Genomic DNA, 72,089 nt, shown 5'->3' on the forward strand with positions numbered 1-72,089 from the left:
TGAAAACCTGGAAATGGCCTACCCGTCCCTTCCAAAGAATACACATTGACTTTTGTGATAAGGAAACAGACAAATTTCTTGTATTAATTGATAGTCATTCAAAGTGGATTGATGTTAAGCACATGTACAGTACTAATGCTGGTAGCACCATTGATGAATTAAGATTAATATTTGCCGAACATGGAATACCAGAAGAGGTAGTTTCTGACAATGGTCCTCCATTCCAATCATCAGAGTTTAAAAACTTCATGAGACTCAACGGTGTAAAGCATGTACTGACCCCACCCTATCATCCTGTCTCTAATGGTATAGCTGAGAGATCAGTTAGAATTGTAAAGGAAGCACTTTCCAAGCAGGTAATTCAAGGAACTGTAGGAAAATCAATGAAACACAGACTAGCAAATGTCTTACTCAGATACAGAACCACGCCACATAGTGTGACAGGATGTACTCCTGCAGAGTTAATGGTGAAGAGACAGTTGAGAACAAGATTAAGTTTAGTTAAGCCAAGTCTGTTTGAAGTTGTAGAGAGGAAACAAGCTCAACAAAAAATGTATCATGATAAGAGTTCCAGTGAAAGAGTGTTCAAGGTAAATGATAGGGTGAGAGTTAGGAATATGGCTAAAGGTTATGGTACTGTACATGCAAAGTGGATAACTGGTGTCATTGACAAGGTATGTGGATCTAGGACATATTTAGTGAAATGTGGTAACTCTTTGAGATATGTTCATGTGGATCACATCATTCAGGCACATGACGAGATGAATGTAGCACCAGGACATGATGATAAACTTGACACAGTTTCAGATGATCATCATCATGATGATGTCAAAGATGTTGTTTCCCAGCATCCACTCACTGTGTCAACTGACTGTAGTGATGATATGTCTGTCACTGATAATGCACAGAGTGCAAGTGAAACCCCTGTAAAACTTGATGGAGGGAATAGTCGTAGAAGATCAAACAGAGTTAGGAGACCTGTAATTAAATTAAACCTAATTATCTGAATTGTGAACAGGCCTTTCAAAACTGTTTAGTTAGGAAGTTATATTTGTTGTGTTCTATTCTCTTCTTCCCTGCCATATGTAATTCTGTAAGTTTTGTTTATTTAGGATTTGTAGCAACCATGCTCTCTTTTGAAAGGAAGAAATAGTGTTATATATATGTATGTGTAAATGCTGCCTTTATTGATTATATATATATATATATATATATATATATATATTATATATATATATATATATATATATATATATATATATATATATATATATATATATATATATATATATATATATATATATATACACATTATACTGTATATTATGTTACATCTTACCTAAGTCAGAAAGTGTTTAGGCTTGTGTAAACACGAAATGTGTTAGGCACGTTGTAACCAACAACGAGAGAATAAACTCCCCGGCCAGACCGACATGTGAATTGTCATTCTCCCATTAAATAACGCAAGATACTACAGCTAAGACTGAGGAAGTAGCCGATAGAATGGGGTGGTTGCTAAGAGGAGTTATGCTGAGGCATTAGCAGGGCCATGGGAAGTGGCGGAGAGTAATGCAAGATCAGAACAGGTTTTACTGTACTGCGCACATCATTGTCATTCCTAAAAACCCCATTTAATTCATATTACGCTATATAACATTCAAATCCACCGCACTTGTAGAACCTCAGAAAACGGGAAACATTGATAAAGGATAACTCACCTACTCAATGTTACTAGACCATGTGTTGTATTGTACCCAGGTACAGTTATATCATATTAATTGTATGTATTCATAGCATTAAGGAGAACTCAGGGTATCCATAAGATGAATGTTAAAGTCCAGTTGAGCCGGACTAGTGTACTGTAGGACTAAGTGTGGATCAGGGTTTGAAGGTCATACTATTTACGTCTGAGCGTGTAGCGAACATAACTTCCACAGATATCATATGAAAATACATGAGAACAATGATCTGGAAAAAGGATAATGTATCAGAACTATGTGAGGTGTTGGAAGTGATCCAGAAACTATACTTGAAAGGAAATATCTTATATGCGTCGGTATGAAGTTAATACACCTCGTAGCCTCACGTGACATATACCCACGACAGGTACAGTGATCAGAGAACCTTATGTCTGTGTTCAAATAGTGCAATGTGTGAGAGGAGGATCCCTCATTACAGTTTTAAGTGAAGTTGATACATCCCCGCCATGAACATTCAGCCTTTGTTTCAAGGTGCGTCATGTACCCGCCTCGGGTGTGCCGCGTTGATATTATAATCCAATGAATTTACCCACGAACTAGCAAACCAAGACCTTACCTTAGTGTGTAATTTAGGATTAAAATATGTGTTTATACGGCATGAGTGACAATATTCCGGAAAGTGTTCAGGTGAGAACTGTAAGAAATAAAAGTAAAAATTAAAGATTGGAAACTGCAGGCCTACGCGGTGAGGAGCGGCGGGGCACTGCCCTCAGTACCCTCCGTTCTACCATCACCTCAGGTCAGTGTCCTATCGGGCTATATCCCGCCCAATAATTAAGGTTTATATAGAAGTTATTACAGTTTAAAGCTTTGCCTGATATATAAGTGTAATAGTAACGTGTTAGGGGGTGTGATAACCGCCCGTCAGGCATTATTTCTCAGTACCCTCCATTCTACCGTCACCTCAGGTTCCATGCGGTCGGAGTGCCTTGCTGCCCGGCAGCCATTATCCCTATGAGCGTCCCAATAGGTGGTGACTACTCCCAGCTATGCCAATCCACTGTGAACCTGTGGATTCCCAGCACACCACTCCAAATGAGTAGTAACAAATAAGGAGACCGTGAGAAACTCTGCGGTCGTCACTTGGAGCGACCTATAATACCAGGCGTAGAAATAGTACTGGTATGTCTCTAGGTGAAGCCCTCGTCTTTACCCACCGAGGGTGGTGTGCGAACGAGGTACCTGTTGTGTATACCTAAAAGTCACAAGGAGTCCCATACCTGCAGGGGTGGAGTGTAACATGTGTGTTGAGATGGTGCTACTATGTATGATAACCGACGGTGCTATATTCCATACAGGTGGAGCAGTCTGATGTGTTAAGGGATAGTGTAAGAAGGAATGTTCGAGGTAAGGTGGTCACAGATGGTTATGCAATAAGTATGTGGATGACACGCCATTAATGTAAGAGTTTGGTGCCCATCTGGGTAACCAACATTTTCGTTGTTCTTCCGAGGAAGACCAATTCATGTGTATGTTTTTTACCAGTATGCTTTATAAGGAATAAATTAATTAAGACATGTTATGGTTTCACCCTTCTTTCCCCTTATCGATCTGGTCAACAGGGCCGGTGCAAGATGATTTGGCGCCCTAGGCAAGCCTTTAGATGTGCGCCCCCTTGAAGGTTTTGATAAGCTAATGTAGGTACACTGGTACAGTAACCCATGACTACATTGTTTTCATATTGTGGCTTTATTACTTCACCCATGCAAATAACCAATTATTGTTATTACATTAAGTCAATAAATCCTTGACGTAAACTTCAGAGGTCAGGTAACCTTGCCTCATCCCGACAAAGACAGGGAAGGGGCGGCTCAGCCGCCCTGGCAGTAAGTGGCAGTAAGGGAGGGGAGGGGATGGTGGGGTTGGGAGAAGGGTTCCTCAGATGTCAGCCTTCAGGTCACTGCTCGACAGTTCTCCAGGCCGCCAAAGATAAGGACCCGGGTTAGTCCCTCCGGGGGGTTAACGAATAATATTAAAAAAGAAAACACAGTCGGCTACCGTCTACCTACCCTCGCCTCCCTCCGACCCTCCACGGCTCCACCACAGTGTCCACCACAGTTTTCCCTTCATTTTTAATTATCCAAGTTTGCCCTGAATTTGTGGCGCCCCCAGATGTTGGCGCCCTAGGCGATCGCCTAGTGGGTAGCGCCGGCCCTGCTGGTCAATGGAAAACCTAACCCAATGCCTAGTCCACTCTGCACGCTACCTAACGAGCTACATGCTGTCCAGAGGGGGTCTGGTGGCAGCGACCCTTAGAAATTAATATTAGAGTTACGTATTTACCCTTAGTATTAGTGACCCCCATTCTGGCAGTATACTACAGCAGCTAGGGACTCTGAAGAAGTGTGTCGAAGAAATGAAAATTAACGGACCTACTGTTAGGGGAGAGGAGGAACAACAGAAACGTTTCCAGTGCAGGAACAATGTAATAGTTTTTGGAGTCCCTGAGAGCCAGGCGGAGGGAACTGAGAGTAAGATAACACACGATAAGATTCAGTTTACGAATATTTGTACAGAGGTTCTGAAGATGCCATCAACCCCTCAGGATGTGAGGAGGCTGGGACAAAAGCAGGGGGATAAGCCTCGCCCCCTCAGGATCACACTAGTGAGTGAGGAGGAGAAATGGGAGGTTATTCGGCAGGCAAAAATCTTAGCAAGGAGCGAGGCATCACTGAGTGTATTCATTCACCCAGATCGCACGGTCATGCAGAAGGAACAGCACAAGAAGCTCCTGCAGGGCTTGAAGCAGAGAAGGGAAGAGTCAAGGAGGAAAGGGACGGGTGTACATGGGCTATATTCAGGGAGAGGGTAGTGGGAGCAAGTGTGCCGACACAGGGCCAGGGGGCAGCAGCGCACTCTCCACCCGCTCTATCCCCCACCCGGGAAGTGGTACCAGCTCCTCCAACAAACCAGGAGGAGGCGAACGCCATGTAAACAATGACATTTCTAACCATACCCTGCAAAATACAGTGTACTTAGCAAATGCTGCAGCTTCTGAGAAGGGGGGGGGGGGCGTTTTTACTACTAAGAGCAGAGATGTTACCGAGAACAAATTCTGGCTTGAATGTCATGTACACTAATACTGACTCATTCCTCGATAAGAGAGAGGAGTTTCAAACACTACTGAAGGTACACCAACCAGATATTGTAGGAGTTGTAGAACTGTTGTACAAGAACAGGAGAAACGACCAAGAGGAATGTGAGTTCAGTATTGCCGGATATGACTTGTAACAGCCCAATGAGCGACTGTGGGATAATGAGACCCTTGCACGTAGGACTCGATTGCTCTTTACTCGGTCAAAACCTGCAGAGTACAAATTACATATGTTACGTTTGAGATAATTAATTCACTGGTACGATTCTTCATTATTAACAACTACATATAACATATTTGAGTAGAGTAGGGTGATAAAACATATATAAACTTTCGTGTTTCGGGTCTAATGTAGGACTTGTTAGCTCACTGGACGGCTAGAGACTATCTTCTGAACTACGCAGAGAGCGAGTTAGTTCCCGAGGCGAGGACCATCTGTTTCACATATAACACCTCATCAAAGTTCGTTGTCAGCACTCCCTCTCTCTCTCTCTCTCTCTCTCTCTCCCCCTTCTAGTTTATCCTACTGTGGCGGTAACATGACTCATTTACAAACCTTTCTCCAGAAACTTGCAAGAGGGGTGGGGCAAGACCTTAGAGCCAGCCAGGCGAGGGTACAGGGATAGGATGTTTTCAAGAGTCCAAGTTGTGTAAAATTAAATTAAAGGGAGGGGACTTACTTATCGTCGGGTCACGGGTGTATCTACAGACCCCCAAACTGTGGCCCACTAAATCAAATGAACTTAAGAGCCTTAGTAGACAGCGTGGCGATGTTCAACCCTAGCCACCTCTCCCTGTACCTCGCCTGACTGGTTCCAAGGTCTTGCCTAGCATAGATAACCACACCCTTCATGCAAGTTTCTTGAGAAAGGTTCGTAAATGAGTCATATCCAGCAATACTGAACTCACATTCCTCTGGGTTGATTCTCCTGTTCTTGTATAACAGTTCGGTGACTCCTTCAATATCTGGTTGGTGTACCTTCAGTAGTGTTTCAAACTCCTCTCTCTTATCAAGGAACTTGTCAGTACTAGTGTACATGACATTCAAGCCAGAATTTGTTCTCGGTAACGTCTCTGCTCTTAGTAGAAACACCCCCCCCACCATTCTCAGAAGCTGCAGCATTTGCTAAGTACACTGTATTTTGCAGTGATTAACAGAGAATTAGCCGACCGTCAAGCAGCTAACAAGCTGTTCAGTAGTGGCGAAGAGGATAAAAGTAAAAGAGTAAGTTACCAACAGAGACGTGACCGACTGTCCAAGCGGCTAGCGAGCCGACCAGTGGCAAAGTCGAAGGGGAAAAGATAAAGATAATATATACACTTATTTTTATATAATGTAAATGAATAATTGATAAAATATATTTCGATATATCGCACTATATATTAACAGCAAAGCAGCATATTTTTTTAGTGATTTAATTTTTTTTTTGTAGGGGACGGGGTGCACTTAAAACAGTGTAGGCTTGTACTCCTTGTAGTACAATCTGTACAAACGTAAACAAATAGACCAGGTTCAAGCGTGTCTGATCTAAAGTCCTTATTTCTCACTTAAAATGCTTGGAAACTGTTCAGTCGAATTTCTAGAAAACGTTGGCTGCTGTCGACGTTGTATACTGATATATCTAGGAGATCGGTCAGACAATTTATACGACAGCTTATCATCGGTGAATGAAACAATCAAGGAGGTTTCTCTCCTAATTTCAACTGAGAATGAAGAGGCAAGTATTATGCATAATCACTAAACCTTACATCCTACGATAATACGAAGTCAATACTGGTACAGATTTTATCAGAAGATTAATCAATTTATAATTTTACTGTTTTTGTTTTGTTTTGCCGTTGATATTCATCCCTGGGCCCGGTGATTGAACCCAGGGCATCCTCAGCAAAACAAAAGTATGAAAGTTGCAATTCCTCCCTTTTTTTAGGGGAGTGGATATTCTAAACATAAGAAAGAATTTTCTTGGGTAAATTTTTCTTGTAGCTCCGTTCACTTGTAGCAAGTTAAAAATATATTTTTCAAGTGTATTTTTGTGTGCTGAGACCGAATATGACCTTCCTTTTTGGCGGAAATTAGCCGGGGTTTTTTTTTAGCGATTTTTTTTCGTTTGACGTTTTCCGAGAAAAAAAAGTGCCTAAGCGACTAACAAATACACAATAAAACACAAGAAAAACAATAACCTAACCTGACCTGACCTGACCTAACTTAAGTGACTCTCACCATATGATGGAATCACCTATTTCTTACCTTATTGGCCTGGTTCTTGTTCGTCGTTGCATTCTAGGATTCTTACCCAACGCCACATATGTTGGTCTTTACGATATTTACATTCAGTCTTGCTCTTAGTACACTTTACTGAGGTTGGAAGAACACCATGCGATCGAAAAAATGCTATAGTTTCTACGTTATTTTTTTTCCAAAAACTCGCAATCAGCTCCATATACTTTAAGTGACACCCATCGCAGACTTCCATGGTCGGAACTGAACTTGAATTTCAAAATATGAGAAACCCAAAATAAAACTCGATTTTGATTGGGCCAAATATATTCTGAATTAGCAAAGACGCTTTTGATTGGCCGCGTGACGTGTACGGGTACGCATGCGCGTCATGATTTATGAAGGAGACGCGAGAGACACAGTGTTAGGTGAGAGCAAGACGATAATGGCGCGATGTTAATGGAAGAAAATAGAAAAATTTTTGGAAGAGCTATTTCCGTTATTATGCATTTCCGCCAGTAATGTAATAGATGAAAATTATCTTATAATTAGACGTCTTATTCGAATATGATAATAGATTAGTGGTAGGAATGAACGGAGCTACAAGAAAATAATACCTTTTCTTGCTTAAGATACCTTAGTCGAGGACATGAATGGAAATCACACACAAAAATAGGTTTTATGTAATTGGTGATGCTTTATGAGAATATGACCTTAATTTGGGGGTAAAATTATTGTTTCGGTTATCCACCTATTTGGAAGTTGTTGAAAATACAATCAAAACCATTGGAAAAACATAATTTTAACTTAACCTGCCTAACATATCCTAACCTAACTTAACCTAACTTAACCTTAAAATCATAAAATTCACTGCATAACTGAAACGATAATAAATCCAGCTTGGGTAATTGGTAAATTTGCATAAATCGCAATATTTCAGTAACAGTTCGTTTCCGATGGAAATGCCAGAGAAAATAAAGTGTCTTAGAATAGTCTGAACTATGTGAAAAACTTATTTTTTACTAAGAAATTGATTTGGGCCCACTAATACAATAATACCTGGTAATTTCTGAGAAGAGCACTACCACCAGGAGTTGTTTGATTTTTTTAATTTTTTCCATAGATGTTCTTATCATTATTATAAGTCTTAATAGGCAACACATTTTTATGTTAAATACTTTATTCGTATTTTTTATTTAGTTTTTCTCTGTCTACGATAATAAATCAACTGTAATGGGCAGGGCAAGAAGGATAAGAGATATTGCAGGGTAAAGCACACTGAAAAACTGATCATATGACATTAAAATGACATCTCAACGTGCTTTGTATGTAAAGAAATTAATTATTTACTTAAATACTCCTCCAAGAATTCTGCCAAGTCATAGCGTATTGTCTGTTTGTTTACAAACGACCCAGTCCGAGTGTACTCTCACATCCACAAAAATTGGTTCGTACCAGATATCAAAAGAAGCACTTTCTGTCCAACATGATTAGGTAAGTTTCTGTGGGTGGTTAGGTCAAGTTCTATTAGGTTCTAGTAAATGTCACTTCTTTTAAAATACTTACTGCAATGATAAGAACATCTATGAAAATTGAACAAAATCAGGTAACTCCTCCTGGTGGTAGTACAGTACTATACTGTTCTCAGACATTACCTTCATTTTTTACAGAAATTAATAATTATGGAGATATGACCCACCCACTCAACCAATGGCAATGAGTGTATAAAATAGGCGGGGTTTGAAGTGAAGAAAAATTGTCAGATAAAAGCATATAAACAACTTGTAGTAAAAGCCAAGTTCCAAAAGATGAGCTTCATTCAACAAAAACCATGATCACCTACAACAAAGAAAAATATATAATTATATACATATATACATAACCCATCAAGCTCAATAACTTATCAGATACAGGAAACATCACTAAAAGGAAATTAACAATAAAATTATCATACAACTGAATCAATCAAACCTAAAGAAACCAGACCTAGGGCCTCATACTCAAAAACATTTACGGGACTGTATCTCTTTGTTTACCCCGTAACTGTACTGACAGTCTCCGATCGGTATACAGGTACTCTTCGACTTATGACCTACTCGACATACGACCGCCTCAGTCGTACCAAAAATTTTTAAAATTACTTACGTATTTTCCAGTACCGAAACGTTTCCGTCCCGTATGAGAGCGTGGCTTGGGCTGGGTCACCTCGTGGTGTACAGCGTCCACGCTATAGTGGCTCAGTTGGTGTTTGGCCTTTGTTGTTGTCGGTAGTGATCTCGCTGTGTTCTGACAATATTTTCAGTATTTTCGGTTCTAATTCCCTTTAAAATGATTGGCAAGAGTAAAAGTGAGAGTTCTGGTGGTGCTCAGAAGAAACAAATGGCAGAGGCATTTGCTACTATTAATAAGGGGATGCAAATGTTTGACGAAATGGATCAAAATGTTGAGCGTTTTGCAAAAGTTGACAGACTGATCCAAGATGCACTTGCTTGCTACAGGGAGATTTACAATGAAAAGAAAAGGCAAACTGTGCAGTCTAAATTGGACATATTTTTTAAGACGTCCCCCACTGCTGTCTCCTCACGCCCCACCACTGCTGCCTCTTCACTCCCTAAAGATGATCCAATACCTTCAACAAGCAAGTACAGGAACTCCTCAACTTACGACCACCCAGACATACGACCGCCGTAGTCGTATAAAATATTTTTCAAATTACGTATTTTCGAGTCCCGACGTTAGTTTTGCGCTGTGTACTGACAAAATTTTTTTTGTAATTCCCTTTAAAATGGCTGGCAAGCATAAAAGTGAGAGTTCTCGTGGTGCTGAGAAGAAAATGAGACACCCATTTTAGATTTTCTATGTATTATTTTCACATTTTCGACTTACGACCTGGTCGTCGGCCCCTAACCCTGTCGTAAGTCGAGGACTGACTTTATGCTATCCTGTCTGAAGAAAGCGAATTTGATGACCCACCCAGCCCTGTCTCCTCCTCTGCTTCATCCAATTACAGTGGTCCCTCGGTTAACGAGCACAATCCGTTCTAGAAGGTTGCTCGTTAACCGAAACCATTGTTTCAATGGGTTTTTGGGTAATTGGTTCCAGCTCACCGAAATTTGCCTAAATTAAAAAAAAAAAGGTAGAAAAGTACACTTACTTTGAGGTGTGTTTGTAGAAGGCTCCTGGGTGATGATGATGATGATGATGGGAATTAGAATGGGGGTGGAGGAGAAGGGAGACGAGAAGGCATTGAGGTGGAAGAGAAGTCACCCCATGGTGCCATTTCACCCATAAAATTTTAGTTCTCTTGGTGTAATTCAAGATTATTTTCTTTAAATCAACACTGCACTGCATTATATATTGTCAATATGTAAAATTTATTTCAAAATGACCAATAATTTGCTTGGAAACACAGAAAAAAAGCATTTAGTTGAAGAGAGTCTCAAGCAAGATGTTACCTCCACTGAAAAGACAGAGAGACTGGCGCCTGTTTCCTGTGTTGACAGGATGGATGGCGTGCATAAAACTAATTTCCTTACCCTCAGTTATGTTCAATAATTGTTAAAATGACTAAAAAAAATATTACAGTAAACTTTTAAATTTATTGAATAGTATAAACTTCTTGATATTTACTAAAATAGTTAGGAATTTAAGCCCTAGAACTGATAACTGTATTGGCGGACTAATACTACAGCTGGTGGACCGCCAAATGCAAGCGAAAACATGTTGAAGTCGGCTCGTAAGATACTCGTTAATCGAGGGATTGCTCGTTAACCGAAGTTAAGAATCTTATGGAAGGTAACTCGTTAACCGAAATCTCGTTAACCGAGGCGCTCGTTAACCAAGGGACCACAGTAATGTACAGTAATCTACATGCTTAATTAAAAATTTATTGAGGCCCCGTGTGCATTCAGCTGACTACATTAAAGGTAAGTGCACAGTAACACTTTATTCATTTTTCATAATTGATTACTTTTACTGTACTGTACAGTAGTACCCCGATTTACACGGTAAATTGAACCCACAGGGTACCGCGTTAAGTGAAATCCGCGTAAAGTGAACAACAGAACATATGGGATTAATTCCAATAGAGACTGGCCCGACCCCCAAACTCTACTTTTTCCGACACAGTACCTATGTTCTAATAAAAATAACATCTTAATTTTATGATGGTACATGCACACAATTAATACTTAAGAGAAATACAGTTGCCAAGTTAATGGACTCAACTCCCTCCCCCTCTTCTCACACTACACTCACTGGCTCTTCCCTCTCTGAGAAATTTTGGGGGGAAAACCACTAAATTTTAACATTTAGTAATAAATAATACCTCAGATTAAAGTTAGGATAATCTAATTGACATTGCTGAATTTCTTGTAAGACCAGGAACATCTTGAATATACAGTATTACCTTTCATTAACGTTTTTCGCATATTGCGGTGCCTTGCCAAAGCTGAACTTTCACTTAACGCGGATTTTTCACAACGCGGTGAGTGTCCGGCTCGGATGCTATTTTTAGATTTTGACCACGCGCCACCCGCCCGCCCGCCCTCCTGCCTGCCTGCCTGCCTCTCCCTCCTCCTCCCTCCGCTTGGGCAAGCGGCGCGGTAAGGTTGCGCAGTGTGTGTCTTTGTTGCGTTATCACTGACGTCATATGACGTCTCGGACTGTGATTGGCCATGCAGCCCTACCCCCCTCTGCTGCTAGCTGTAATTGGCTTAAAGTATTATGACGTGACTACCCCGGGGAGGGAGGGAGGGAGGGAGGGAGAGAGACGACGCTTGACCTAGCCGCGGCAGTTTCATCCCTCAAGGCCACGCCGTGTTAACGCGCATCCATTGTTCCGTAAAATGGCTTCCGCCGGACCACCACCCCCAGAGAGAAACCTTTCCTTACCTGGACCCAGCGGCACTAAACCAAAGAAGACACGACGTTCATTAAGCTACGAGCTGAAGTACCAAATTGTTCAAGATTTGGAGAAAGGAAGACGCCAAGTTGATCTCGCGCGCCAGCATGGCGTCAACGAATCTACGATTCGTACAATAAAGAAGGATGCAGCCAAGATAAAGGAGCACATGAAGCTCACAAAGTCTGCAGGTGCTTCAGCTATCAGGTATTGCCAGAACAGGGTGCTGGCAAAAGTGGAAACTTTGCTGGTGAGTTATTTGGTGCGTCAGGCGCGACGCAACATGGCGGTGGACACGCGCTCAGTGCAGGAGTACGCACGTGAGCTATACGCAGCAGTGACACGTAAACTGGGAATTGCAGAGCCCAAACCCTTCAATGCTTCCCATGGTTGGCTGCATAGGTTTAAGAGGAGGAACAAGGTCACCAACATCAGCATTGTTGGTGAGGAAGCGAGTGCTGACCGTGCGGCGGCTAGAGATTTTCCTCCGTTTTTACGTGAGATTATGGAGGAAGGACAGTACAGTGACGACCAGGTGTTTAACATGGACGAATCTGGTCTTTTCTGGAAAAAGTTACCTTCCAAGACCTTCGTTGTCCAGTCTGCGAGCAAGGTAAGGGGCCGGAAGATGCAGAAGGAACGCATCACCGTCCTGTTTACCACCAATGCCTCCGGTACCTGTAAACCAAAGTTATCGGTGATTCACAAAGCCCGCAAGCCGCACGCCTACAAGAATATGGACATGAACAAGCTTAATGTCCACTGGCTAACCGCACGTAAGGCGTGGATGTCCTCTTCTCTGTCCCTCTTCTGGTTTGACAACTTTTTTGTTCCTGACGTGCAGAAATTCTGCGAGCAACAGAATGTTCCATTCAACATTTTGTTGCTCCTTGACAACGCACCTGGACACTCGCCCCTACTAATGGATCGTCACCCCAACGTAAAAGTGGTCTTCCTTCCTCCCAACACCACGTCATTAATCCAGCCCATGGACCAGGAGTTAATCTGCAACGTTAAAGCTGCATACTCGGCAAAGAAATTCAAGCTCCTGAACGACTCTACCAACACCAAGGATGAGTTGCGTAAGCTGGGTGACACCGACAGCGAGAGTAAAAGCGACGAGGACAAGGAACAAGAGGCGGCGACTCAAGAACTTCTCGTCAAACAATTTTGGAAGAAGTTTAACGTCAAACAAGCTGTAGACTTCTTGGTGGAGGCATGGGATCTGCTGTCTATTGCTACGATTCGTCACGCATGGAGACATGTGTTGCATGGCATACCAGGTGAGAGGAGGAGTGAACCTGTGACTGGTCAGGTTCAGACTGTTGCAGTAGCAGTGGACCTTGCCAGAGAAGCTGCGCTCAGACTATTACAGCTGAAGGCTTCTCCGAGACCACCAACGAAGACATCATGGAGGTGATCAGAGATCCTGAAGTGACTGCCGACGAGATGTTGGAAGAAGAACCCGCCAGTGAAGAGGAGGAAGAAGGTGCGTCATTCTCCGAAGAACCTAGTTTAAGTCATAGTGATATTAAGTGTGTCATAGAGTTAACAGAAAAAATTAAGTCCATCGTTTCCCGCGACACTGACGATGAACGCCATGACGTCTTCCATAACCGACTGGTGCAGGCTATGGAGCCGTACATCACGGTGTATCATGAAAACATCAAAGCCAGCCGTCAGCAAAGCATAACCGAGTTCTTCGCCCGCAACCCACCACAGCCAGCCCAAGGCAGTGATAGTGATAGTGAAGGTGATTTTGAGGGATTTGTCAGGGAAGCCATGACAACTGTAAGTGACAGTGATATTGATTCACCTAGTAATGGTGATTCACCTAGTAATGGTGATTCACCTGAGGGGCAGTAATCTGCCCTCTGCCTCGGAACCAGCCTCCATCCCCGTATGCCGACCCATCTCTTCTACTACCGTGAGTGTTCCTTAAAACTTTTCGTTTTTTAACCTATTCTTTATTTTTCCTATGTTAACCTTTATCTTTCCTAACCTAACCTCTTCTATATTACTTGTTTTTCATGCCACCATAAAGTTAAGATAGAATTTTTACTACAACATAGTTATTTGTCGTCAAAAAGTGGAGTTTGGGGGTCGGGCTGGGTTCTATTGGAATTAATCCCATATGTTCTGTTATTCACTTAACGCGGTTTTCACTTAACGCGGGACCCTCTGGGTTCAATTGACCGCGTTAAGTGGGGTACAACTGTAAATGTCATATATTTTGCACAAAAGATAACATATTTACTCAGAGTAAACAAAATACTTACATTAATCTAAAATTTGTATGTCTAATGCAAAATCTATGATGTTTATATTCAAAATGATCATCAAATTGTAAGAATTCCAGCAATGTAAATTATATTCTGGCCAGGTAATTTGTATGAATTTTATGAGCTAAAACAAATATCTTCAGTTAATAAAAAAAAAATATTCTTCACGGCACTATCTGTCAATCAAAGCACCCCACCTTGCCTCCCCCCCTCTTCCAACCGCGCCAGATGGTCGGTCCGTCCCAACCCTCCCCCCACCCCCCACCAACCCTCCCTACAAGAGAAATGCTGGGTGAAAAAACTAAATTTTAACATTTAGTAATAAATAATATCTCAGATTAAAGTTAGGATAATGTAATTGACATTGCTGAATTCCTTGTAAGACCAGGAATATTTTGAATATAAATGTCATATATTTTGCACAAAAGATAACATATTTACTCAGAGTAAACAAAATACTTACATTAATCTAAAATTTGTATGTCTAATGCAAAATCTATGATGTTTATATTCAAAATGATCATCAAATTGTAAGAATTCCAGCAATGTAAATTGTATTCTAGCCGGGTAATTTGTATGAATTTTATGAGCTAAAACAAATATCTTCAGTTAATAAAAAAAAATATTCTTCACACCATGCCAGATGGTCGGTCGGTACCTCCCTCCCCCCCCCCCACCTCTCACCAATCCTCCCTACCAGATGTGTGGGAAAACCAGAATATTTACCTTTTTAGTCATAAATAATACCTCAAACTAAAGTTAGGATAATATAATTTGTATGTCTAATGCAAAATCTATGACGTTTATATTCAAAATGATCATCATATTGTAAGAATTCCAGCAATGGAAATTATATTCTGGCCGGGTAATTTGTATGAATTTTATGAGCTAAATAAAAAAAAAAATTATACTTCACCGCGTATATGGGTAGATGAACCGCGTTAAGTGAAAGTTCGGTTTTGGTGAGGCACCGCGTATATGAGAAATCACGTTAAGTGAAACCGCGTAAAGCGGGGTAATACTGTATTTCATTTTAGAATTTGTATGTATTATTTTCACCTTTTCAACTTACGACCAATTCAACTTACGACCTGGTCGTCGGGAAAGAACTCAGTCATAAGTCAAGGAGAGACTGTATAATTTTTCCTTTTCTATTTTTTAATTTCTTTTTATTCTTATTTTTTCGACCCCTAGGCCCCAATGTGGGTCGATGACCTATGCCCGGGTGAGCTATTCCCCGTAAAAAAAAAGTGGGGAGCTCGTTATCTAAATTTTTTCTCCTGTGGGAACCCCAGCTGTGCTTATAGTTTAACCATGCTGGTGAGCCACCCCTTAAGCATGGTAAAATATTGTCTACTGTATTGTAGTATTGTTAAGAGTATTTCCATTCTGGATACAAACTACACACACACACACCCTGACACAATACAGGTACACTATACTGTATGTACCCTGAAAACTGATGTCCCCTTAACCAGCAGTTGCATAACTGATGATTACATATGGGGAAAATACCCCACAAATTACGTTGATACCCTGGAGATCCAACGATCGGAGAAGTTGTGGCATAGCTGTTTTGAATTCAGTGGGTGATGGCGTGGTGCAAATTCTTGCCATGACAGGGCTCTGTGTGCTGCCTCAGACTTCATATATTTTTAATTATTTCCGACTTAATGTGTTATGCAATCATGCTTAAGCATCCCAGTGATAGTGTCTCTTGTGATATACCTCTTAGGGGCAGTTTATGTGATGTGATAAGGCATTATAAGGCAAAATAAGATCTGGTGATGGACCAGCAAAGATTGGTAGAAACTTGAACTTGCCACCCTAGACCATCTCTACCATCCTCAACACAGCTGAATGACAGTCTAAATTTATACTTATTGCTTATATAAGGTTTAATATGTTTCCTTTACATGTATGCTGTATTTTCTTGCTTGACAGTGTTCACTACAAAGATATGTCAAGGGTAGATGGGAGTTTTTGTAGGGTGGCCGTTTCCTAACCCACTGATTTTGTTATGTTCTTATGTGATTAATTGCTTCAATAACCGTTGATTCACTAACCAATGACATTTCTTGGTCCATATATAGAAAGAAATTAAAAATATAAAAGGAAAAGCTTATATTAATCTACACCGCGAAGATGCCGGAAAACCAGCTTTTTAAAGTGAGTATATGGAATCACAGAATGCAGAGCATCCCACAGTTTGGCTGTGTGAGGAAAGAAGGATGTACTATAACGGGTTATTCTAGTGTGACTGACATCCACAGAGAAATGGTGGGCACCTTGGGCAAGACGTGTGTTTTGAGCTCACGGCATTGCCGGCGGTACACAGGATGCCACATCCACCTGTAAAAGAGAGAGAGCGAAGCAAAATTGCAGCAATGAGAAAAGGAAGAAAGATTGTGAAATAAAGGAGGAGAGTTAATAAGATGAAATGCCTGTGATTCCACCCTATCTAACAGTTGGACAGAAGAAGAGCCACCCCAGATATGAGAGCAGTACTCCAAGTTAGGACGAATGAATCCCTTATATACTTGAAGCAACTGCTCAGAAATGAAGTAACTACGGCATCTGTACAGCATTCCCAACTTTCGGGAGGCAGCTTTAGCAATGTTAAGGATGTGTGGCTTCCATGACATATTAGAGGAAATGGTGAGGCCTAGCATATCTATTTTAGAATTTGGCAGAATGATAGTGTCCTGAAATGTGATTGGTGGGAGATCGTCTAATTTACAAAGTGTAATTGGTAAATACTGAGTTTTATTACCATTGAATTTAACCAAGTTTGTACCTCCCTATTCGGAGATGCTGCACAGATCCGCATTGATAGAAGTAATGATATTAGCTCTAGAAACAAATCTAGTTTGAGAGATAGGAGGAAGGGGAAAATGTGAAGAAGAGTGAAGAGTAGAATCATCAGCGTAAGAATGGATAGAATTAGTTGTAGTGTGAAGTAAATCATTGATAAAAAGAAGGAAGAGAGTAGGTGAAAGAACAGAACCCTGTGGGACACCACTATTGGGAGAGAAAGATCAAGAGATCGATCCCTCGACAACAACTGCCACGGATTGGTTCTCAAGGAAGCTGGAGATTAGAAAATAAAGTGGGGGAGAGAAACCATAAGAGGGAAGTTTAGAAAGCAAAGACCTGTGCCATACCTTGTCAAATGCTTTGGAGATGTTGAGGGCCACTACGGAAGTTTCCTCATTATCCCTGCGAGAGGATGACCAAAGATGGGTGCAGTAGGAGAGCAGATCACCAGTAGAACTCACCTGGTGAAAGCCATACTGGCGATCTGACAAAAGAGAATGGCGTTCAAGGTGACGGAGAAAATGGGAGTTGAAGATACAGATCCTCCCCGACTTACGACTGGGTTAGGGACCCAAATCCAGGTCGTAAGTCGAAAATGCTTAAAATAGAAAATCTAAAATGGGTGTCTCTTTTTCTTCTCAGCACCACAAAACTCTCACTTTTAAGCTTGCCAGCCATTTTAAAGTGAATTACAAACGAAAATTTTCCATATGTACTGACTTTGGGACTCAAAAATATGTAATTTGACAAAATTTTGGTATGACTGAGGCAGGTCGTAAGTCAAGTAGATCGTAAGTCGGGGAGGAGCTGTAGTTTAAAAAATCTTAGAGAGGGATGAAGTTTGGGCAAGGGGCAATAGATAGAGGGATTAGAATGGTAACCCTTCTTTGGGATGGGCTGAACTAAGGCATGCTTCCAAGAAGAAGAAAAAGTTGGGGTTTTGAGGGGCAGGCGAAAGAGGCGAGCAAGCAAAGGGGCCAGAGCTTCATTACACTCCCTGAGAACACGAGGGAGTATTCCGTCCAGTCCATGCGCCTTACTCACATCCAACCTGGATAACACATAGCAACCTTCCGATTGGAGATTATAGGAAAGTGCATAGGTTCAGTAGGAGATGCAAAGGTAGGAGGGATAGAGTGGGAATCGTCTAAGGTGGAGTTAGAGGAGAATAAGTTGCCAAAGAGATTGGTTTTGTCAGGGGGAGAGTTGGCTATAGAATTATCAGGTCGGAAGAGAGGAGGAAAATAGGGAGTGCAGAAGTTATTACAGATGTTTATGGTTAAGGACCAGAAGGGTTTACTAAAGGAAAAATGAATCAGGATAGTGGTCTTTCTTTTTTTTAAATTCCGCTTAGTTATCAGGGTACACCTGTATATGAATGTAAATAAACAGTTTTAATCACATACAATGATTCATTCATGATGTAACATGACAATAAATGCACACACATGAATTTAACTCACCAGAAATGGTGGTGAGGTGAGGTGGTGCGATCGAAGATACTGGGAGTTACCTCCTTAAAACATCAAGTTTAATGTCCAATTTAATTCCTTTGTGGAATCTTTTTGCACCACTGCTTTCACTTGAACTTGATGGTCTTTTTCCATTCATCTTGAATAAGGGTATACAGTAACACAGATGCAAAACTGAACACAATCTGGAGAATGAATTCAAACTGAGCAACACCATTGTTGTTGTGCTGGCTGCTGAGTAGCTACCACCAAGAATCCAGACAAAACACATATTTATAATTTGGGTTAAATTTGTTGTTCTAGTGTACTGTACAGTAGCTAAAACAACTATCTGTGCATACTTTGTGGGAAACAATATGAGACCATGGATGATAAACTGTGGTATATGATGGCTGTCACTAGTCACACGTAATATTTTTGAGCATATCGACCCCCACCTGCACAGATGGTTGTTTTAGCTACTGTACATATATTGCAATTTTTTTCTTTTGAAAAGCTTAATAAATTAACCAAAATTCCAGTCCTCAACACAGATGCATAACTGAATACAAGCACCATTGTTGTTGTGCTGGATAGGTTAGCCGCCCTCCAACTGTCTTGTAGCAAGCACCCTGAATCCACACAAAAAAAATAATAAAAAATTGGTGAGTTTCTTTGTTATATACAACTCCTCCCCGACTTACGACCTACTCGACTTAGGACCACTCGCACTAACGACCTGCCTCAGTCGCACCAAAATTTTGTCAAATTACAGTACGTATTTTCGAGTCCCAACGTCAGTACACAAAGAAATTTTTCGTTTGTAATTCACTTTAAAATGGCTGGCAAGCTTAAAAGTGAGAGTTTTGTGGTGCTGAGAAGAAAAAGAGACACCCATTTTAGATTTTCTATGTATTATTTAAGCATTTTCGACTTACGACCAGGGTTTGGGTCCCTAACCCTGTCGTAAGTCGGGAAGGAGTTGTAATGTGATTTTTATGTTTGAAAATTTTGTAAAATTACCAAAATTCTGCAAGGGCAGATTTTTTGCCCATGTCCAAAATTTTGGGTTCATAATTTCAAAATTCCGTAAGGGCGAATTTCCATAATCTGGGTTTCCATAATTTATTGTTTTTATTACAAGTATTAATGATATATTTTATTTCAGGGGTTTAGATGCATATTTATGCACTTTTTTACAATTTTATATTATATTTTTCAGTGTTAAGTGGTTGTATTTGGGGGCCTGGAACGGATTAATGCTATAACGAACGAATGCTATAACGAACAAGGTTCTAGAACCAATTAGATTCGTTATAGCATACCCCACTGTACTGTACAAAATTACATTTGGGGTGTTGCCGAGGAGGTGGTGGATGGAAGGAGGAACAACTCACCACCTTCTGCTCGGCAGCCTGCGATCTCTTTATAACAACAGTATGCAATTCATCATAATTCCCATATTATTTACGTTCATTTGGTGCCTGTTTAATGAGACATTATCGAAAAATGATTAATTCCCCCGTCTCCCAAATCCCACACTCAATCTCAGATGAGCTATTGGGCTGTAGTATATAATCAGTCTTGTTTACAAAGCAGTAACAGCTCATCAGTCCTACTCTGCACAATTATATTGCCAGCAATCACCATCCCATCCACCTTACTTTGGGTGCCTGGAGATATCAGCGACTGTCACGGTGCTGGGAGACTGCTTTGGCCTTCCTCCTCATTAACCACACAAGGTTGGCTCATAGTTTTTTAGTGGTGAGGGTGCCCCCTCCCCATTGTAATGACTGCCTGGTCAAATTGACAATTCGACACCTCCTGGTGGAGTGCCCCAGTCTCGGAGATCTTCGTCGTAAGCACCTCGCCCAGTGCCGGGGGGGAGATGGATCTTACCATCTCTCTTTGGTGTTGGGAGAGGGAGTGGGTAGAATGGTTGGGGATACCCTCTCCTTCATGGAAGAAGCTGGCCTGCTGCACAAGCTTTGATTTTTATCTATTAATGTTTAAATTGTTTTTACAAAAGTTTTATGCTATTTATTATTTGTTTTTACCCCTCACCCACTTCCCTACACCCTCTTCCCGCTCCCCCACACTCTCTTCCCGCTTCCCCACACCCCGCTTCCTTCTTCTCCTTCCAAGATCGCACACTAATTACGGTGGACATAAATGTTTATATTTATATTTTTGACCTTATGATAATTATTTTATTATTTTTTTGCTCATTCTGTATGAAGAATTGTGTGCATGTAACAGAGTACTGTATGTAAAATAAATTGAGTAAGTATACTGTACAGGGTATACTAAAAATTAGGAGTTCAAAAATAACGACGCATCTCAAAGGTTGGCCCAGTAGGGGTGAAGTTGGCCTTACTGTAGAATGTGAGAGCTGCAGCTGTCCCACCCGTTTGAAATATTACTGTTGGGTATTGTAACTTTTTATTTGCGAATATTGAATATGATCTGGCCCTTTAACCGTTGATTCTTTCTGGGTTAATGGGGCTGGAACATGTAAAAGTATACAGTATAGGGTTTTAGTAGCAAAACCCAACTGTCCTTTCTGTATTTATTAAGAAACTATCTCATATACAGTTCCAAGTGTATACTGTATCACCGTCACTTAATCACTGTAGCTATGACTGTTAAATGTGGACGGAGGCTATATAAAATAGCTCTTCTAAATATGCCCGGTTGGTGTGCGGTGTTGAGTGACAATGCCTGTAATACCCGTCAAGGGAGAACGGTAATATACGTCCTCCCTCCAGGGAAGACGGAACCATACACTATGGCTCTCAATAACGTCTTCCTCTCGTCAAGGATATCAAACTACTGCCGCAAGAGGTGGCCAGAGAGCCGGTTACTTAATGCCTTAGCTCAGCACTAAGTGACGCGACTTACCATGGGCACACCTTATCATGTGCTCTGAACATGCTACCTCATAGCTAGTGGAAAGTTACAGAGGGTGATAGAGTATATAAATCAAATGTAATTAACCCATTTATATACAGTGGTCCCTCGGTTAACGAACACAATCCGTTCCAGCAGGTTGTTCGTTAACCAAAACCATTGTTTCAATGGGTTTTTGGGTAATTGGTTCCAACTCACCGAAAATTGCCTAAATTCAACAAAAATGGTAGAAAAGTTCACTTACTTTGAGGTGTGTATGTAGAAGGCTCCTGGATGATGATGATGATGATGGGAATTAGAATGGGGGTGGAGGAGAAGGAAGAAGAGAAGGCATTGGGGTGGAAGAGAAGTCACCCATGGCACCATTTCACCCATAAAATTTTAGTTCTCTTGGTGTAAAGATTATTTTCTTCAACACTGCACTGCATTATATATTGTCATATGTAAATATATTTCAAAATGACCAATAATTTGCTTGGAAACACAGAAAAAAGCATTTAGTTGAAGAGAGTCTCAAGCAAGATGTTACCTCCATTGAAAACAGAGAGAGACTAACGCCTGTTTGCTGTGTTAAGAGGCTGGATGCCGCGCATTAAACTAGTCACTTTACCTTCAATTATGTTCAATAATTGTTAAAATGACTAAAAAATTGAATATTAAACTTTTAAATTTATTGAATAGGATAAACTTCTTGATATTTACTAAAATAGTAAGGAATTTAAGCCCTAGAACCGATTAATGCATTGGCGGACTAATACTAAAGCTGGTTGACCGGCCAGTGCAAGCGAAAACATGTTGAGGTCGGTTCGTAAGAAATTCGTTAACCGAATTTTTGTTCTTTAACCGAATTTAAGAATCTTATGGGAGGCAGTTCGTTAACCGAAATTTCGTTAACCGAGGCGTTTGTTAACCAAGGGACCACTGTAAATACTTCTGCCTATAAGACAGGGGCTATTACATCGCTCGGTCACACCATCCAAGCTCCGCGAGGAATAAACTAAACTCGCAGAAAACCCTGTACATAAACCTAACCATGTTACATGCATATGTGTGTAAACACTAAACTGGGGAAGCTGACACCTGCGGTTGAACAGCTACTCAAGCCCTAGTCTGTAATGCCTTATGGAGAGTATATTATGTACAATGGCAAAATTGGAAGATTCTGACTTAAAAGACAAAAATATTACTGTATAACTGTCACATTTGTAGTTTTGAAAAGATGGTCAATGACATCATTAATAATACAGGTTGTACCTCTCTAGTCCGGCAACCTCGGGACCTGACCGGTGCCGGACCATGGAAATTGCCGGACCATGGAAATTCACCCTTTTCCTGGATAGATAGTGACTTGTGCTTATGCTTGGAAGCACTAGTACCACTTTCTCTGCATCATGGTCTCTTTGAAGACATATTGAAGGGTTAAATGTCGAATAGTAGCTTTTCAAATTTCGCGAGTTTTTAATTCTTAACGTATTTTATTGGAACACACAAAAAAATAAATAAATAAAAATTTTGACGGCGGAAACTCGAATTTGGACGGGTTTGTACGGCCCGCCAACGTGCAGACGATGTGCATAATCGTGTAAACAGCGTCATTTCTCTTATGTGCAAAAGATTCATTATTGTTTATTACTGAATGTCTTTTTATTGAATTAATGTTTATGTGTGCAAAATGAGAAATACAATTCATTAATAATACGTAGAATATTAAAACACACAAGGAAATGACACAGCATTGTTTTCGTTGATTACAAAACCAGTGACTGACTGGTTCTACATATAAAACTGAAGAAAATAAGACCTTGGTTGTAGCCGTAGTAAAACTAATATGGTTGTTTTAAGTAATGTTATTTAATGTTAATAAATGGAACAATAGAAGTAGCTAACGATAATGGTAAAGAAAAAAGAGATCGCGTATGTAAGTGCGCATGCGCACACGTGAAAACATATCGTCATTACTTTACATAAGAATATGAAAGCAACACTTATTTACTGTTCATATATATTTTAATTAATGTTTCTGAATTTGTTTTTATTGAATTAATGTTTGTGTGTGCAAAATTTACAATACAATTTATTAATAATACGTGGAATATTAGAGGAGACGAGACGGCTGCCGGCATTGTTTATGTTAAAGCTTACAAAACCAGTGACTGATTGATTCTACATATAAAACTGAAGAAAATAAGACCCTAATTTTAGCTGTAGTAAAATTAATGTAAAAAAATTAATATGGTTGTTTGAAGTACCTGTAATGTTATTTAATGTTAATAAATGGAACAATATAAGTAGCTAATCATTAATGGTAAAAAAAAAAGTGAGACTGCGTGTTTGTAAGTGCGCACATGTGAAAACATATCGTCATTACTTTACATAAGAATATGAAAGCAACACTTATTTACTGCTCATATATATTGAAGGGTTAATGTTGTACTCTGTGTAGACAAGCAGAGAGAGAGAGAGCAGCCAAACTGCCGGATGTAAACAAACCTTAATTTCCCGCGGCTTTGTTTTTTGTTTTTTTTAAGGGGATTAACCCACCCGGGCATAGGTCACTGACCCACATTGGAGCCTGAGGAGCAAAAATTTAATACTCCTGTAATAATAATAATATTCAGATAAGATAAAAAAAGAAAATAAAGCTGCCTATCTACCTATTGGACAAACTAAAATCGTTCCGGACCACGGGAGTTTCCGGACCACAGATTGCAGGACTAGAGAGGTACAACCTGTAATACTAAAACTATCACATTTGTAGTTTGAAAAGATTTATCTAAGACATCATTAAAATTAATAACATTATTAACATAATTATGAACTATCCTATTTGTAGTTTTGAGAATTATTAACATTATTATCCTTCGGGGACATAAAAAAATGTCTGCATTTTCTATGTTTGAAAAATTATTTAGATACACCCCCCTAAAAAAAAATAATAATAACCTTGTCCATCCATTTACAGCAAATTGATATAAATTATAATTAAAATAATTAAAGTATCAATAGCTGAACAGGTGAAAAATAAATACTGGGAATTATGTTACGTCAGTACAGTCATGCGCCGGTTAACGTCCAACCGAACAACGTCCGATAAAAAAAAAAAATAACAACACTTCTGTGACGCCTGCTGGACCACCACTCCACGATCCCGTGACGGAGACACAATGATCCTTCCCACACTGGCCAGATATTATGTGTTAAAGGAATATCCTTTCTTAGGCTTTAGTTACCTCCATGTGTAATGTTAACCTACATCTATTGAGGATATAATCTTTCACCTACAAATTGACAATAACACATTTGCTGTAATCAGACATATCTAGTTGCCTCAACAATTGCAACCCCAGTTGCAACCCCAGTTGCAATTGGGGTTGCAATTTCAATTTCTCTGTCATTACTAAGGAATAACGAAGTCTCTGGTGCACTCTAAGATTAAGAGAGAAAACGGACGACTCGGGCGTCCTAAAGCGAGAGAAAGCAGACTCCTATGATGGGGGACACACGCACTCACACATGCCACTCATACTGACAGACATGACACTCACTTACTTGACAAGTTTTACCAACCATTAGTTGTGTATGTTATCTAGTGAATTTAGTCAATATTGTACAGTACAAGTACACTGCAATACAGTGGTCCCTCGGTAAACAATGGACCTAAGTGCAAACCTGTACTGTACATGTACTAAATGATTACGGTACTAAAATTGTTATGTCTATTGCAAATATAGCTTGTTTATACAGGTATTCAAATAAATCACTATCTTACAAGAATCCCAGCAATGTAAGTTATATTCACCCAGGTCGTTTGGGTGGCAAATTATGAGAAGAGCTTAGTCACTCTTAAGTAATGATAAATAAACACCCAGGCCTTCAGTGCCAACTGTCAAATCTTATCTCAAATAAATAAACAAACACCAGACACTCTGTCACCTCACCTCCCGCTCCCAACCTGCTACCCCCCTCTTCCCACGCTCGCTGGCCACCTCCCTCCTTGCCTCCCTCCTTGTGTTCCCAGACAAAAGATTGGTGATTTCTTTATGCTTTAAGGTGTTTATTTTACATAATATCTCAGACTAAAGTTAGGATGATATAATTTGCATTGCTGAAATCCTTGCAAGACAGAGATTAATTTGAATATAAATGTCATATATTTTGCTCAAGAGATAAAAATTGTAGTACATTAGTGTACATTTTATAATATAATTTTTTTAACTGTATTTTTGGGTAGATTTACATAAATTTCTTCATTTATTTTCATCCATTTACATGCACACACCATACTAAAAGAAACGTAAAAGAAATAAATGACCTAAGTGCAAAGCTGGAGTGTACATGTACTAATCTTACAAGAATATAATTTGCATTGCTGAAATCCTTGCAAGACAGAGATTAATTTAAATATAAACATCATATATTTTGCTCAAGAGATAAAAATTGTAGTACATTAGTGTACAATACTGTAGTACATTTTATAATGTAAAGTTTTTCAACTGTATTTTTGGGTAGATTTACATAAATTTCTTAATTTATTTTCATCCATTTACATGCACACACCATACTAAAAGAAACGTAAAAGAAATAAATGACCTTAGTGCAACGCTGGAGTGCATATGTACTAATTTGAATCCGGTACTAAAATTGTTATGTCTAGTGCTAATTATATGTTGTTTATATTTAAATTAATCAACATCTTACAAGAATCCCAGCAATGTAAATTATATTCACCCAAGTCATTTCACTGGCTTTTTATAAGAGAGAAGCTTAGTCACTTAAGAACTGATAAATATACATGCGTTAGACCTGGTCCTGTGCCAACTGTCAAACCGCTCCCCTCCCCCCCACGCTCCCTCCCTCCCTCTCCCCCATCTGCCCAGCGTTGCTGGAATCCCTGTAAAACAGTGAATAATTTTAATATAAACGTCATGTATTTTGCACAAGAGATAAAAATGAATCACCTGTATCACATTACAGTAGTGATTTAAGAGTAAAAGTGTATATGTACGTATATAGTATTCCACATACACGTAAGTATAAATACAAAGTTTATGTGATGATCGGACAACGTCCATTTCGGTTAATGTCACGTTTCCAAGAACGTATCTAGGAGGTTAACCGGCTCATGACTGTATATATTAAAATATGTAAGGCACTTATTAAATTGATAACCTACACGATTTCTAGCTATGTGAAGTTATGCCGTCGCATATATTAATGTGGGTTTACAGTGGTCCCTCGGTTAACGAACACAATTCATTCCACAGTCGTTCGTTAGCTGAAAAATTCGTTAACCGAATCCATTGTTTAAATGGGATATTGGGTAATTGGTTCCAGCTCACAGAAAAGTACATACAAAGAAAAATAAATCCAATAAAGTACACTTACTTTCAGGTGTGTATGTAGAAGGTTCCTGGTTGATGATGATGATGGGAATTAGAAATGGGGGGTGGTGGAGAAGGGAGAAGAGAAGCAAATGGGGATGGAGGAGAAATCACCTTTCAGGGGACCCATGCTTGATGCAGTTATTCCACCAATAAAATTTTCAGTTCACTAGGTGTAATTCAAGATTATTTTATTTAAATCAACACTACACTGCACTATATATTATCAATATGTTAACTAAATTTCAGAATGACCAATAATTTTAATGTAAAAATGCAAAAATATTCAAGACCCCAACAAAATCAATGATCACTGCACTGTTAATAAAGCCAGACTGACGCCTGGTGGGTGAGTCAAGCGGCTGATGGGCGCACAAAAAACAAGTTCCCTGTACTGCATATATTATCAATATATTAACTAAATTGTCAAATTACTAATAATTTTAATATAAAAAATGCAAAAATATTAAAGAGCACAACTTTCTTGATATTTAATCCACTGGAAATGAATGCAAACATAGAACAGATTACTGAATTGGCAGACTAGCTCATCAGCTGATCAGCTGATGCTCACAACAAAACGTGTTTGTCGAAAGGATTTCGTTAATCAATGTTTTTTCGTTAACCGAATTGAAGAACCTTGCGGGAGCTAATTCGTGAACCTAAATTTCGTTAATCGAGATTTCGGTTAACTATTTACCTCGATTAACGAGTTTTTTACGAGCCGACTTCAAAATGTTTTCGCTTGCATTTGGCGGTCCACCAACTGTAGTATTAGTCCACCAATACAGTACAGTCAACCCTCACTTTACGCGGTTAATGTAACCCACAGGGTACCGCGGAAAGTGAGAAACGCGTAAAGTGAATAACATAACATATGGGATTAAATGAAATAGAGACCAGCTGACCCCCAAACTCCACTTTTTCCAAAACAATACCTATGTTCTAGTAAAAATAACATCTTAATTTTATGATGGTACATGCACACAATTAATACTGAAGAGAAATAGAGAAATACAGTCGCCAAGTTAATGTCCATTCAAATAATGGACTCAACTCCCTCCCCCTCTTCTCACACTACACATGCTGGCTCTTCCCTCTGAGAAATTTTGGGGGGAAAACCAGGTACAGTTGTACCCCACTTAACGCGGTCAATAGAACCCAGAGGGTCCCGTGTTAAGTGAAATCCGCGTTAAGTGAACAACAGAACATATGGGATTAATTCCAATAGAAACCGGCCCGACCCCCAAACTCCACTTTTTGAAGACACATAACTATGTTGTAGTAAAAATAACATCTTAATTTTATGATGGTACTTGCACACAATTAATACTTAAGAGAAATAGAGAAATACAGTCGCCAAGTTAATGTCCATTCAAATAATGGACTCAACTCCCTCCCCCTCTCACACTACACTGCCGGCTCTTCCTTCTCTGAGAAATTTTTGGGGGAAAACCACTAAATTTTAATCAATAATACCTCAAACTAAAGTTAGGATAATACAATTGACATTGCTGGATTCCTTGTAAGACCAGGAATATTTTGAATATAAATGTCATATATTTTGCACAAAAGATAACATAGTTACCCAGAGAAAAAATTTTATCTAAAATTTGTATGTCTAATGCAAAATATATGATGTTTATATTCAAAATGATCACCAAATTATAAGAATTCCAGCAATGTAAATTATATTCTCACCGGGTAATTTGTATGAATTTTATGAGCTAAAACAAATATCTTCAGTTAATAAAAAAAAATAATAATCTTCACGACACTATCTGTCAATCAAAGTACCCCACCTTGCCTCCCCCCTCTTCCAACCGCACGGTCAGTCCCAACCCTCCCCCCACCCCCCACCAATCCTCCCTTCAAGAGATGTGGGGTGAAAAAAATAAATTTTAACATTTTGTATTAAATAATACCTCATATTAAGTTAGGATAATATAATTGACATTGCTGGATTCCTTGTAAGACCAGGAATATTTTGAATATAAATGTCATATATTTTGCACAAAAGATAACATATTTACTCAGACAACATTTTATCTAAAATTTGTATGTCTAATGCAAAATATATGATGTTTATATTCAAAATGATCATCAAATTATAAGAATTCCAGCAATGTAAATTATATTCTGACCGGGTAATTTGTATGAATTTTATGAGCTAAAACAAATATCTTCAGTTAATAAAAAAAAAAATATTCTTCACGACACTATCTGTCAATCAAAGTACCCCACCTTGCCTCTCCCCCTCTTCCAACCGAGCCAGATGGTCAGTCCCAACCCTCCCCCCCACCCCCCACCAACCCTCCCTTCAAGAGAAAGGGTGGGTGAAAAAACTAGATTTTAACATTTAGTATTAAATAATACCTCAGATTAAAGTTAGGATAATATAATTGACATTGCTGGATTCCTTGTAAGACCAGGAATATTTTTAATATAAATGTCATATATTTTGCACAAAAGATAACATATTTACTCAGAAAACATTTTATCTAAAATTTGTATGTCTAATGCAAAATATATGATGTTTATATTCAAAATGATCATCAAATTATAAGAATTCCAGCAATGTAAATTATATTCTGACCGGGTAATTTGTATGAATTTTATGAGCTAAAACAAATATCTTCAGTTAATAAAAAAAAAATATTCTTCACGACACTATCTGTCAATCAAAGTACCCCACCTTGCCTCCCCCCCTCTTCCAACCGAGCCAGATGGTCAGCCCGTCCCAACCCTCCCCCCCCCACGCCCCACCAACCCTCCCTTCAAGAGAAAGGGTGGGTGAAAAAACTAGATTTTAACATTTAGTATTAAATAATACCTCAGATTAAAGTTAGGATAATATAATTGACATTGCTGGATTCCTTGTAAAACCAGGAATATTTTGAATATGAATGTCATATATTTTTCACAAAAGATAACATATTTACTCAGAGTAAACATTATATCTAAAAATTTTATGTCTCATGCAAAATACAGTGACCCCTCGTTTAACAAACACCTCGGTTAACGTAATTTCGATTAACGAACTGCCTTCCATAAGGATCTTCAATTCGGTTAACGAAAAAAAATTCGGTTAACGAAGTTCTTACGAAACCGACCTCAACATGTTTTTGCTTGCACTGACCGGGCAACCAGCTTTAGTATCAGTCCGCCAATACATTAATCGGTTCTAGGGCTTACATTCCTTACTATTTTAGTAAATATCAAGAAGTTTATCCTATTCAATAATTTTAAAAGTTTAATATTCAATTTTTTAGTCATTTTAACAATTATTGAACATAATTGAAGGTAAAGTGACTAGTTTAATGCGCGGCATCCAGCCTCTTAACACAGCAAACAGGAGTTAGTCTCTCTCTGTTTTCACTGGATGTAACATCTTGCTTGAGACTCTCTTCAACTAAACGCTTTTTTTCTGTGTTTCCAAGCAAATTATTGGTCATTTTGAAATATATTTTACATATTGACAATATATAATGCAGTGCAGTGTTGATTTAAAGAAAATAATCTTGAATTACACCAAGAGAGCTAAAATTTTATGGGTGAAATGGCGCCATGGGGTGACTTCTCTTCCACCCCAATGCCTTCTCTTCTTCCTTCTCCTCCACCCCCATTCTAAATCCCATCATCATCATCATCATCCAGGAGCCTTCTACATACACACCTCAAAGTAAGTGAACTTTTCTACCATTTTTGTTGAATTTAGGAAATTTTCGGTGAGCTAAAACCAATTACCCAAAAACCCATTGAAACAATGGTTTCGGTTAACGAACGACCTTCTGGAACGGATTGAGTTTGTTAACGGAGGGGTCACTGTATATGATTATTTATATTCAAAATGATCATCAAATTGTAAGAATTCCAGCAATGTAAATTATATTCTGGCCGGGTAATTTGTATGAATTGTATGAGCTAAAACAAATATCTTCAGTTAATAAAAAAAAATATTCTTCACACATGCCAGGTGGTCGGTCGCCGGTCCCTCCCTACCAGATAAATGTGTGGGAATACCAGACTGTTTACCTTTTTAGTAATAAATAATAAATCAGACTAAAGTTAGGATAATATAATTGACATTGCTGGATTCCTTGTAAGACCAGGAATATTTTGAATATAAATGTCATATATTTTGCACAAAAGATAACATATTTACTCAGAGTAAACATTATATCTAAAATTTGTATGTCTAATGCAAAATCTATGATGTTTATATTCAAAATGATCATCAAATTGTAAGAATTCCAGCAATGTAAATTATATTCTGGCCGGATAATTTGTATGAATTTTATGAGCTAAATAAAAAAAAATTATACTTCACCTGCGTAAAGGGGTACACCCACCGCGGAATGTGAGCATCCTGGGTTCTGGCAGGGCACCGCGTAAACGTGGAAATGCGGAATGTGGGACCGCGTAAAGTGAGGGTTGACTGTAATCGGTTTTAGGGCTTAAATTCCTTACTATTTTAGTAAATATCAAGAAGTTTATACTATTCAATAATTTTAAAAGTTTAATATTAACTTTTTTAGTCATTTTAACAATTATTGAACATAATTGAAGGTAAAGAAACTAGTTTCTGGCGCGCCATCCAGCCTGTTAACACACCAGACAGGCGTTAGTCTCTCTCTGTTTTCAGTGGAGGTAACATCTTCAACTAAACGCTTTTTTTCTGTGTTTCCAAGCAAATTATTGGTCATTTTGAAGTTTATTTTACATATTGAGAATATATAATGCAGTGCAGTGTTGATTTAAAGAAAATAATCTTGAATTACACCAAGAGAACTAAAATTTCATGGGTGAAATGGTGCCATGGGGTGACTTCTCTTCCACCCCAATGCCTTCTCTTCTCCCTTCTCCTCCACCCCCATTCTATTTCCCATCATCATCATCATCATCCAGGAGCCTTCTACATACACACCTCAAAGTAAGTGTCCTTTTCTACCTTTTTTGTTGAATTTAGGCAATTTTCGGTGAGCTGGAACCAATTACCCAAAAACCCATTGAAACAATGGTTTCGGTTAACGAGCAACCTGCTGGAACGGATTGTGCTCGTTAACCGAGGGACCACTCTATATATAATGTATTCCTAAGACTACCTAGGAATGTAGTCTTGAGTCGACGTAGAAAATGGGAGCCGTCAAGCACCCTCCCACAATCACAGCTGACTCAAGGTCGCGGTGAGTGGGTCAATGTCCTCCGTGTTGATAGTAGATCTGGTGATGTCTCCGTTGCGTAGCAACTGATTGATGCTTCAAGATGGCGACGGGTGAGTCCACTTCAACGACGGGGAGTCCACTATCCACCAAAATTGCTGATCAAGGGTTGCTGGGTTCGCTGGGCACGTCCTCCACGGATGAGGGTCAGGGGTTCTTCTGTGTGCTAAACCTTCGGTAGCCCTGTATATATAGGACTTGCTGGGTACACACGGGAAGTAAACAATCTGCAGTCACGAACAACCAAAACACTCTGTTTAAACAACTTGTGATGTCTAAATGGTGTAAGGTTCACATGTTGCAAAACCTCGAAGCACATAGGTATGTGGCAACACTGTAAGACCCAATGTGCTGTCACTGGGGGGTATCCGCGCACAGGATGTTGAATGTTGACGCCACAAATTCTTCTCCGCCCCGCCTCGTTGCCAGACTGGGGTGTTGCCAACCTTCCACAATAGGTAAAAAGTTATCAATAACTCATAAATGGTTATTGAAAAAAAAATGTTCATCTCTTTGGATGACAAAATAAAAATCACTCAACGTCTTACGTCTCACTACGGGATATTATAATACACTTTGGAAGACTATAACACGTCACTGTTTTTTTTTCTGGTTTCATAAAACACTTATGACTTGTTATGTAGAATGTATATATAAACCGGAATGTTGTTATCCGTTACGGATTTCTTTGATCGTTGTAACAGACGTAACAGTAGTATAACGGTTTCTTTGTATATGGGTCCATAGATCCGCTGCCACGTATATAACGGTTCTTCTTCTTACCAGTATGCCACACTAATGGGGAGAACATATCATCTCTACCTGTACCAACTGTATATCTGTTGAGATGACTGTTAATGTGATATAACTTTTACTTGTGAAACTGTCATATATGTAACAACCGTCCTGGGTTGTCACCACTTGTAATAATCACTTGAGAAGCATGTTACCTTATATTTTAGACGTACCAAAATATAGATCAACGTTTATTGGAACTTCTGTCGTGAAATCCAATATGTTCCTTTGTTGATTTATTAATTAAATATATTATATACGGTTCCAAGTGTATATCACCATAACTTAATCACTGTAGCTATGAGTGTTAAAATGAGGACGGAGGCTATATTAAATAGCTCTTCTAAATACGTCCTCCATGTGTGAGGGAGTGAGTGGTATTGTTTGTAATACCCGTTGAGGGAGAACGGTAATACAGTCGGCCCTTAACATACGCGGGGGTTAGGTAACAGAGATACCCGCGAATGTTAAGATTCCGCGTATTTTTGCTGCCCCCAAAACACCCCTGGCCCCCCATGTCCTTATTTAAGTAAAGAAAAATTTTATGTACATGTTTACAAACACTTTATTTAATATTAAAATGCAAAAAGAGCTATAAAAATAATTAATAATGTACTAGCTGGCATCTCTACTCGTCCCTGCTCCCGCCTCCAGAGCGTCACCACTTGTCCCCGCCCTATCCTTCCGCCTCCACATCGTCACTACTGCCGACAACAGACACATATGTTTTGTGAATAACTGCACCTCCACTTCCTATGTACAGTACTGAACTGTACTGTGCTGTGCATTTTTACAAACAATAAACATGGCAAGAAAAGCTATAAAAAAAGAGATAAAAATTTCACTTTACTGTACCGTACCTCTCCTCGGCGACAGGAGGGGGGTCATCGGGGTCATCGTCACTCAATTCCATAACGGGTGGTGAAGTGGGGGCGACGTTGGGTTCAGCTGCTTCCTCACTGCCACCAGTGATTGATGGTGTTAAATCTCTCCTTCGGCGATCGAAGAACATGGTGATGGGGAGTTGTCGTCTCTTTCTTTTCACCTCTTCCATGATGTTTTTGTATGGAGCAAAAACGTCATTCATCCCTCGCATGAATTTCAGGGCATGCACCATGGAGGGGTCAATACCATAGGGTATAAGGGACTGTGTGTCAGTAACAATTCTTTTTACTCTAATACTTGTAATCATTGGTAGCGTGACGAGAGGAGGCTCGTGGGTATATGTAATGATAGTATCAAGTAATAGGGAAGAAATAACGGTAGATACTGTAGGTAAATAATAGACACAATATACAAATACAAAATTTACTTAAACATTAATATGGAGGTAAGAGAAAGAATATATATGTACCAACAGACGAAATCTAGTACTATGCCCTCAGGCTCAACATACTCACACCACTACTGGGTGGATATACTCAATATCACTCACACCACTACTGGGTGGACATACTCAATAACACATTACTCTTATAGTCACTTAGCACCATAAAGACCAGGGACAACTGCCACTACAACACTCAGTCGTCAGGAGTGATACTCAAGCATCCGCCATGGGGTCCTGCCACCATGGGGTACTTTCCGACGAACTCTGAAGATCCCAGTGGATTAACCCCGCCACACAAATAGCCCTACTGAGTTAGACACTCATCCACCAATGATGGGGGCTGGTAGTGGTGTGTGGCTTGGTGATCCGGGGTCACCTCGCAGGCCGAGCGTTATGGCCAGACGAGCCAGCTATGGGGGCCATAGGTAGTCTGAAGTGTCTGACGGTCGGGTCTCATGAAGGTAACTGATCCTACTGGACCTCGGACATCTCCCCAGACATAGTGGATACAACATCCACGCTACAGACACGGCCTAGGCTGCGTTAGGGACCTGTATGGGTGAAGGGGCGAGCACTTACTAAGCGTGACAACGACATCACATTTCAGGGGACGTTAAAGACGTAAATATGACTTCACTCAGAGCATATCAACTACGTTACTGTAACACTTGCACAATCAACTATTAATTGGGTCATATCACTTAAAGAAGGGCGAATTACAACACAGAGTGGAATGGCCTACGTGTATGGCTGAAGGGGCGAGCACTTACTAACAGTTGAAATGCCCGCGGCACCCTCACTCAAAATAGGTCAGGGAGTCCACCTACTTCTATTTCGATGAATCAATTTACTGTACACTCTGACGTTGAAACTGAGACTATGAACTCCGTTTCATTCCCTACTATTATCCTCTCTAACAATGCTCTGACTGAGCTATCAAAAGCAAAATTAAATTGATTACAAAGGATTGGATGGCAACAGGTCCCAACATACAGCGTCTTGCTACGAAATCCGCAGATTATATTCAAAGTTCCCTTTAGACAAAGACGGCCTATCGATGATGTCATCAAGGAAACAGAGAAAACGGGGGACGTTTCCACTGGGGGACTCGGAAGGTTTTGTGGACGTTTGAGCGTAATATGAATCCTAAAGGTTTTTAGGTTCGCCGTCATCACAATCATTACAAGGCCAGGTTTTTCAGTGCCTCAATATACCTGGTCATCTCCCCCAACTTCTCCAGCGCTATTTCTTGTAGCTCTTCCTCATCCTCTTTCCCTTCCGCTTCCTCTTCCCTGCCTGAGTTTGCCAACTCCTCTAGATTCTCCTCGGTCAGCTTGGTGTCATGCTCTTCAATTAGCTCCCTAATCTCGTCCTCTGCCATGTCCTGGAAGCCTTCAGCAGCCACTTTCCTTGACAGTGCCAGGGTCTTTCTCACCGCCTCTGCGATGGCTTTATCAGGAGAAAATCCAGTGAAATCTTTCACACGTTCAGGCCACAGTGCTTTCCAGCAGGCATTCACTGTCTCAGGCTTCACATCCTTGAACGAATCATCCACCACAGATATGCAGTTGGCGATGTTGAAGCTCTTCCAGTACTGAATCACATCCAGGTTTGGGTCATGGTCTAAGGCTGAGTGCAGTCTGGCCATCACACGTGTACTGTAGTTAGCCTTGAACGCCTTGATAACTCCTTGGTCCATTGGCTGGGAAAGTGCAGTGGTGTTGGGTGGAAGGAACAACACCTGTACCTTTTCATGCAGCACCTCCACTGACTGTGGATGACCGGGAGCATTGTCGAGGATTAGCAGGATCTTGAACTCAATTCCTTTCTGGTGCAGGTAACATTTAACCTCTGGCAGGAAGCAATGGTGGAACCAGTTCAGAAACAGGTCGCTCGTTGTCCAGGCCTTTATATTGTGCATCCAGAAAACAGGCAGCAGGCTCATGTCGTGGCGTTGGAATGCATGCAGTTTCTTCAACTTGTATATGAAGCCTGGGCAAATGAGGTGACCCGCAGCATTGCCACAAAATAGCACGGTGCACCTGTCCTTGACTGCCTTGAATCCTGGTGCATGGCGTTCTTCTTGGGCGATGTAATTGAGCTGTGGCATCTTTCTCCAGAACAAACCTGTTGGACAAGAAAATAGTACACCCTGTACTGTATTGTACATATACGGTATCAAAATAGGTATAAAAATATAAAAATATTACAGCACACTGTATGGTAAATCACTACGGAATAAATATATAAAAGTTACTGTATAAAAATCGGACGCATTTATCCCGTTTCCTCTTACAACACAATACGTACAGTACAACAGGTACTTTAAGCATTTTTTAGGTTAAATGTAATTTATTGTCTAACCTGTTTTGTCCATATTCCAAACTTCCTCTGGCTTGTATCCCTTCTCCTCGATTATTGCTTTCAACTCTGCTGGGAAAGCTTTCGCAGCCTCGGTGTCTGCTGACGCAGCCTCCCCAGTCATCTTCACATTCTTCAGGCCGAATCGGCGCTTGAAATTGTCAAACCACCCTTTGCTGGCTTGGAAAGGTGTCGAAGGTGTCTCAGGTGTGGGGGTAGCAGCACTGGTACTGGGTACGGGTTCCTCAGCTGCAGGCGTGAAGCGTGTGTGCAGAGACTTAGCTTTCTCCCGGATAACGATAGAGTCCACTGCTACGCCTTTCCGGTGCTGGTCCACTATCCACAGAAACAAGGCATTCTCAATACTCATCATTCCCTTGTCCCTCACTTGGCTGGCATGCTTCGCACTGAGTGGAGCACTGGCACTTACTGCAGCACAGATATCTTTCTCCTTTTTCTTGATGGTACGTATGGTGCTTTCGTTCACGTTGTACAGTCGCCCCACAGCAGCGAACGACATTCCCTCCCGTAACTTATTCAGCAACTCCACCTTCTCCTGCAGAGACATCACTTTCTTCTGGTGCTTAGGGGTGGCTCCAGCTGGTGTCTTTGATGCTCTCTTGGGGGCCATGGTAAATGTGGGTGGCAACTACAATGCTGATGTCAACACAAGCGTGGTTACAGCGAGAATGACTGACTGAGGGAGCGCGGGAACGTAGGGTGGCGTGGCGGGTGATGTGTGTGGGGGGTGTAGCGGGCGGTGTGCAGTGTGTGGTGTCGCGCGTGATTTGAATGTATATTCCTCCGGCGGCAATCTGTGTATTTGCAAATCAGTGTATGTTAAACCCGCGTATGTTAAGGACCGACTGTATACGTCCTCCCTTGAGGGAAGACGGAACCATCCACGATGGCTCTCAATAACGTCTTCCTCTAGTCAAGAATATCAAACTACAGTCGACCCTCGTTAATTCGGACTAATAGGAGGGGAAGGGTGTCCGTTTTAGCCGATAGTCCGAATTAACCGATTTAGGGGTTAATATCGCATTATATTTCAAAGTCATTGTTTTCGTCACGATTTTATCCCACTTTCCACTGTGATACGTAAGTAATATCAGCAAAAATATTACATTTCTGTGAATGTATTATATCAAGCACAGTATGAATAGAATATCATTGTAATATAACAGTATTTTAACCGAAAACTAGTAAAAAAACGAATAACATCTCAAGAACATCGAAAGCTTAGGTAAAGTCTTTTGTTTTCGTCATGTATTTTATCCTATTTTACATTGAAATACATCACGTTTCAGCAGAACTACTATTTATTTCTGAGAATATATTCATTCAGGCGCAGTTTAGGTAAAATATACGTGTGATGTAACAGTTTTTTAACTGAAAACGATTCGAAAAACACGTACCCTCTAGCCCTGTTCAAGGAGAGGACTGGGAGAAGCTGTTTGGTGCTGCAGACGATGACAAGGAAAATGATTTGGATGGATTTTAATGAAAATATTCAGAAATATGGTATCGTAGTATTTATTCAAGTCAATTAGGATAGAATATTATTGTAATACAACGGTTTTTTAACTGAAAACCAATCGAAAAGCGATTACGGTAACATCTTTTGAACGAACGAAAGCGAAAGTCATTGTTTTCGTCACGATTTTATCGCACTTTCCACTGTAATACGTATGTAATTTCAGCAAAAATATTACATTTCCGTGAATGTATTATATCAAGCACAGTATGAATAGAATATCATTGTAATATAACAGTATTTTAACCGAAAACTATTAAAAAAACGAGTAACTTCTCTTGAACATCGGAAGGTTAGGTAAAATCTTTTGTTTTCGTCATGTATTTTATCCTATTTTACATTAAAATACATCACGTTTCAGCAAAACTACAATTTATTTCCGAGAATTTATTCATTCAGGCGCAGTTTAGGTAAAATATACGTGTGATGTAACAGTTTTTTAACTGAAAACGATTCGAAAAACACGTGTACCGTCTAGAAGATTGATACTCAACAGCTGGTGGTGCGTCATGCGTCGTTGTAAACAATAGGAGGTTGAAGTAGATTACCGGGTATTATATTACGTGTGAAATATCGAAAAGGTTTTTATTACCGGTATTTTTTGTAGATCAATGAGTACTGTGATACCGTATATGATATGATAAGTTACCCTATGCTAAGAACTTCAACATAGACTACTGAAAACACGTTGTAAGGTAATTTAGCCTATTGTAAGTTGGTGAGCTTCAATTGCTGAAGGAACTGCACAATTTTTCATTACTAATTGGTACATATTTTACATTTCCATTGTTTACTGGCAGTAAATGGTAAATATTTTTGATGTCTGAAGCTAAAAGTTGCATCCCCCCCCCCCACACTAGTGGTGGAGATGTTACATTTAACCAAAAAGATGCTGGTGTTTTATCCCAGCAGTGGGTGGACCAGCATTTTAGCTTAAGGTCCGCGTAGGTAATATTCCTAAAAAAAAAAAAAAATAAAATAAAAGTTCGTTCAGATTTTGTCCGAATTATCCGAAATCCGGATTAAAGGGGTCCGAATTAACGAGGGTCGACTGTACTGCCACAAGAGGTGGCCAGAGAGCCGGCTACTTGATTCCTTAGCTCGGCACTAAGTGACACAACTTCCCTTGGGCACACCTTATCACATGCTCTGAACAAGCTACCTCATGGCTAGTGGAAAGTTACAGAGGGTGATAGATGGAGATGTTCGGGGTACAGGTTGTACCTCTCTAGTCCGGCAACCTCGGCACCTGACCGGTGCCGGACCATGGAAATTCACCCTTTTCCTGGATAGATAGTGACTTGTGCTTATGCTTGGACGCACTAGCACCACTTTCTCTGCATCATGGTCTCTTTGAAGACATATTGAAGGGTTAAATGTTGTATAGTAGCTTATCAAATTTCGCGAGATTTTAATTCAACGTATTTTATTGGAACACACAAAAAAATAAATAAATAAAACATTTGACGGGGGAAACTTGAATTGCGACGGGTTTGTACGGCCCGCCAACGTGCAGACGACGTGCATAATCGTGTAAACAGCGTTATTTCTCTTATGTACAAAAGATTCATTATTGTTTATTAGTGAATGTCTTTTTTATTTAATTAATGTTTATGTGTGCAAAATGAGCAATACAATTCATTAATAATACGTAGAATATTAAAACACACGAGGAAATGAGACAGCATTGTTTTCGTTGATTACAAAACCAGTGACTGAGTGGTTCTACATATAAAACTGAAGAAAATAAGACCTTGGTTGTAGCTGTAGTCAAATTAATGTAAAAAATTAATATGGTTGTTTTAAGTAATGTTATTTAATGTTAATAAATAGAACAATAAAAGTAGCTAATCATTAATGTTAAAGAAAAACAATGAGACTGTACGTATGCAAGTGCGCACAAGTGAAAAACATATCGTCATTACTCTACATAAGAATATGAAAGCAACACTTATTTACTGCTTTATCTGTGTTATTTTCGTTGGTTTATTAGGATGTTGCTTTATTAGAGGTAGTAATCCGGCAAAAACGTAAGGTAAATAAGGCAAAATTCACCCTCGAAACACCCTACATAAAGCATGAAAACATAAGATAGGAAATAAATAAATAAGAATACATGGTACTATTTCATTAACCTTTAATGCTACCAAAATTCTGCTTCCAAAGTGAAGTGATGGTACAGTACTGTGACTCAAATTACATTTGAGTTACATCAGGGATGTTGGCTGTGGTGTCAGGGGTCGTGGCTGTGGTGACATCAGGTACATCGGGGGCAGAGGAAGTGCTGGCAAATGGATTTGCTATGCTAGAGTGCTCTTCACTGTTTTTGTTGGCCATCTTCTTGAACCACTCTTGCAATGTTGCTTGCTTCATGTACTTAGGTTTCTCTTTATTCAATTTACATTGAATTAAATAGACAGCCATGATTTCTTGCTCCGTAATAAAACTCTTTTGTTCTAGTCCCGTGATTAATTCTGTGCACAGCTGGATGCACCTGTCAATAGAAATTCTTTCTTTGATATCTTCTTCCTCCCCGTCTCTTGCTTCGTCATCTTCCTCCTCTCTTTTCTTAACCATCTCCACAATCTCTTCATCAGAGAGTTGATACACAATAGGGGCATCTTTGTCAACATCCATCCACTCTTCCAGCTGCTCTTCACTCAGTTTATTGGCCACTTCAACACACACAGGGTTTGTCATTGTATTAGCATACTCAAGCAACTCACGAATAACTTGCTTTTCTTTTGACACATGAAATCCAGCAAAGTCTTGGTCCACATCTGCACTCTCCTCAAACATTAAGGCTGGCCACAGATTATGCCATCCATTCTTCAAAGTTGATGGAGTCACCTTATCCCAGGCATAGGCAAGTGTCCAAATAACATCCTTTAGGTTAACCTCTTTCATGAATGCTGAAACATGCTTCCCATTATTCACCGCAGCGAGCAAATGGCGCATGAAAGCGGCTCTATACTTACACTTAAGTGAGCGTAATATGCCCTGATCACAAGGCTGAATCAGAGATGTACAATTTGTGGGTAAAAATAGTCCAACCACATTGTCTTTCACTAATAGTTCAGCCTTAGGGTGGGCAGAACAATTGTCCAGAATTAACACTATTTTACACTTTGGATCTAGGCCTACTGAGATGCAGTGTGCTCTAGCCTTATGCACAAAATACCTTTCAAACCACTCTAGGCAGAGTTTTGTGGTTATCCACCCCTTCTTGTTACCACGGTAGATAACTGGAAAAATTTTCACACCTTTAAATGCCCGTGGGTTGACACTTTTCCCAATTACCATTAGCTTACACCGGTGAGTGTAGATATATGAGACGAATATGGCTGTAATATGTAACTCTGTACTATTTACCATTATTGATTCAGGTCTCTGTATTATATGTTTATAATCATACTCCCTTTTGTCACTAAGCGTTAGTTCATGTTTTGGGCACATGCGCGCTGTACGCGCATGCGCAGAGAGAGATACCCAGAGAGATTCCAAGACAGGACGCTGTTCCCCCTGTCTTAACTCCTTTTTGTGTTTGTCCCAGAAATAGAACTTACGGACTTGACATCAGTGTGTTTCCTTTACCCCTGAGTGTAAAGACCACCTGAGTCTCCCACATGGCGCAGTGTTTAGCTGGGACATCACATTATTCAGAATTGGAGTGGACACAGAATCTCTCTCGGAGCCGCCATCTTGTCAACTTCCCTTGTCGAGTGGATCTCGGCGCGTACCTCAACACGATATTCCTGGATTTACAGTGCAGTGTTGTGAAGTGCTTTTTCAGTGTTGTGTGTGCCCTTTAGTGTCTTTAAAGTGTTTCCCCGTGTTCCTGCACTTTTTACAAAAGAGGGAAGCCTTTTTAAGACCTATGGGAGAGCTCAAGTTTTGACATCCACCCCCGTTCATGTCTCGACTGGCACTGAGCCAGCGCTAGCCAGCCCACCCCGAGTACACGCACGAACGAACGCACACACACACACACAGACGCTCGCAGATATCTTCCATTTAAAGACGATTGCTCTTCTGCTCACTTATTAATTACAGTAATTGTGAGAGAAATAAACCAGGCCATATGGAAGATCAGGAATTTATTGGGTTTTCTTCAGATACCCAACAAGCCCTACCTCAGACGGATGTCGGTGCAGTAAGTGGACTCCAAGTGGATCGGAAAGTGGATCAAGCGGCCCCACCCACCCTTAGCCCCCACTACACACGTCCGCAATCTGCCACAGGTGTCGAGTTCCTTCATTTAATTCAGTTTTTGGAAGAAAACCGACGACAAGATGACATCAGGAGGCGACAGGAAGACGATGAACGAAGACGTGAAGAGAATCACAGACATCAACAAGAAAATGCCAGATTCAGTGCCATTATCGAGTTGTTGGCACCTGTTAACCTTCAAGCAGCTACTACACCTGCCTCTTCGTCCACAGGTGCACCTGCAGGGTCCTCTTCAACTTCTTTGCCCCCCCCACAGAAAGCACTCGCTCAGAGTCCACCGCCACTCCAAGCTGATGCCTCGTTCCAGGTATTCCGTGAATGGCGTCGGAGGTGGGACGATTATTCGATGATGGTCGATTTATCAAGGTTGCCTAGGGAGAAACAGCTGATCCAGATGAGGATGTGTCTCACCCTAGAGACGCAACGTATCCTGGAGCACACCCTGCAAATTCCCCACGACACAGACAAGACTGTGAAGGACGTCTTGGATGCTTTACAGACGCATATCAAGGGTCTCCGCAACGAAGCTCTCCGTAGGAGAGAACTTCTCAGTTGTAAGCAGCTGGAGGGTGAGTCGTTTGCCGATTTTTACGTACGACTCAGACGCATCGCTGAGGAGGTTGACGTTTGTCCTGGGAACTCGTCGACTTGTGAGGAAACACAGCTGAAGATGATTATCCTCATGGGCGTGCGGGACGAAGAGCTAATTCAGAAGCTTATCTCCCTCGACACTGCCTCTTCTCTACAGGATGTTGTCACCACCTGCCGCTCTTACGAAGCCACCAGAAGTGCGACTTCTGCCATTCGTGCTCCATCTAACCAGCTGTGTGCCATCTCCGCATATAAGAAGAACAAAGGACGTGACCGGACTTCAGCTTCACATCCGACTTCAGCTTCACATCCGACTTCAGCTTCACATCCGACTTCAGCTTCGCATCAATCTTCAGCATCACTTCAGACTTCGACGCCAGGTCATTCCTGCCAGTATTGTGCTCGTCGGCATGGTTCTGAATGCCCTGCCGCTGACAGCACCTGCAATAACTGTGGCCGTCGTGGTCATTGGGCTAGGACACTGAAGTGCCCTGCCAACAACGTTCAGTGCCGCTCCTGTAGCCGCATTGGACACTATGACAAATGCTGTCAGTCACAGAAGAAGAATAATACTACTTGCAAGTCTCAGGCGGCGAAGAACAAGCGCTGTCGTCGCGTGGGATCCTCTTCTTCCCCTGTCAGCAAGACACCTCAGCCCATCTGTGTTCACCTGTCATACGGCGACATTACTTCCCGTATCCAGATGCTTCCTGACACAGGTGCGGACGTCACAGTCATCGGCACAAGACACCTCGACATTCTGGGGATCCCTAGGAGCAGCTTGCAACCACCGTCAACTTCTACAACGCTCACCGCAGACGGTTCTACAATGGCACCTGCTCTGGGTACATTTCAGGCTACCCTCACCCTAGGTAAGCAGTCATGTTCTGCCAGGATTCAGGTCCACAAAGGTGTTCAGATGCCACTACTGTCTTATGGCCACTGTCAAGAGTTGGCCATAATATCTTCAGACTTCCCTAAGCCAATTCTGGAAATAAAACATGTCAACAGGTGCAAGGAGCTGCCCCTCCCACCCAATACGTCACCTTCTGCAGCCAGGGAGTTCTTCCTACTGCAATTCAAGGACGTGCTGGTTTCCAAGGAGGACCTCAAGACGGCTCCACTCAAGCCAATGGCTGGCTCTCCCATGAGAATTCACCTGAAGGATGACGCAGTACCTTTCGCCATCCACACACCGAGACAGATACCCTTCGCTTTCCAGAGCCAAGTTAAGAAGGAACTCGACTCTATGGTAGCCCAGGGGATCATTAAGCCTGCTGGTGACGACCCCTCGGATTGGTGTCACCCCATGGTAGCAGTCGCCAAGAACATTACTGGAGTTCGTATCACCGTCGACCTCACCAAGCTGAATAGCCAAGTTTCCCGCCCGACCCACCCTTCACCGACACCCTTCACCGCTATACGCAGTGTGGACCCGAAGGCAAGGTACTTTACTACAGCAGATGCCTTATGTGGGTACTGGCAGATGGAACTTGCGGAAGAAGATCAGCACCTCACGACGTTCATCACACCGTACGGCCGATTTCAGCACTGCAGAGGACCTATGGGTTTCGCGGCTACTGGCGATGCTTTCTGCCTCCGTGGTGACATGGCCCTTCAGGGTGTGGCGAACTGTGTCAAGGTCATCGACGACGTGCTCCTATATGACGAGGATTACTCCACGCATCTTGAGCGTATTCACCAGATGCTCACCAGGTGCCGCAAGTACGGGATCACCCTCAACAAGGATAAGTTTGTGGTCGCCGCACCTAGTGTGAACTTCTGTGGGTACACCCTCTCAGGCAAGGGCATCTCGGCTGATCCTGGAAAGGTCAGCGCGATCCGGGACTTCCCAACTCCTGCCAACCTGACCGACCTCCGCTCGTTCATGGGCCTGGTAAACCAGTTGGCTGAGTTCACCCCCGACATCGCCGCTGCAGCACAGCCTCCTACGCCCCCTGATGAGCCCCAAGAGAACATTCACCTGGACAGCTGACCATGATGAGGCATTCCGTCGCGTCAAGACAGCTCTCCTTAGCCCACCTGTTCTCGCTTCCTTCGACCCGGCCCTGCCAGTTGTCCTCCAGACTGATGCCTCTCGCCTCTACGGGATTGGATACGCTCTGCTACAGGACCACGGCAATGGACGCCTTCGTCTGGTTCTGTGTGGCTCTCGGTTTCTCACTGACGCCGAGACTCGCTACGCCACCATCGAACTGGAGCTGTTAGCCGCCGTCTGGGCCATGTCCAAATGTAGGTTGTATCTGATCGGCCTACAACACTTCAACATCATGACGGATCATCGGCCACTCATCCCGATCCTGAACCACTACTCCTTGGATGCGGTCGAGAATCCCCGCCTCCAACGCCTTAAGGAGAAGATCTCGCCCTACCTCTTCACAGCTGTGTGGCGTGCTGGCAAGCTGCTTTGCATCCCTGATGCTTTGTCACGAGCCCCAGTCAGCCACCCCACACCAGAGGACGAGATCGCATGTGCTGATGCTACTGCACACCTCAGAACTGTAGTGACCATGAACGCCGTCATCACAGAAGAGTCTCCACCGCAGGACGCCGACAGGACTCTTCAGGAACTCCGAGCCGCGGCAAGAGCGGACCCTTCGTACATCCGTCTACTGAACTACGTGACCTCGGGATTTCCCTCCAACCGGTACGACTTACACAGCTCTTTACTCCCATACTGGAAGATGCGGGACGACCTCTATGCTGATGGCGACCTCGTCTTGTATGGAGCAAGAGTTGTGGTTCCTGCCGCCCTCTGCCGCCGCACCCTAGCCCACCTGCACGACAGCCACAGAGGTGTGGAAGCTACGAAGCGCCGGGCGAGACAGGCTGGTTTTTGGCCAGGCATCGACTCAGACATCGCTAGTTCCGTTCAAGTCTGCGAGCCATGCCAGGTGCTGCAGCCTAGTCAGCAGCAGGAACCCCTCATGAACAACGACAACCCTACGAGGCCCTTTGAGTCCGTCTCTGCGGATTTCTTCGTTGTGGCGGGAAAGTCCTTTCTCGTCATCGCCGACCGGCTCTCAGGGTGGCCTGTTGTCGTTCCCTGCGGAGGCAACACTACTGCCTCTCATACAGTACGTATGTTCTGTCGCTACTTCCGGGAAGTTGGTGTCCCTCTCCGCCTGAGGACTGACGGCGGGCCCCAGTTCACCAGCAACGACTTCCGGGACTGCATGGAGCGGTGGGGAGTTTATCATGTGGTGTCCTCGCCACATTATCCCCAGTCCAATGGACATGCCGAGGCTGCCGTAAAGTCCATCAAGCATCTCATCCTCAAGACGGCACCCTCAGGCAACATTGACTGTGAGAAGTTTGACCGGGGTTTATTGGAATTGCGGAATACCCCCAACTTCACAGGTCGCTCCCTAGCACAGATGTTATACGGCCACCCACTACGGTCATGTGTCCCTGCCCACCCTGAGTCCTTCTCGAGGGAGTGGCAGGCCAAGACCGAGGACTGCGATCGTCGTGCAGCCGCCCGTGCTGACCAGGTAAAGGCACAGTACGATCAGCACGCCCGACCCCTTCCCAGGTTGAGTATCGGGCAAACAGTTCGGGTTCAAGACCCGACGTCTCACCGCTGGGACAAGGTCGGGGTTGTCATGGGCTGCGGCAAGACCAGGGATTACGAGGTCCGTCTCCCTAGTGGTCGGGTATGGTGGCGGAATCGCCGCTTTCTTCGTTCAGTACCGTCCCCTAGTGGTGAACCCCTCCCCCATATCCCTGTGAACCCTTGCTTGGACGAGAAAAGTAAGTCCTCATTCAGTGACCCCCCAGTTTTCCCACGTCACTCTCAAAGGCTCCTGGAAAAAGAGTCCGCTCGAGATTGCACTACGAGCGTGAGGGGGAGGGAGGTGTAGATATATGAGACGAATATGGCTGTAATATGTAACTCTGTACTATTTACCATTATTGATTCAGGTCTCTGTATTATATGTTTATAATCATACTCCCTTTTGTCACTGAGTGTTAGTTCATGTTTTGGGCACATGCGCGCTGTACGCGCATGCGCAGAGAGAGATACCCAGAGAGATTCCAAGACAGGACGCTGTTCCCCCTGTCTTAACTCCTTTTTGTGTTTGTCCCAGAAATAGAACTTACGGACTTGACATCAGTGTGTTTCCTTTACCCCTGATTGTAAGGACCACCTGAGTCTCCCACAGTGAGTGCCTGCTGCGTTGCTACAACCAAGGACCGTAACTCTAACATATTTGTTGGTGCCTCCTCACTCTCTGTAGCTAGCGTTTTTCTAGGGATACAACGCCAATATAGAGCAGTCTCATCAGCGTTATACACTTGTTCTGGGGATAACTTCTCCTTTGCCACAAACTGTGCGAATTCGTCCACATACTTCACAGCTGCTTCACTGTCTGCACCTCGCTTTTCACCACACACATAATGTAAAGAAATACCATACCTATTTTTAAACTTGTGTAACCATCCATGCGAATAATCACAGGCATGCTGAAGGTTTAGTTGTTCATGAAAGATCTTTGCTTGCGCCACAATCATCTCGCCTGAAATGCTTACTCCATCCTTACGCCGAAGCTTAAACCACTGTAATAAAGCACTGTCTAACTCACTACTTTTGCCTTCTTTCAATGTCTTAGGAGTTATCATAACTTTCTTGGTCTCACTGTCTGCAAAAAACTTAAATATCTTGTCCTTCTGCTTCGTTATATCATAGATCGTGGATGACCCAACATCGTACTTTTCACACAAGTTGCGTACCAAAGCACCTTTATCTAATTTCTGCAATAGTTCAACCTTTTCCTGGATAGATAGTGACTTGTGCTTACGCTTGGAAGCACTAGCACCACTATCACTACTTCGTGGTTTCTTTGAAGACATATTGAAGGATTAAATGTTGTACTCTGTATGGGCAAACAGAGAGAGCCGAACTGCCGGATGTAAACAAACCCTAATTTCCCGCGCCTTTGTTGTTTTTGTTTTTTACGGGGATTAGCCCACCCGGGCACAGGTCACTGACCCACATTGGAGCCTGAGGGGCAAAAATGTAATACTCCTGTAATAATAATAATAATTATTCAGATAAGTAAAAAAAAAAAAAAAATTGCCTATCTTCCTATTGGGGAAACCAAAATCGTGCCGGACCACGGGAGTTTCCGGACCACAGAATGCTGGACTAGAGAGGTACAACCTGTACTTGGTTCTAACTACAGGAGCGAACATAAACACCTGTAGAGTTCTGTAGGTTCTATTCAACAGAAATATACAAGGGTGTGCTTACAAACATGGGTAGTCCTTACACTCCTATATGGGTCAACTGACCTCTCTCTGACCTCTCAGGCGACATGTGGCAAGTGGTACATTAGCAGCTTCCAGATGTCGCCAGGCACATTTATCTAAGCGTGTGGTGACATGAAACAGGGGCATTGCCACACACTACTGACTAATAATAATAAATAATAATAATTAACGGTTTATTGAAAGAGCTTGGCAGCCAGAAGGCTGAAAATATACAGTTACATATTTGGGGAATGGGTTTCGAATTACAAATAATATACAAGTAACATAAGTGATACAAATAAGATATATAATAACTAGATGGGGAAAAGCTCAAATTACAGTGCATTTCAACATAGTGACAGTGCAAGAAGTAGGATTTACTGGGAGTGAATACACTGGTTTATTACAAGTTATTGATAATTTTTACAATGGTTGGGACTGGGCTGTTCTTATAGCGGTCAGTTCGTGCACGTATGGGCTGGATGCGGTTGTGGTGTCGAACAGCATTTCTCGGGCTAGGGATCTCAGGTGGTAGTAGGAGCCAGTGTCGAGGATGGTGTAGAAGCTTCTTACCAAATTTGCAGATGAGGTCGTGGCGATGGTCAGTGAGAGTCGAAAGGGTCAGTGTGTTGAGCGCTTCTTGATATGTGGAGTAGGAAGGGGAGAGAATAATCTTGCATGCCCTCTTTTGCACTTTTTGTAGGTATTTACGTTGTGTGGCATTTAGGGAGAAAGACCAGGTGGGGGAGGCATAGGTGAGCTTGGGAAGTATGAATGTTGTGTAAACACTGAGGAGCTCGGGTGCAGGAACTCCGAGGGACTTAAGTCGGCGGAGGAGGTGGAGACGGAAACTGGAGGATTTGACAACTTCACTGATGTGTGGTTTCCAATTTAGTTTGTTGTCTATGGTGACGCCAAGGAGCTTCGTGGAATCTACAACCTGCAGAAGTATATATATATATATATAGAGTACATACATGGTATGCATACATAATATACATACACCTCCCCCCCCCCTATACGCTCATAGCAAAGTCTTGAGCGGACCTTTTCCTGTGGATCCGTTCTGAGCGTCGAGGGGCATAATCACTGGGGGATATGGGACTCAGCACTGGTGGCAGGGTCAGCGGAATGTGTTACGGGGCGGAGGAAACGGCTGGTTCCTCCACCACACCCGACCGCTGGGTAACTGCACCTGGTAGTCCCGTGACCAACCGAGACCCATGACTACGCCCACTTTGTCCCAACGTAGGGAGTCGGGTCCTGGCCACGGACTTGGGTGCCGACACTCAACCTGGGGAGAGGATGGGCGTGGTCGTTGTGGCGGGCGACGACGTCTTGAATACGTTCGGCGGCTCGGCGATCACAATCCTCTGTCATGGCTTGCCACTCCTTGGAGAAGGATTGAGGGTGAGCAGGGACACAAGAACGGAGGGGGCATCCATACAAGACCTGGGCAGGGGAGCGTCCGGTGTAATTGGGTGTGTTGCGGAGCTCAAGGAGACCCTGGTCGAAGGCCTCGCAGTCAATATTCCCAGAAGGGGCCACTTTGAGGATGAGGTGCTTCAGGGATTTGACAGCAGCCTCAGTGTGGCCATTGGACTGCGGGTAATGGGGCGGTGACAACACATGCCGGACTCCCCATCGGTCGAGGAATGCAGCAAAGTCCCGGCTTGTGAACTGGGGCCCTCCGTTGGTTCGCAGGCGCGCAGGAACGCCCACGTAACGGAAGTAGTGGCGGAACTTGCTGATGGTGGCGGCAGACGTGTCATTACCGCACTTGATGACAACCGGCCAACCAGAGAGACGGTCGACGATAACCAGGAAGGACTCTCCTGACACACAGAAAAAGTCGGCCAACACAGACTCAAAGGGGCGGGTGGGGTTGTCGTCACTCGTGAAGGGTTCCTGCTGCTTGCCGGGTTGTAGAACTTGGCAGGGCTTAAACGCATGGACAGCATTGGAGATGTCGGGGTCAATGCCAGGCCGGAACACAGTCTGTCGTGCACGCCGTTTGGTGACCTCGGCTCCACAGTGACTGTCGTGGAGGCGAGCCAAGGCGTGGGGACGTAAAGCAGCAGGGAAAACTACCGAAGGAGAGGTGTCACTGGCCAGAGGTAGAGGTAGGGCGGCAGCAGGGCAGTTGCTGCTCCCCTCGTGCACCCTGTTGGCGTATTTTACCTCAAGAATCGGTGTTGGGAAGTCCTGGGAGATGATGGCCAACATTTGGCAATGTCTGTAGGACAGCAAAGGAGTCGGGACACCATTATGCACGTCAATCCAGGCTTGACACGACCTGTTGCCAAAGGTGACATGTGCATAGAGTGAACCTAGGGCTGGGGCCATCTGTGAACCATCTGCCGTGAAGCGGAGGTCCTTGGGAGGCGGTCCTAGATCACTTGGAGAGAGCCCCAAGCATTTTAAATGCTGGGGACCGATGACCGTAGCCTTTGCACCTGTGTCGGGCAGCATCTCGAGACAGGATGACACACTGCATTAGGTCACGATGACGCTGACGTGCTGGGGAACTTTGGCCCTGGGACGCGAAGAGGAGTACACCCTCCTAATATGGGTCGGGCTTTGTCCAGGGTCGTCGTGCCTCTGATTTGGCGACTGTGGGCGGCCCTCACTGGTGGAAGGGCGCTGCTGCTTCCGCCGACGCTGTCCCTTGGGTATGTTTGTCGGGCAACACTTGTCGTAGTGGCCCAGACGGCCACACACATTGCACTGGACGCGTTTGGCTGGGCACCGTACTGTAAGTGACCAGTGGCCCTTGCGGTCACAACTGTTGCAGGTAGACTCAGCAGCTGGACACACCTGTGTTCCGTGCTGCCTACCACAGCTGTTGCAAAGGGAGGTGGGCGTAGGTGTTGGGGTAGACTTCTTGTCTTTCTTGTATTGGGACATAGCCCGTACGGCTGTAGTGGGAGCTAGGATGGCAGAGGTAGCACACCTGGCAGTATCATAGGAGCGACATACTGTCAATACTTCCTTAAGAAAGGAGGAAGAGTCGAGGGAGGTGAGGCGTTGGACAAGCTCCTCGTCCTTAACACCCATCAGGATCACCTGCTTCAACTGGGTCTCTTCGCACTGCTGGTGATTACCGGGACATATGTCTATCTCTTCCGAGGCTCTCTTGACTCGTACATAGAAATCGTCAAAAGTCTCGCCCTCCATCTGTCTACAACTAAACACTTCCCTCCTGCGGAGAGCTTCATTCTGCTGACCCTTGATGTGCCGTTCTAGAACATCCAGTACCTCCTCTACAGACAACAAAGACGTCGGGGGCACTTGCAACGTGTGTTCCAACACATGCTGCGTTCCCAAAGACAGGCACATACGTAGCTGAATGAGTTGTTTAGGCTGTGGGAAGCTCTGGAGATCCACCATTGTAGCATAATCAGTCCACCGTCACCGCCACTCACGAAAAGTCTGGAAAGTCTCATCAGGCTTCAAGGTGGGTGGGGGTTGGACAACCACTTTGGTAGAGGGCGTTGACGAGGTATCTGAGCCGGTCGGTACCGGAGTAGTGGAAGGGCCAAGGGCTTGATTAGCAGTGAGGCTAGATATCAAAGCTGCAAACCGTTTGTTATCTTCCAATCTCCTTTTGTGGTCCTCAGCACGTCTTCTCGCTTCGTCCTCACGCCTTTCCTCCCTCATAAGCTTCATCAGAGCAATTATCTCTGAGGACGAGGCTGAGGGTCGAGGGTGTGGCTGGGAGATGTGTTGGGAGAGGGTGGGGCGTCGCGGTCTGACTGGTCATCCATCTCTGTAGAGCTGTCATCCGTCTGACTCATCCGGGCGCTAGGGACACCGCTGCGTGAGGCCCGGGGCATAATTACTTTATCTGTATATTGTATGTCAAATCAGTGTTGACCGGTCAGCCCGTCGTATCAACCAGATCTGAGACAACAAAATTAATTGAATACACAGATAAGTAACTTATATATATGTATATATATATATATATATATATATATATATATATATATATATATATATATATATATATATATATATATATATATATATATATATATATATATATATATATATATATATATATAATATATATGAAGAAATGACTGCAGTCGGAGTGTCCGTGCGTGAGTTGGTGTGTGTAGGTGGGGGTAGCCTGGAGGGAGGTGGGGAAGAGTCAGATTTGACGCCGCTGACGTTAATTCACTCCTATATCAGCCTTCCACCTTAGAGAATCCTTTAAGACAAGGACACACACTTTAGCACTACACACATGAGGGGCACTTAAGACACTTCACAGGAACTTGCGGTCACTGCACACTGCTCAAAACTCATTGGTCATTCAAACGAATTTTTGTGGGAGACAATGCGAGAGTAGGAGAGCGACGGGTGATGGAGTGAGTTGACGGAGCGGGGTCTACCGGTCTTGATTTTATACGAACGGACTTATTTCCACTTAATCGATCACTTGATACTCACTGCGCCATGGAGATGTTCAGGGTACTTGGTTCTAATTACAGGAGCGAACATAAACAACTGTAGAGTTCTGTAGGTTCTATTCAACGGAAATATACAAGGTGCGCTTACAAGCGCAGGTAGTCCCTACACACCTATATGGGTCAACTGACCTCTCTCTGACCTCTTAGGCGACATTTGGTAAGTGGTACATTAGCAGCTTCCAGATGCCGCCAGGCACATTTATCTAAGCGTGTGGTGACATGAAACAGAGGCATTGCCACACGCTACTGACTGGAGAAGTAATGTATATATATAGAGTACATACAAGGCATACATACAACATACATAATATACATACAATAGATTATATAAATCAAATGTAATTAACCCATTTATATAAATACTTTTGCCTATAAGACAGGGGCTATTACAAATAGGGGAGGTGCGATATCAATTGCGGATAAGCAGGGTTGTAATTATCAGGGTTGCAAATAGTGAGGTATTCCTGTACAGTATTAGAAAATTGGATTTCAGGATCAATCTCTCATATTTGCAGATTTAGAGAAAAGTTAATGAGATGTAGATAATTGCTAACATTGAGGTTGTATAATGTTTTTTCTGCATTTTGTAAGTAATCTTTTGGTTAATCCTTGTCTGCAGCTATTTTATGTGCTACATATAATTATATACAGTACTGTATTGATGAATATTTAAATTAGGAATGTTTTAATCAACTGCTTAATAAATTTAAACAATTTCTTAATCAACTTCAATTTACAGGCTGAAATTGTCAACCAGGAATCCAGCAAATTGGAAAATGAAGAGAAGCACACGCTGAAGACAACAGTAACCAAGAATGACATGTGTACTCTTGCTGATGAAGAAGTTGTCACACCTGAAAATGGAACACCCGAACATATCGTTAAGAAACAAAAATGTGCTGTGTGTATCACCTGCATTGGTTTGCTGCAGTGGGGTTGTTCTACTGATGCTATCAAGTTGGTAAGCAGGTCTGGTCAGTTTTATGATTTCAATTAAAAATGCTGATAAAAATATTTCATCATTGTAATATGAATAAGTTTATTTATATACAGTACACAGAATATTAAAAAAGAAATTCATGACTAGGACAGCATGTACTAATCACATTAGATATCATTTCATTTGCCTATCTCCAGTGTTTACGTATTTAGGAAGACTAAATAAAATTTTAGCAAAAATAAATTCCTTTAAAGAAATCTAAATATACTCTATTTTAAGACAACTTACAAATGATTATTTAATGTGTGGGCAGGTAGTCTTTGATAACCTCAGGGAGCTGCAAGCATACCTTGCCAACTGTTCCCACTCTTTGGGTTGGTTATAAAACTTTGCTTCAACATGCCTGATGCTAAGTAAGACACCAAAGCTGTGTTCTTCCTCTGATCCCTGCTGCATTTTCTGGATTGGCACTCCGCCTATACAGAGGGTACTAGGTGAGCTTCCTTTTGACAATACAACAGTCCAAGTTTGGGTAGCACACTGAGAGGCTGCTCCTTCATCAACTGCCTGATACCGTGCCTAGCTTTAGTACCACATCACGCATGGTATGGTGTCCCTAAAGCTGATTGTAGTGGGTCACCCTGAGACCACTGAACTGCTTTTGTGGCCTTGGGGTGACCCACACTCGTGTGTGAAGTGGGCCTTACATCGGAATATGAGCTGTGGCTAGCCCGCCGGTTCGAAATATTACTGTAGGAGTGTAAGGTATTGTAATTTTTCTTTTGTGAATAAACGGGGTATGCTTTGTGACTATCAAATAGCGGTGTTAAAATATCATTTGTGGATAAGGAGTTGCGAATAGTGAGGTATTTCTGTACTGTACTGTGCTGGGTGGTGACCTTCATAGCTATCTTGGCATGCAGTCAACAACATAAATTTTCTACACACCATAAAGGTGCAAGAATTCTGAACAACACTCATTTACTAGGGTGATTCCTGTTAATTTATCTGTATTAACTATACGTGAAATACAAAATACATCGTATAGGTTATACAATGCATCACAATCAGAAATACCAACCTTACCAACTAAACGTGGCGTTAGTCATTGATTGTTGTGAAAGCCGTCAGACATGGGTGTAAAATTTTTGTTGTTGATTGTATACACTGAGGGTTATGAAGGTGCGCCTGGTGGAAAAGGCTGTGGTACAGTACAAGGAAGAATAATTGAGTTTGGGCTTAGCACCAAGTATGGATGTATACAACAAGTTGTTTAAGAAAATGGTGAGTTGGTTGATTATATATGAGTCAGGTGGAACAAAAACACAGATTAACTACTGACTGTACTTGTCAGGAAATCAGATTGGAAGCGTGTTAGGGATGTAAAGGATGTAACATAGGAAGAATGTGTACTGCAGCACAGAATACTTATGTGTGACATGTTTTTTAAAATGTGTAGAGAATGGAAGGTGTACAGTATGTTCCAAGAAGGAGAGTGAGGAAATTGACGGTACAGAATGTAATGGAAGCATTTTATGCTAAGCTAGTTATAATAAAAACTAACACTGTGAGTACGCTGAAATGTCAAATGAGATTGATGGGGGAGGTACACTATGTTACAGAACTTGTCATACTTTGAGACCTTTAGTCTTATACTTCAGTGATTCAATGTTACCGTATTTTTCAGCTTGAAAGATGCACTTTTTATGACAAAAATATACCTTGAAAATTACCATGTGTCTTCCAGGATGCTAGTTGATAGTTGTAGCAAGGTTTTCTTAGGGTCAACTGAAATCAGCCCCTTACAAAGACTTTTACCTCATTACAGTACTTAACAATTACAAGTATTCTCTATACAGTACTATAAAACTATTGATTTAACTAATATTGTTGATATACAGCTCCTCCCCGACTTACGACCTACTCGACTTACGACCTGCCTCAGTCATACCAAAATTTGGTCAAATTACGTATTTTCGAGTCCCAAAATCAGTACACAGACAAAATTTTTGTTTGTAATTCACTTTAAAATGGCTGGCAAGCTTAAAAGTAAGAGTTTTGTGGTGCTGAGAAGAAAAAGAGACACCCATTTTAGATTTTCTATGTATTATTTAAGCATTTCCGACTTACTACCATTTCGACTTACGACCTGGATTTGGGTCCCTAACCCCGTCGTAAGTCGGGGAGGAGCTGTACTGCAAAAAAAAATAAAAATAAAACCTTGCTGCTGTGCGGTTTATTTACTAATGGCAGTGGTGCGGCAGCTCTATCTATTGAGGAATTGCTAAAGGTTGTCTGCTGGTCTCAAAGCACAGGAATGTTTGTTTCTTCATATGTAGGCTCTCATATTTGGACACCCATTTAGACTGTAAAAACCTAGCGAAATTAAAATCTTCCGAATTTAAATACAACTTCCTATGGAGACAATTAATTTGACTCTGGTACTTTCAATGTTTGGCAAAATTTTGCCTTATTTACCCTACTTTTTGGGCGAATTACTACCTGTAATAAAGCAACATCCTAATAAACCAACAAAAATAACACAGATAAAGTTAAATTAAAACTAAAAACAACACAGAAAAAGTTTTTATGTTCTACAGCTTCAGCTAGAGTTGAACCTGATGACTTGGCAACTTCGTCATCCGGGCAAAAACACACACAACAACATTGGCTCTCCTTATGTTTTCAACGTTACCACCGGTGGTGGGTAGAATTTTTGTTTTAAATTCAGAAACATTAATTAAGATATATACGAACAGTAAATAAGTGTTGCTTTCATATTCTCATGTAGAGTAATGACGATATGTTTTCACATGTGCTCACTTATATACGCGATCTCACTTTTTTTCTTTACCATTAATGGTAAGCTACTTCTATTGTTCCATTTATTAACATTAAATAACATTACAGTACAGTGGTCCCTCGGTTAACGAGCACAATTTGTTCCAGAAGGTTGTTCGTTAACTGAAAAATTCGTTAACCGAAACCATTGTTTTAATGGGTTTTTGGGTAATTGGTTCCAGCTCACCGAAAATTACATGCAAACTAAAAATAAATGCAGTAAAGTACACTTACTTTGAGGTGTGCATGTCGAAGGCTCCTGGTTGATTAGTTCACTTGGTGTAATTCAAGATTATTTTCTTTAAATCAACACTGTTGATTAGTTCACTTGGTGTAATTCAAGATTATTTTCTTTAAATCAACACTGCACTGTACTATATATTATCAATATGTAAAATAATTTCAAAATGACCAATAATTTGACTGGAAACACAGAAAAAAGCATTTATATTGAAGAGTCTCAAACCAGATGTTCCTTCCTCTGAACTGGTAAACAAACTGACGCCTAGGTTGGTGTGTTGAGTGGCTGTTTGGCGCACAAAAAACTAGCTTCTTGTACTTCAATTATGTTCAATAATTGTTAAAATGACTAAAAAATTTAATAAAAAACTTTTAAAATTATTGAATAGTACAACCTTCTTGATATTTACTAAAATGGTAAGGAATTTAAGCCCTAAAACCGATTACTGTATTGGCAGACTAATACTACAGCTGGTGGACAGCCAAATGCAGGCAAAAACATGTTAGGGAAAAATTCGTAAGGAATTCGTTAACCGAGGGTTTGCTAGTTAACCGAAGTGAAGAATCTTATGGAAGGTAATTCATTAACCGAAATTTCGTAAACCGAGGCGCTCGTTAACTGAGAAATCACTGTACAGTACAGTCGGCCCTTAACATATGCGGGGGTTAGGTAACAGAGATACCCGTGAATGTTAAAAATCCGTGTAATTTTGCTGCCCCCCCCTAAAAAAAAAAACCCTGGCTCCCCATGTCCTTATTTACTGTATATACCTGTGTGTAGTTCGAGTTTTTAAGACCAAATTATTTGGCAAAAAATTGGAGATAGACCTCTAAACGGGTAATGGTTTCGTTAGCGTTGAAAAATATTTACCAGTAACTACCAGTAAACAATGGAAACGACGCACCAACGCACCACCAGCTGTGAGTGTCGGTACAGTTTCCAGGGCAGATCTCTTGCGTCATCATAGCAAGCCCAAAGTAGCCAAATCCATGGTATGGTAGCACAGGACGATGTAAAACAAAGTATTCATTTATTAAAGTTTATTTATAGATACTGTACATAAATTTTTGTTCATTACATTTGAAACATCAATCTTTGTTAATTAAATTTGAAACAAAAGAAAACTACGATACCGTATTTTCATTAAAATATTACATCACAAGTATATTTTACCTTAACTGTGACTGAATGAATATAGGTATTCTCAGAAATAAATATGGAAATATAATATTTTTGCTGGAATGACGTACATATTACAGTGGAAAGTGGGATAAAATCATGAAAACAATGACATTCTCTTTCTTTCGTTATTCAAAAGATGTTACCATAATCGCTTTTCGAATGGTTTTCAGTTAAAAAACTGTTGTACTGTACTCGTACTGTATTACAATAATATTCTATCCTATCATTAGCCTTATAATCCCACAACTGAAAACCATTCGAAAAGCGATTATGGTAACATCTTTTGAACGAAAGAAAGAGAATGTCATTGCTTTTGTCACAATTTTATCCCACTTTCCACTGTAATACGTACATCATTTCAGCAAAAATATTACATTTCCATGTTCTCAGAAATCAATGGTAGTTTTGCTGAAACGTAATGTACAATATTTAATATTAAAATGCAAAAATAGCTATAAAAACAATTAATACACCCGTAATGTACTGGCTGGCATCTCCACTCGTCCCTGCGCCCGCGTCCAAGGTCACCACTCCTCCCAACTCGCTCCCTCCGCTACCTCCTCCACCTCCTCTGCCTCCTTCACCCCCTCTGCCTCCTCCACCTCCTCACCGTCACTACTGCTGACAACGAACACAAATGTTTTGTGAATAACTGCACCTCCACTTCCTATGTACAGTACTGAACTGTACTGTGCTGTGCATTTTTACGAACAATAAACATGGCAAGAAAAGCTATTAAAAAAAAAGAGATAAAAATTTCACTTTACTGTACAGTACCTATCCTCGGCGACAGGACGGGGGTCATCGGGCTCATCGTCACTCAATTCCATAACGGGTGATGAAGTGGGGGCGACGGTGGATTCAGCTGCTTCCTCACTGCCACCAGTGATTGATGGTGTTAAATCTCTCCTTCGGTGATCAAAGAACATGGTGATGGGGAGTTGTCGTCTCTTTCTTTCATTTCTTCCATGATGTTTTTGTATGGAGCGAAAACGTCATCCATCCCTCGCATGAATTTCAGGGCACGCACCATGGTGGGGTCCATACTATAGGCCAGGTTTTTCAGTGCCTCAATATTCCTGGTCATCTCCCCCAACTTCTCCAACGTTATTTCTTGGTGCTCTTCCTCATCCTCTTTCCCTTTCGCTTCCTCTTCCTTGCCTGAGTCTACTAACTCCTGTAGATCCTCCTCGGTCAGCTCAGTGTCGTGCTCTTCAATTAGCTCCCTAATCTCGTCCTCTGCCATGTCCCGGAAGCCTTCAGCAGCCACTTTCCTTGACAGTGCCAGGGTCTTTCTGAATATTTTCATTAAAATCCATCAAAATCATTTTCCTTGTCATCATCTTAAGCACCAAACAGCTCCTCCCAGTCTTCTCCTTGAACAGGGCTAGAGGGTACGTGTTTTTCGAATCGTTTTCAATTAAAAAAATGTTACAGCACATGTATATTTTACCTAAACTGTGCCTGAATGAATATCTTCTCAGAAATAAATAGTAGTTTTGCTGAAACGTGATGTATTTCAATGTAAAATAGGATAAAATACATGACGAAAACAAAAGACTTTACCTAACCTTCCAATGTTCAAGAGATGTTACTTGTTTTTTAATAGTTTTCGGTTAAAATACTGTTATATTACAATGATATTATATTCATACTGTGCTTGATATACTACATTCGCGGAAATGTAATATTTTTGCTGAAATGACGTACGTATTAGTGGAAGTGGGATAAAATCATGACGAAAACAATGACTTTCACTTTCTTTCGTTCAAAAGATGTTACCGTAATCGCTTTTCGAATGGTTTTCAGTTAAAAAACTGTTGCATCACAAGTGAATTAGGATAGAAATTATTGTAATACAACAGTTTTTTAACTGAAAACCATTCGAAAAGCGATTACGGTAACATCTTTTGAACGAAAGAAAGCGAGTCATTGCTTTCGTCACTTTCCACTGTAATACGTACGTCATTTCAGCAGAATATTACATTTCCATATTCTCAGAAATAAATACTGTAGTAGTTTTGCTGAAACGTAATGCATTTCAATGTAAATTAGGATAAACTACATGAAAACAAAAGAATTTACCTAACCTTCCGATGTTCAAGATATGTTACTCGTTTTTTTAGTAGTTTTTGGTTAAAATACTCTTATATTAATGATATTCTATTCATACTGTGCTTGATATAATACATTCACGGAAATGTAATATTTTTGCAACTACAATGCTGATGTCAACACAAGCGTGGTTACAGCGAGACTGACTGAGTGAGGGAGAGCTATGCGTGTGTGTGAGGTTGCGGGAGCGGGCGGTGTCCCGTGTTCGGTGCCACGCGCGAGTTGAATGGCGCGCGATTTGAATGTACTTCAATTACTTAAATGTACAGAATATTCCTCCGGCGGGGCAATCCGCGTATTTTCAAATCCGTGTATTATAAACCCGTGTATGTTAAGGGCCGACTGTACACTGACGACCAGGTGTTCAACATGGACGAATCCGGCCCATTTTGGAAAAAGCTGCCTCCCAAGACCTTTGTTGTCCAGTCTGCCAGCAAGGTTCGGGGTCGGAAGTTGCAGAAGGAGCGCATCACCGTCCTCTTTACCACCAATGCCTCCGGTACCTGTAAACCAAAGTTATCGGTGATTCACACAGCCCGCAAGCCGCACGCCTACAAGAACGTGGACATGAGCAAGATTAATGTCCACTGGCTGATCGCACGCAAGGCGTGGATGTTCTCTGCTCTGTCACTCTCCTGGTTTGATGACTGTTTCGTTCCCGACGTGAAGAAATTCTGCGAGCAAAAAAATGTTCCATTCAAGATTTTGTTGCTCCTTGACAACGCACCTGGACACTCGCCCCTACTTATGGATCGTCACCCCAACGTAAAAGTGGTCTTCCTTCCTCCCAACACTACGTCATTAATCCAGCCCATGGACCAGGAGTTGATCTGCAATGTTAAAGCTGCATACTCGGCAAAGAAATTCATGCTCCTGAACGACTGTACCAACACCAAGGATGAGTTGCGTAAGCTGGGTGACACCGACAGCGAGAGTAAAAGCAACAAGGACAAGGAACAAGAGGTGGTGACTCAAGAAGTTCTCGTCAAACAGTTTTGGAAGAAATTTAACGTCAAACAAGCTGTAGACTTCTTGGTGGAGGCATGGGATCAGCTGTCTATAGCTACGATTCGTCACGCATGGAGGCATGTGTTGCATGGCATACCAGGTGAGAGGCGGAGTCAACCTGTGACTGGTGAGGTTCAGTCTGTGACAGTGGCATTGGACCTTGCAAGAGCAGCTGCTCACAGTATTACAGCTGAAGGCTTCTCCGAGACCACCAACGAAGACATCCTGGAGGTGATCAGAGATCCTGAAATGACTGCCGACGAGATGTTGGAAGATGATAACGTCAGTGAAGAGGAAGGTGGTGCGTCAATCCCAGAAGAACACAAATTAACGCATAGTAATATTAAGGGTGCCATCGAGTGTGAAGAAAAATTACAGCTCTTCCTTTCCAACGACCCTGACGATGACCGCTATGAAGTCTTCCATACCCGGCTGGTGCAGGCTATGGACCCGTACATCAAGGTGTATCAAGACAACATCAACACTAGCCGTCAAAAAAGCATTACCGAGTTCTTCGCCCGCAACCCACCACAGCCAGCCAGAGCCAGCGATAGTGACAGTGAAATTGACTTTGAGGGATTTGTCAGGGAAGCCCTGACAACTATAACTGGTAGTGATGGTGATGCACCTAGTAATGGTGATTCTCCTGAGGGCCAGTAATCTGCCCTCTGCCTCGGAACCAGCCTCCATCCCCGTATGCCGACCCATCTCTTCTACTAACGTAAGTGTTACACCCAACCTTTAGTTTTCCTAACCTAACCTTTAGTTTTCCTAACTTAACCTTTATTTTTCCTAACCTAACCTCTTCTATATTAAGTGTGTGTGCATACCATCATAAAGGTAAGATAATATTTTTACTACAACACAGTTGTGTGTCGTAATAAAGTGGAGTTTGGGGGTCGGGCCAGTCTCTATTGGAATTAATCCCATATGTTCTGTTGTTCACTTTACGCGGATTTCACTTTCCGCGGTACCCTGTGGGTTCAATTGACCGCGTAAATCGGGGTACTACTGTACTTAAAACAACCATATTAATTTTACTACACCTACAACCAAGGTCTTATTTTCTTCAGTTTTATATGTAGAACCAGTCAGTCACTGGTTTTGTAATCAACGAAAACAATGCTGTGTCATTTCCTCGTGTGTTTTAATATTCTACGTATTATTAATGAATTGTATTTCTCATTTTGCACACATAAACATTAATTCAATAAAAAAGACATTCAGTAATAAACAATAATGAATTTTTTGTACATAAGAGAAATGACGCTGTTTACACGATTATGCACATCGTCTGCACGTTGGCGGGCCGTTCAAACCCGTCGAAATTCAAGTTTCTGCCGTCAAAATTTTTATTTATTTTTTTTTGTGTGTGTTCCAATAAAATACGTTGAATTAAAAACTCGAAATTTGAGAAGCTACTATATGACATTTAACCCTTAAATATGTCTTCAAAGAGACCATGATGCAGAGAAAGTGGTGCTAGTGCTTCCAAGCATAAGCACAAGTCACTCTGTATCCAGGAAAAGGGTGAATTTCCATGGTCCGGCACCGGTCAGGTCCCGAGGTTGCCGGACTAGAGAGGTACAACCTGTATTTCAATGTAAAATAGGATAAAATACATGACGAAAACAAAAGACTTTACCTAACCTTCCGATGTTCAAGAGATGTTACTCTTTTTTTAATAGTTTTCGGTTAAAGTACTATTATATTACAATGATATTCTATTCATACTGTGCTTGATATACTACATTCACGGAAATGTAATATTTTTGCTGAAGTAGCGTACGTATTACAGTGGAAAGTGGGATAAAATCGTGACAAAACAATGACTTTCGCTTTCTTGCGTTCAAAAGATGCTACCGTAATCGCTTTTCGAATGGTTTTCAGTTAAAAAAACTGTTGCATCACAAGTGAATTAGGATAGAATATTATTGTAATACAACATTTTTTTAACTGAAAACCATTCGAAAAGCGATTACGGTAACATCTATTGAACGAAAGAAAGCGAAAGTCATTGCTTTCGTCACTTTCCACTGTAATACGTACGTCATTTCAGCAAAAATATTACATTTCCACATTCTCAGAAATAAATAGTAATTTTGCTGAAACATAATGTATTTCAATGTAAATTAGGATAAACCACATGAAAGCAAAGGACTTTACCTATCCTTCCGATGTTCAAGATATGTTACTCGTTTTTTTAATAGTTTTCGGTTAAAATACTGTTATATTAGTGATATTCAATTCATACTGTGCTTGATATATAGTAAAACCTCGATTAAACGACCCTCGATTAACCGACTTTCGGATTAACCGTCAATCCCGAACTCCTAAATTTATTTATTTTTTTTATTACAGGGATTAGCCTACCGGGCACAGGTCACTGACCCACATCGGGGCCTGGGGGGCGATAATGTATTAATATTAATAATGATAATAATAATATTAATAATAATAGTACAGTAATAAAGAACCATAAATAAATGCAAAAATTAAAAAAAACAAATCAAGAGTGAGAAACAATATATGTATGTTGTGTTGTCAATAGTAAGAGAAGCAATTGAGACCCTGCAATTGTGTGTAAATGAGGTAGAAAGTCAGATGAGCTTCCTGGAACTTGGTCACAATTTTTGTGATGACATAATTATGTTCTTTGACTTTTCCATTTTTTATTCACGATTTCTGTGCTGGTTCATATTTATTTACTAAAGTGGTTAATGTTTTAAAGCAAATTCTATTGAAATATGAATGGTAAATGAACAAAAATGAATAGAGGGAATTAAATGAGGTAGGTTAGGTAAAGGTACTTTGAAAATGTATGTTTTATTTCCGTAGACTTTATGTACTATTAACCGACCTTTCGGATTATCCGTCGGCCCCCTTCCCCCCATATGTGGTCGGTTAATCGAGGTTTTACTGTAATACATTCACGGAAATGTAATATTTTTGCAACTACAATGCTGATGTCAACACAAGCGTGGTAACAGCGAAACTGACTGAGCGAGGGAGAGCTATGCGTGTGTGTGTGTGTGAAGTTGCGGGAACGGGCGGTGTCGCTTGCGATTTGAATGTGCTTCAATTACTTCAATGTACAGAATATTCCTCCAGGGGGCAATCTGCGCATTTGCAAATCCGTGTATGCTAAACCAGTGTATGTTAAGGGCCGACTGTACTTAAAACAACCATATTAATTTTTTTACATTAATTTTACTACAGCTACAACCAGGGTCTTATTTTCTTCAGTTTTATATGCAGAACCAATCAGTCACTGGTTTTGTAAACATTAACAAAAACAATGCCATCTCGTCTCCTCGAGTGTTTTAGTATTCTACGTATTATTAATGAATTGTATTGTTCATTTTGCACACATAAACATTAATTCAATCAAAAAGAAATTACGTAATAAACAATAATGAATCTTTTGTACATCAGAGAAATGACGCTGTTTACATGATTGTGCACGTCTGATCGTTGGTGGGCCGCTCAAACCCATCAATACTGTATTCGAGTTTCCGCCGTCAAAATTTGAAATTGTGTATTTTTTTTGTGTCCAAATATAAAACGTCGAATTAAAAACTCGCGAAATTTGAGAACTTACTGTAAAAACCTCGCAAAATTCAAATTGTCCAAATTTAAATACAACTTCCTATGGAGAAAATTTATTTGAGTCTGGTACTTTCGATGTTTGGCTAAATTTTGCCTTATTTACCCTACAGTACTTTTTTGGGCGAATTACTACCTGTAATAAAGCAACATCCTTATAAACCAGGATTTCAAGATGAATAAAATGCTTTTGACTGTTTTACTGCACATGATATTTAGAGATTTACAGGGTTTTTTTAGTTTTATTGTTTGCTTACCAAATATTTTAATTCAACTGATTTTTCCGAGTTGTATTTTTACTTTTATTTTATGTTTTTAAATAAAGATTTTTTGTTTTATTTAGACGTTGATATACATGTTTACATTTGCTTACCTTCTACTGTTGGAAAATATTTCCCGTCGTTGTCATACCGACAAGAACAAGAGAAAGAATGTAAACACTACAGCCCGCTAGATGCAGAGGGGACTAGGTGTAGAAAATGAGTGCTGTATTAAAGATTTCACCTTCTTATACAGATTTTATTTTTAATTGATGAAAATGATGACTGATGAGCAGTTCTAAGTGATGATATTCAAAGAGGTGTGTGTACTTGTGCCAAAAGGGCTGTATATCAAGCAAGGTTTCACTGGTGTCGGTTAGTAAGTATAAAAAGTTTTTTCCCAGAATTACATTTTCAAAATCAGGGTGCGTCTTCCATGATGCAGTGTCTTCCAAGCCGAAAAATACGGTATGTGCAATTTTATTACAAAAATCAGTCTTTAATGGTTAATAATTATAAATAACAAATCTCTTGCCAAAAATATGGCAACTACAGGCATGTTCACACTACTTACTTCTTGCAGGAATTTTTTTTTTAATAAACTCTTTTACTAGGTGAATTTTTGTAAGAAAATTATGCTTTGATATCACTGCTAAGCTTATTTTATGTTTGATTCAGTGGTAATTCAGCATACAGTAAAATTCCTGATTTGTGTGTGTGGAATTTAATAGAAATATTGATTCTTGGGAGTGGATATGGTCTCCCCTGTATGCACTCAGTTAACACAGGCCAGCTCACGTCACTCTCGTGCTTTCATTTTCCAGCATTATGTAGTGCAAAACATTGACAAGTTTCTCTGACAGTAAACAAAAAGTGGATCTATTATGTTGTGTTGGGGCAGATGGTGTTGTATGTAAACTTGTGGAGGAGTATGAGGTTGGACCATTTGAACAAGCACAATCTGCAATTTAAAGACAAATAAGAACAAATAACTGTAGCCCTAACCATGGCAAACACCACCAAGTGAGGTCTCACAAGCGCAAGATATAGTTTTAGGGTAACCTCTCTAGGCTTGTAACTAACACTCCTTTGTATGAACCCAAATACTTTATTAGCCTCGTTTCGAGCAAGTACACATTGCATACTCAGCTTAAGATTCCTACTCATTTTTGCTCCTAAATCTTTCTCACATTCGGTTTTCTCCATAATATCGTTCTTCATCTGATATCTAGTTTCTCTGTTTACATCTCCTAGACAAAGTACTTTACATTTGTTCACATTGAATTTCATCTGCCATTTTTCAGACCATTCAAAACATTTATTTCGATCTTCCTGTAGTTTTGCGGAGTCTTCATCAGATTTAATTATACGCCCAATTTTATTGTCATCAGCAAATTTACTTCTGTTGCCATACTTTGATATCTACTTCGTTTATGTATACAGTGGTCCCTCGGTTAACGAACACAATCCGTTCCAGCAGGTTGCTCATTAACCGAAAAACTCGTTAACCGAAACCATTGTTTCAATGGGTTTTTGGGTAATTGGTTCCATCTCACCGAAAATTGCCTAAATTCAACAAAAAAGGTAGAAAAGTACACTTACTTTGAGGTGTGTATGTAGAAGGCTCCTGGATGATGATGATGATGATGGGAATTAGAATGGGGGAGGAGGAGAAGGAAGAAGAGAAGGCATTGGGGTGGAAGAGAAGTCACCCCATGGCACCATTTCACCCATAATATTTTAGTTCTCTTGGTGTATTTCAAGATTAGTTTCTTGAAATCAACACTGCACTGCATTATATATTGTCAATATGTAAAATATATTTCAAAATGACCAATAATTTGCTTGGAAACACAGAAAAAAAGTGTTTAGTTGAAGAGAGTCTCAAGCAAGATGTTACCTCCACTGAAAACAGAGAGAGACTAACGCCTGTCTGGTGTGTTAACAGGCTGGATGGCACGCCAGAAACTAGTTTCTTTACCTTCAATTATGTTCAATAATTGTTAAAATGACTAAAAAAGTTAATATTAAACTTTTAAAATTATTGAATAGTATAAACTTCTTGATATTTACTAAAATAGTAAGGAATTTAAGCCCTAAAACCGATTACTGTATTGGCGGACTAATACTACAGCTGGTGGACCGCCAAATGCAACCGAAAACATGTGGAAGTCGGCTCGTAAAAAACTCGTTAATCGAGAGATTGCTCGTTAACCGAAGTTAAGAATCTTATGGAAGGTAAATCGTTAACCGAAATCTCGTTAACCGAGGCGCTCGTTAACCGAGGGACCACTGTACGTATAATAAATAACAATGGTCCAAGTACTGAGCCTTGGGATACCCCACTAGTGACGTTACTCCAATTGGATTTAGTGCTGTTAATGCTGACTCGCTGTTTCCTGTCCTGTAACCATGCTCTAATCCATTTTAGAATACAGTCTCTCCTCGACTTACGACGAGGTTCCGGACTGATGACCAGGTCGTAAGTCGAAAATGCGAAAATAGTACATAGAAATTCTAAAATTAAATACGGTACAGTAAAAGTAATCAATAATGAAAATTTATTAAAGTGTTACTGTGCACTTACCTTTAATGTATTCAGCTGAATGAACACGGGGGCTCAATAATTTTTTTATTAAACATGGAGACTACATTAATTGTATGAAGCAGAGGAGGAGACAGGGCTGGGTGGGTCATCAATTTCGCTTTCTTCAGACAGGCTAACATACTTGCTTGTTGAAGGTATTGGACCATCTTTAGGGAGGGAAGAGGCAGCAGTGGTGGGGCGTGAGGAGGCAGCACTGGGGGACTTCTTAAAATATATGTCCAATTTAGACTGCACAGTTTGCCTTTTCTTTTCATTGTAAATCTCCCTGTAGCAAGCAAGTGCATCTTGGATCATTCTGTCAACTTTTGCAAAACGCTCAAAATTTTGATCCATTTCTTCAAACATTTGCATCCCCATATTAATAGTAGCAAATGCCTCTGCCTTGTCCTTAAAAATTGTTGATATCGTCGAGTGAGAGAAGCCAAGGTCGCGTGAAATGGTTGCTACCGTTTTTCCATTTGCTTATTGCATTATTATTTTAATTTTCGTCTCAAAAGTAATTGACTGTCTCCTTTTCTTATCAGCACCATGAGAACTCTCACTTTTACGCTTGCCAGCCATTTTAAAGGGAATTAGAAACGAAAATTTTGTCAGTACACAGCGCGATCACTAACAACAACAACAACGGCCAAACACCAGCTGAGCGGGCTATGGTGTGGATGCTGTACACACACGAGTCGGCCCAGCCCACGCTGTCGTACGGGACGGAAATGTTTTGGTACTAGAAAATACGTAATTTGAAAAATATTTTATACGACTACGGCGGTCGTATGTCCAGGTTGTCGTAAGTCGAGGAGTACCTGTATCTCCTCCAATGCCATGAGCCTCCACTCCTCTTATTAGTCTTTCGTGTGGGACTCTGTCGAAGGCTTTACCAAAGTCAATATATACTACATCATAATCATGCCCCTCGTCCACTAATTCGAAAACAGCTGAAAATATTGTTAATAGATTAGTTAGACATGAATGCCCACTTGTGAAGCCATGTTGGGAATCATTGATCAACTTGTGCTTCTCCGGGTGATTTCGAATAGAGTTTGAAAATATTGCTTCCAGTAATTTTCCTACAATTGATGTTAAGTTGATTGGATGGTAGTTAGAGGATAGTGATCTATCTCCCTTCTTGAAAATCGGTATTACATTCGCTATCGTCCAGGATTCCTGGTACTACATTCCTGTAATACTCTGGCAAATATCTCATCAGGACCTGGTGACTTATTAGGCTTTAGTTTGTCTATTTGGTTACTAGCGTCGGTACTAGTCACTACTATCTCGCTTAATCTATTTTCTTCACTATCTCTGTATATATTCGGTGTCTTGGGTATCATGTTTAAATTTTTGGTGGTGAAAACTGTTGAAAATTTTTTATTCTGATTATTGCTCATTTCTCCGTCATTATCAGTTAGTTCGCCGGTATCTGACCGTATTGGTCCAATCTTTTCTTGTGTCTTAGTTTGATACATTTGATAGAATCCCTTGGGGTTTGACTTCGTCTCCCTTGCTACCTTCAGTTCATTATTCCTCTATGCTTTTCTTATCTCGGTCTTAACCCTACTGGCCAATACCTTATAATAATCCCGGAGGTAAACTTCACCACGATTTATTCTTCTGCCTATAGCCTTCCTTAGTCCAATAATATTCTTTAAATAATTATTAATCCATTCAGGGTCATTGTTGTCTGATCGGAATTTTCTGTATGGTATGTTCTGCCTTTGTGCAGTACGTCCTCACCCCATGAAGACTCTGTGTGTGTGTGTGTGTGTGTATGTGACACAGCATATACATTAACAGCACTACCAAACCATTGTCTTATAACATTTTACATTATAATTTCTATTTTAAAATTAATTGATACATAATGGCTCGTTAGAGCTACATTTGCACTTAGACAACTGATCAATGAATAAACCAGGGCATATGGAGACTCATTATACATTAGTGATGTCACGAACCTTCGAAACTGCAACCACAACTTCTGAGCAAACACATAACTTAACACAACTTGTAGTCGAATATACTAAGTTAATTACAGTTAACCCTCACTTTACGCGGTCCCACATTCCGCGTTTCCACGTTTACGCGGTGCCCTGCCGGAACCCAGGATGCTCACATTCCGCGGTGCGTGTACCCCTTTACGCGGAGAGCGGCTGGCGAGCCGCGCCATTTTTGGATCCAAACCTCCCGCCATGTTGTGTAAGCGGCGCGAACATGGTGCGCACAAGGTCGCCCAGTCATCAAAACATTACCAGTTCTTCACCCGCCACCCACCACAGCCGGCCCAAGTCAGTGATAGTGATAATTATGGTGAGGATATGGACTTATATGGACTTTGGGGAGTTTGACAAAGAGGCCCTGCAAGCCTCTGTGGTGGATAGTGATACAATTGATACAAGTGACACAGGTGAGGGCCAATAATCTGCCCTCTGCCTCGGAACCAACCGCCCATCCCCGTGTGCCCAGCCATTTTTTCTACTAATGTAAGTGTTAAAAAACCTAATATTATTGATATTTCTCTTAATTATTAATTGTGTGTGCATACCATCATAAAGTTAAGATAATATTTTTACTACAACATAGTTGTGTGTCGTCAAAAAGTGGAGTTTGGGGATCGGCCCGGACTCCATTTCAATTAATCCCATATGTTATGTTATTCACTTTACGCGGGACCCTCCGGGTTACATTAACCGCGTAAAGTGAGGGTTAACTGTACTAAAATTATTATGTCTGGTGCAAACTATGGGCTGTTTTTACTCAAATTATTCACTATCTTACAATAATTCCAGTAAATCAAGTTAATCTTTCCTTCTGGCTGTCGGTACCCCACCTCCCCCCCCTCCTTCCAGCCAGCAGTGGGGGAGCAGATGGCATTGATAACGATTAATGGGATGAATATTGTTTTAGGCTTAAAGTTTTCTCTTATAAAATGTCACAGACTTGACTTAAGAGAATATAACTTGCTTTGCTGGAGTCCTTGTAGGATAGCGATTAATTTGAGTACAGTAAGATCTTGTATTTTGCGAGTAATATAAACTGGAAAAATTGCACCAAATTCAAATTCGCCATATGCAAATACATAAACTAATGGGAAAAATAACAATATAGACTGGCCACTCTACATCAACCTCTGATTTTCCCATTTATAACCTCCAAATGATGCAAATTCTGCCTTTATTGACTTGATTGTGCTTTCCAGAAACTAGTTTTTATGCCTTCCTCAAGTAATTTAATCACACGCTGCTTATCCTGCATCGAGTACTTGGCAAACTTAACTCCTTTATGATAGTCCCGCTTCTCCTTTTCCTTATTTGGCCGCTTAGGTGGGTCTGTCCCACCCACACCAGCACCAGCAGGACCCCCAGGAGAGGTAGAGGCCATTATCTTGACTCGACAGGTGGTAGCACCACCCAATAAAGCACACTATAACAGCCCGGGCGGTCGCTAGGATGGCGAGGGCTACAACGCGATAGTTGTGTTATTGTAAACCTCTTTTACGCTCACCACCGGCAATTTGATCACCAGAACGCTTCTTGGAAACATTCTTCTTACCTTGTCTTTCCGTATTCATCGCTAACACTACAAAATTGGAGAAAATAGCGAAAATCACGGAGTAATTGACAGAAACCGCGTGATTCAACTGATCACGTGATGTAAACAGAGAGTGCTGGTGTAAACCGTTAATAGTCCTCACTGCAAAACATTCTTTTTACTTATTCTTTTCATACAGTATTTCTGGGTAACAGCTAAATTTGTAAAATAAAAAGAAATTTACAGAGTACCTCTTAAAAAACACTTCACAAACAAAAGACACGAATCAATTGAACATGTGATGTTGAACGTGAACTGTAAACATTGCATAACCCTGCACCACGCTTAAAACGTTAAGGATGGAATCGCGTGATAGCCAACAGTCATATGCAAAAGTTCGCGTTTTCCAAACAGCGTTCCCCTATTCATCAACCACGTTGCAACCAACTCGCGTTGACAAAACACGAGTTGTAACAGAAATGACTGTAACTGGTATGAGGACTGTGACGTCATTCAAGATGGTGGCCAGCATTCAGCTTGCTGGATCTCGCGTTCAGCTGGCTGGGTCTCGCGTTCAGGTGGCTGGATCGCGTTCAGGTGGCTGGATCTCGCGTTCAGCTGGCTGGATCTCGCGTTCAGGTGGCTGGATCTCGCGTTCAGGTGGCTGGATCTCGCGTTCAGCTGGCTGGATCTCGCGTTCAGGTGGCTTGATCGCGTTCAGCTTGCTGGATCTCGCGTTCAGCTGGCTGGATCTCGCGAAATTCACGATATTTTACGCCAAATATAAGACTTGGTTACATTAGATAGTGCTCACGAAATTTAAAAACGTGAAATGAAATTGCTTGAAATATAAGATCTTACTGTATAAACATCTCATAATTAGCACAAGAGATAAAAAAATTAGTCCTTTAGCTTTGTACGTTAAGTACAAAATGGGTTCAGTAATATGCTGCTCAAAATTATGGCTTTATCACAGGGAAAACTGGTTTGGATATTATGGTATTGAATGTTCCGGAGTATTTCAAATAAATTCTTCTACCAGTTCCCTTCATATACAGTAAAATACTTATTTTTACCTTTTAATTCAGCTTGTCATTTAAGGGTATGATATTAGAAATGTTTCATAGAG

General features: G+C 41.2%; 1 protein-coding gene across 1 annotated transcript; it reads left to right on the top strand.

The window, feature by feature from the left end:
- The first annotated feature begins 6,319 nt into the window (after positions 1-6,319).
- On the top strand, positions 6,320-53,699 carry LOC121878170. Its single transcript, XM_042384207.1, has 2 exons — positions 6,320-6,572; positions 53,374-53,699. The coding sequence occupies exons 1-2, from the start codon at positions 6,408-6,410 to the stop codon at positions 53,629-53,631; spliced, it is 423 nt and encodes a 140-aa protein (XP_042240141.1). The 5' UTR covers positions 6,320-6,407; the 3' UTR covers positions 53,632-53,699.
- The last annotated feature ends 18,390 nt before the right edge of the window (positions 53,700-72,089 follow it).

Source organism: Homarus americanus, unplaced genomic scaffold (assembly GCF_018991925.1).
Source record: "Homarus americanus isolate GMGI-L3 unplaced genomic scaffold, GMGI_Hamer_2.0 scaffold45562, whole genome shotgun sequence".
Taxonomy (NCBI): domain Eukaryota; kingdom Metazoa; phylum Arthropoda; class Malacostraca; order Decapoda; family Nephropidae; genus Homarus; species Homarus americanus.

What these genes read in the sequence shown, in the direction of transcription:
- LOC121878170 (XM_042384207.1), top strand. Translation starts at nt 6,408, where the DNA reads ATGCTTGGAAACTGTTCAGTCGAATTTCTAGAAAACGTTGGCTGCTGT. An exon ending in TTTCAACTGAGAATGAAGAG is followed by an intron (nt 6,573 to 53,373) that starts GCAAGTATTATG and finishes TTCAATTTACAG; the next exon opens with GCTGAAATTGTCAACCAGGA.